Source organism: Lactuca virosa, chromosome 9 (assembly GCF_052849685.1).
Source record: "Lactuca virosa cultivar CGN04683 chromosome 9, Lactuca_virosa_CGN04683_v6, whole genome shotgun sequence".
Lineage (NCBI taxonomy): Eukaryota > Viridiplantae > Streptophyta > Magnoliopsida > Asterales > Asteraceae > Lactuca > Lactuca virosa.
The window spans coordinates 8,492,083-8,564,171 of NC_136434.1; the positions used below are offsets into that span (position 1 = coordinate 8,492,083).

A 72,089-nucleotide genomic window follows, 5' to 3' on the forward strand; every position below is an offset into this window, starting at 1 on the left:
CTATTAAGGGTAGGGTGGAGGTGGATGAGGCGGGTACTCTGGTGGGTAGTATGGTTGATGATCAGCAGGATAGTAGGGGGCACTAGGGATAGGTTGGTGGTGGTTGCGGCTGCGGTGGTAAAACAAGGGCGCGGTGGAGATCACTCATCAAATAGTATACGTTGCGGTTGTGTTGCTCTTGTGCGGCCCATCGCCGATCTAACTCGGCCCGTCGCAACTCCTGTTGGGTCCAACGCTCCCCCTATGTGTTTCGGTAGTCCTGAAATTCGGAGGTATGCTCGACGATACCAGTGTATATCTCGCCTACCTCTTCTTGAAGGCTCGTGTAGTGGTTGTTCAGTCGTTCAAACTCACCCATATAAATGTTATGATCAGGAAAAGGAATGGGGCGAGCCGAACTGGAGGCACCTAAGGATGGAACAGAGGGGTGGCAAGTGGTGGTAGGGGGTCTACGGGGCGCAGCAATACCCAAATTGGAAGTGAGAGTCCAATTAGTAGATGGGATGCGGCTGGCTATGGCGAGTATCTTTTTGTTTCGACTGTCAATACGCAAGTACTATTGACCATCAACGGTCCAATGGAAGTTCCCGTTCGGCCTGCGGTGAAAACGATGCATATTCTCCATAACATCAACGGATAGGCGGGTGCGGTCCAGGATTATATCAATGGGATTATTAAGAAGGCAGAGACCAAGGTGTTCGGCTATTATCGAAACTATTTCGCCGCAATGAAGTTGATCACCGTTGCTCATGGAGTTCTTGAGCATCTTGTGAACCACCCAACACCCAAAGTGAGGATCTTCTTCGGGTTTTTGAACTATGTACCATAAAAATTCTAGCTCTTTCTTGTTGGCTTTGCTAATCTCCTCTTGAGGAAATAAGAGAGAAGCGATGATTCGATGTGTGACTTTAAGAATCGGGTGGATGATACTAGAAGATTTGGCATTACCATAATGATATTCTCTTTCACAAGAGATCTTGCTCCATAATTCTTTGCAGTTTCGGTCAAACGTGACATTCATTTTACCCTTTCCCAATAAATATATTTCCTTGCTTTTGGTGCACCAATGATGTCATAGAGAGTGTCTACATGAATCCGATGGGACTGGTTTAGTAGGCGAAAGGAAAGGAAATGAGTTTGGTAATCCATTGTGATAGAAGATAAGAGCTCTAACATGGGTGTTTGATAACTTAGTACATGGAGATTCAAGAGACCTTCCCAACCTATGTTACTCAAGAGTCTGTGAACTCTTTTGTAGATGTGGAGGTCTTTTAGAGCTTGGATATACATAAACTTTTAGGCCCCTTTTTCTCTACGGATGAGACTTGAATACACGATTTCTTGCGGATTAGACTAAAAAATAAGGCCAAATTGGTATGGGTTTTCTATAGGATTTTGGTCGTGCTCATCATGAGCCTCTTGACCACCCATATTGGAGGTTCCAACTCGAGCTCTTTTTCCACGGGATGTCATTTTCCAATGAAAGAAACAAACATTTTTCACACAATGTATAATAGAGGGACAATTGCAAACACTAGAGCACACACAACACCCAACAATCTCACCCAATTTCACTCCAAAGGCATGAATTTAACAATATGCACAAGGAAAAGGGTTGGAAAAATTATACCAAATTTGTGCTTGCAAATGGAGTTTGAGTGATGTCCAATGCTTCCCCAAGTCTTCCCCAAGCTTATCCTACAAGAAATTGCAAGTATTAGTTCGAAAATTGAAACTCAAAAATTCTAGGGTTTGCCCAAAATCCCAAAACCAGCCATGGCAAGGGTGTATTTGAGTTGCTTGACAAGGAAGATGAAGAAACGAGAAGACTTTCATACCTTGGAGCTTGAAAAGTGGAGCAAAATTGAGGAAGATGGAGCCTTTTTGAGAGGTTTTTCGAAGGGGACAATAGGAAAAAGAGAAGTCGCAGTTTTTTTTAGAGTGGAATGGCAACAAAAATCGATTTTTTCTTTAAAAGCACAACTCTGTTTTTGCGTTTACACGGTCCGTGTAAATGTAAGGTATAATATCCACGGCCCGTGTAAACGGTGCAATGAAAAATCCCGAGTTGGTCGATTCCACGGGCCGTGTAAATACTAGGCAAGAATTTACACGGTCGTGTAATCTTCTGTAAGCTCAACAAAAATTTTCGATTTTTATTTTTCAAATTTCAAAACCGCAAGTCCCTGACTGTCTGAAAAATGATTTTTAAACCTCTTTTGGACATGAAAAGCAACTTGAAACCATAAAACTAAAAAATATTGTTAACAAAATGGAAAATTAAGGAAAAAGATGGAAATACCCTCGGGTTGCCTCCCGGTTAGCCGCATATTTTTTATGTCGTTGGCTCGACTTGGCCCCTGAATATTCTTCATTCTTGGTATGTGTGGCTCTCAACCACCTCCATCTCTTCGTTCTTTACTTGTAATCCCTCATAATACGGTTTTAATCTATGCTCATTGACTTTAAAAGTCTTCCCGGTTTATTGGCTTGTGATTTCCACTGCACCATGGTCAAAGACACTTGTAACCACAAAGGGACCAACCCATATCGATCTTAGTTTCCCCGATATCAAATTGAATCTTGAATGGTATAACAACACCTTTTGACCCTTTGTGAAGGTTTTCCGATAGACCATCTTGTCATGATACGCCTTGGTCTTCTCTTTGTAAATCATTTCGTTCTTATACGCATCATTTCTGATCTCTTCCAATTCTTGAATGTCCAACTTCCTCTTGTTGGCCGCTTCATCTTCATTCAAGTTGAATTTCTTCACAATACAAAATGCTTTGTGTTCAAGCTCGACCGGAAGGCGACATGGTTTCCCAAATACTAGCCGGTATGGGGACATACCAATGGGGGTCTTGAAAGCAGTGCGACATGCCCATAAGGCATCATCCAACTTTATACTCCAGTCCTTGCGGTTTGGATTGACTGTTTTCTTCAAGATTCTTTGATTTGCCTATTGGAGACCTCTGCTTGCCCATTGGTTTGAGGGTGATAGGATGTTGATACTTTATGAGTCACCCCCATACTTTTTCAAGACGACTTCAAGCATTCGGTTGCAAAAATGAGTTCCGCGATCACTGATGAGAGCTTTTGGGGTGCCAAACCGGGAGAAAATCTATGATTTAAGGAAATCCACAACAACTTTGGAATCATTAGAACGGATGGCCTTGGCCTCCACCCATTTGGACACATAGTCCACCGCCAACAAAATATATGAACAAACAAAAGAGGGCGAAAATGGTCCTATGAAGTCTATGCCCCACACGTAAAATATTTCACAAACTAAGATATGGGTAAGGGGCATTTAACTCATAGAACTTATGGACCCGAATTTTTGACACTTATCATAATGTGCACATAGCACATAAGAATCATGAAAAATGGTAGGCCAATAAAATCCGCTATCTAAAACTTTTCTAGCTTTCCTTTGGGGTCCGAAATGACCTCCACAAGCATAGGAATGACAAAAGTTAAGTATGGATTGTACCTTATTTTTCTCAACACACCTTCAGATCATTTGGTCCGCGCAATACTTCCAAAGGCATGGCTCATCCCATACATACCTCTTTGCCTCCTTCTTGATTTTTTCCATTTGTGAACGTGTGGATTCCGGGGGGAATTGATTCGTGACCAAGTAGTTGACTATGTCCGCATACCATGTATCTTCCTTGGTGATGAACAAATGCTCATTCGGGAATGTGTCATGGATTAGTGTGGTGTCTTCGGGTGGTACGATACGACTTAGATGACCTGCAACCAAATTCTCTTTCCCATTTTTATCCTTGATCTCTATATCAAACTCTTGCAAAAGCAACATCCAATGTATTAACCTCGGCTTCAAATATTTATTGATTAGTAAGTGCTTTATAGCTGCAAGGTCCGAATAGATAATCACTTTGGTCTCGAGAAGGTATTTTCGGAACTTCTCTAGTGCAAAGACAATAGCCAACAACTCTTTTTCTGTTGTGGTGTAATTGCTTTGTGCCCCGTCTAAAGTATTAGATGCATAGTAGATCACATGATGTGCTCGATCCACTTTGTGACCCAGTACATGCCCGACAGCCGTGTTGCTCGCATCGCACATGATCTCAAACGGGAGATCCCAATTAGGTGGTTGGATGATGGGGGTGGAGGCGAGTTGGTCTTTCAAATGATCAAAAGCCTCCTTGCATGGTTGAGTGAACTTAAACTCGATATCTTTTTGGAGGAGTTGGCACATCGGAACCGTGATCTTTGAGAATTCCTTGATAAAACGCCAATAGAAACCTGCATGGCCAAGAAAAGAACGTACTTCCTGAACATTTGTCGGGTACGGTAAACTTTTAATCACATCAATCTTGGCCTTGTCTACTTCTAAGCCCTTTTGAGACACCACATGTCCAAGTATCAAGCCCTTGTCAACCATAAAATGACATTTTTCATAATTAAGGACTAAATGTGTGTCAATGCACGTTGTAAGATTTTGGTGAGATTTTGCAAACATTCGTCAAAAGAATTTCCATAAACAGTGAAATCACACATGAAAACCTCTATGATATATTCAACATACTCTGAAAATATGCTCACCATGCATCTTTTAAAAGTTGGGGGCACATTGCACAAACCAAAGGGCATGCATCTATACGCAAAGGTGCCAAATAGACATGTAAATGTGGTTTTCTCTTGGTCTTCCGGGGCGACCGAAATTTGATGAAAGCCAGAAAAACCATCAAGGCAGCAATAGTAGGACTTTCCGACCAATCTTTCAAGCATTTGATCGATGAATGGTAAGGGGAAATGGCATTTACGGGTGGAAACATTCAACTTCCTATAATCTATACAAACTCTCCACCCTTTTTGCACACGGGTGGGTACCAAATCCCCCTTGCATAAATGTATCCAAAATTAAAATCAAGTTGCAGAAACGTATCCATAACAAAAATTATAAATTCACAACTAGTCTATAATAATAGGTTCGTTTAAACTTGCCCCGGTCCTATCTTTCAGATTTTTTTCTGCTTTCAATTTAAGCTTTAACACCCTTTCTGATTTTTTTCTTAATTTTATTGGTGCCTTTGGTGGTTTATTTTTTGTTTTTTTTCCCTAACTCGTCATCTTGGTTTTTTATCAGCAAAACAAAATTCAAATAACATTTTAATATATTACCATTAAAAATAAATAAAATATTTATTGATTTTTTTAAAATTTGGTTTTACCTTTATCGGATGCAATTCTGAAAGATACTGAAATGAAATACAAAATTTTCATCCGTAAAACCCATTTTTTTAATAACATCCACGGAAATTCGTCTTCGGGCTAATACATGGTATTTAACAATATGATAAACAAAAAAAAAACAAATATTGAATTTTTATTGTGGACTGTCATTCCAGAATATCATTCCAAAATTGATCTTTGTATTTCGGAGTGATATTACCGTTTCAGAATCCTTTGTAATGTTTCATTTAGACTTATTTCCTAACTAAAAGATGATGCTTTACACATTTTAAGATATTTATATGGGTCTTATATGTCTAAAAGAAAAATAGATATTCCGGACATGATCTACGTATTCTGGAAGACAAATAATTGTTTGTAAACTTAAATGCAAGTAACATAAATAGTAAAACTAACCTGATTTGATGAATCCATGGTAAAACCTCTATCCTAAATTCGGGTATCACGAGCTTCAAAATTTCAAAATTAAGAATTCTTATTCTAGGTGATTAAGGTGTGGGGCTCATATATATATATATATATATATATATATATATATATATATATATATATATATATATATATATATATATATATATATATATATATAACATTGAGCTACAGTAGTGCGTTTGGTCCGTTTTGGTTTGCTCCGAAATGGCTATTCCAGACACAATGGTTACTTTAAAAAAAAATTGATTATTTTTGTTAATATAAACTAAAATGTAGTTAGATTACTCAATTTCCCTGATTTTTATCACTAATATCACGCTTCACATTACGTATTTGATGCAAGCCCCGGTTTAGCCTCTGTCTCTCTCTCTTTGACTTTCATGGTATGACTATGAAATGATAAGAGCTACAGGCTCTCTAAGCCTTTTTATGCATGGGCTTAAGGCATTTAACAGTAAACACCTTTGCTTGGCCCAGCTTTTATTTAGTCTTACATTGGGCTTTAATAAAGATGAAAAATGTCAGAAAGTCCACTCCCCGTTAGGACTTACTGGTTTAGACTAGACCGTTACTAGAAAACTGAAATTCCACGCTTTGGTGGAGGGTGTCAAAAAGCCCGAACCCGATCCGAGCCGAACCCGAATTAGATAAATAGGGCCAGGTTTAATAGGGTAAAAGAATATTCGGGTTATTCAGGTTAACTTGACAAACCCGAAAATTATATAAGGTCGGGTTTTGGATTGAGTTTTTTTATTTTTTTCAGGTTCGGGTAAACCTGAATAACACGATTAATGGTGTCTATATGCAAACATAATGTACATCAGTTAATGCATATGATACAACCCTTTTATGATTTTAAGATTACCTTGACAATTCATGTACATATATACTTTAAGCATTCCAAATTATACAAGCGGTCATTGTAAAACCTTTTGAATTGGTGTACAGGGACATCGTCAAAATCAAAGAATGCAAAATATTATAAAAGAAAATTGACCAATATTTTCCATTGCTATTGTGTACAGTACGTATGTTCACAAACAAATCCATGTAATTAACTTTTTTACCAATTTACATTTTACTTCCTTATATATGTATATTTATATTAAATGGCACAAAGATTACTTCCTTAACCCGAACCCGGCTAACCCGTACCTTAATAGGGTCGGGTTTCGGGTAAAACTTCATTTTAAAAAAAAAATCGACAACCCGACCCGTTTAACCCGAAACCCGATCGGGTTGACCCGATTAACAGCCCTACTTTGGTGCATAAATCTCGACTTTAACACATCGAACAAAATACTTGATATATATATATATATATATATATATATATATATATATATATATATATATATATATTTGTTTCTCTGTATGAGCGAACATATATATGGATAATCGGACCATTTATGCATCCATAATAAGTATCCAATATCCAAAAATTCAATCGAGCATTTATTCTTATCAACAACATACAATTTTCAAGGGATAATACGAGTTTGAAGGAACATAGGTCAAAGGAATTAGTGGATGGCTCGTGACATATGCACATAAAATTTAACTTCCATCTCTAGTCTATCCATATATTGCAATACAGTTACAAAATATTATTATTATGATCGATCATTTGGTCTAATAATAATATTTATTATTCAGTGCTCTTTATGTGGAAGTGGCACATCAAATTTGGCGCTTTTGGTAGATGTAAAACCACCATCAACCACCAAGTTATGGCCATTGACATATTTAGCTTCATCAGAAGCAAGATAAACAGCAGCATTCGCCACATCACCAGGCTCACAGTAAGCCCCCTTGAACTCCCCTCCATTCCGCACCATACTCACAAGTTCTTCTTCGTCAAGCTCCGGAAAATACCCTTTCATCTCATCAATCGCAAATGCCGTCGGAATCGCAAAAGGCGATATACAGTTAATCCGTACGCCATGTTGTGACAGCTCAGATGCCAAGGATTTCACAATCCCAACAACCGTAAACTTTGAAATCGAATACGAATGCTGAGCGATTCCTCCTAAAATCCCCGTCACACTTGCAGTACACAATATGGACCCGCTTTCACGGGGAATCATTACCCGTGACGCGTGCTTGATTCCGGCAAGGACGCCCCGTACGTTGACCGACATCACCCGGTCAAACATCTCGAGGTCGAGGTCGACTATGGAGCGTGGGGTCCGGCATGGGATTCCGGCATTGTTGTACATGATGTCGAGTTTTCCGTGTTTGGATACGGTGAAATCGACTGCGTTGGCGATGTCGGATTCGTTGGTGACGTTGCAAGAGATGAATGAGGCGTTTGGGCCGAGCTGTGTGGCGGTGAAGTGGCCGAGATGGTGGTGGATGTCGGCGATTACCACCTTGGCGCCATGGCTGATGAATTTGGTGGCGGTTTCTTTGCCGATGCCACTTGCTGCTCCGGTAATCAAGGCTACTTTGCCTTCTAGTCTGTAATGGTCACACATGAGCAGTTATAACACTCATGTTAGATTTTTCACTTTAGAAAAGATTGGTAATGCTTTATAAAATTTGAGCAAAAATGTTTATGAGTCTTAAAGATTTTTGAAACGTTCTTAACAATAACAATAAAAATAATTTTGACCCAGCATAAAAGTTTGATGATTTAAGTTATGTTTGAAATTATCTTATTTAACATTATAATTTTAGATATCGTATTTTTAAATATCAAAATATTATATTTGTTCCGTTTAAATTTTAAATATTATATATATTTTTAATTTTTTAGAAAGACTTACAGATACTTCAACTCTCAACATTTGGCTGTACTACTCGTATCTATCAATACTTATACCTCTGAATCATATCTGTCTTGAATTCTTATTTTTGACATTTTAAAACTTTTTACAATAATTTTATATCTTTATCAGTTGCTTATTATACCCTTATTTATAAGTCTAAGTTAAAAATACCTAAATCGATTTCCTAAACCGATCTTGGAACACGTGGTGGGTGTTACTGCAAAAATGTGTTGGTTGAGCACGTAATCTATATCTTCTACTCTATTTTCTTCTTATTCATTTGTATAATATGCATTAGATATTGTTCTTAAAGGTTTTAGGTTGAAAGGGTTGGATTTACTTATATTGTGGTTGCAAAGGATGAAAGCAAAGAGACCTCAGGTTGACAAAGATGAAATTTTCACTAAATATTAAATTACAATAAAATTCAAATAGTAAACCAATCTTTTGTACGCAAAACACAACTTTAAGTCTTTAATAGATATAGTTGGTATTATCATATAAAATATCAAAAGTTAACTATATGCATTATTTTAGGCGAGTTGAAATTAAAAAAGTATAACAAACATTTGAAACATCAAAAAAGATTATTCCTTTTTCCGATTTGATAAGTGTATTGTTTTTATATGGAGAATCTTTGATTGAAACTATTGTAGACCTGCTCCCAAGTGGTCTACAAACATGTGTTGGACTTGAACCTGTCATGCACTCCATCCACTTGCAGTCTCATCCAATTATTTTGTTTTATTTTACATTTTTTACCTAAGTACGATATATATATATATATATATATATATATATATATATATATATATATATATATATATATATATTCAAGTTTCTATGATCAACTATAACAAGTCATGAGTAAGATCTACAATCTTAATTAAAATTAAAATGGGCCATCAGGTAAGGGTTGTCAAATGAATCAAATTTTTATAATTTCTTAAATTATTTTATTTTAAAGACCTGCATTATTATTTTAATAATATGATTCTATAATTACATATATTATATTAATTATTATATAGTTTTAAAAACAGACAAAAAGCTACGAGACAAACCGGCCCGGTTATGCATACAAACATCGGTTAGAGTTATTGTTGATCGTAGAATAAGAAACAAACCTTGGAAACTGAGCAGAGAAACTCCTAAATTGGAAACTTGGTGCACCCAGACCTCTTGAAATGGAGATGCTTCATGACAAACCCAAAACAAGAAAAATCTCAAGTATGAAAGTGTCTATGTGTCTGTCTCTTTGTGTGTGTGTGTGTGTGTGAGAGAGAGAGAGAGCGAGAGAGATTAGATAGATCAAGTAGAAGAAAATACTCACCAAGTGGATCTGATTGATCTAAGCATCTTTGGTCTTGATTACACCTACAACACACCTTTAGTAGAGAACCAAAGACACTGCAAAGCATAAAATGGTGATATATATATATATATATATATATATATATATATATATATATATATATATATATTCACATGGGATGCCATATATATATATATATATATATATATTCACATGGGATGCCATATGTCTTGGATTTACATATATAGTAAGGTAATCAAATTTACTAACCGAAACCTATATGTTGATATTTGATAGTCAAACATGTTTGATAAGTACTGATCAGTAGTACCATTGATTACTTACAACATAACAATGGTAATTTTCTTTTGAATATTATGGTTGTGTTGTATCGACAATTCATTATTAAATTAAATCAGAAGGATATAATTGTACTTTAGTATATATATATATATATATATATATATATATATATATATATATATATATATATATATATATATAAGGTAGTTCTCATTTAATTAACAGACCAAAACTATTTTCAGATTCTTTGAGTAAATAGCCATAGGTAGTATTTGAACACCCACATTCTTGAATGTAATTAATTGAGTTTTCAAAAAAGTAAAAAAATGATCGAACTATACAATAGAGTTTTCCATTAAACAAAATTATGTACTAATTGAGAATGTGTTTCAATGTTGAATTTCCACATTTAAAAATCATTATTCCATATGATCCACTCCTTTCAAATGTACAAGACGATTTCAATATGTAACTTCCAGTTTGAAAACATCCATTCTTCATTTCATTTAATTGACTTTAAAAAAAAACCGATGATGATGAATGTTTTTCATATAAGAATCAATTAAAAAAGAGAGTTGATTCATATACAATTTTTTTTTCATACATAACATTTATGTTTTAAAATATTGTATTGTATAACTTTATAAAACATAAATTATTGTATATAGAAAAAAAATTGTTGCGGACAAATCACTTCTCACTAAAAAAAATATGTATTTCCTATATTAACTTTCACATTTAATACCCATTATTCTATATAATCGATTGATGGCTTCCAAAGTTCTAAATGCTACATGGTGAGTTAAGAAAATTCAAAATTACCTAAATACAAAGTAAAATGTGTTGAATTAAATCGACTAATCTAACCTTGAATGTAATTTATTATATTACAAAAATATTTTTAATTATGTACCAATCGACAATTATGACCCTTAGCACTTGATCTTGCAAGTCTAACGAACTAAAATTGTTCTCATGTTCCCATATTATATGTCATTCACAAATGATCTTTAGCCTCCATGTTAGTGATAAATGATACAAAAAACACTCAAATTTTGAAGAAATTCAAGAATCATAACATTTTGTTAGAATTAGTACCCTCTATGAGGATTTGGTTATGACCTTCAAACATAAAAATGGAATTGATATAGGGAGTTTGGAGAGTTTCAACCATGCGTGGGGTAATGGGGAGTTTTGGTTTGGTGAGTCTTAGGTGCGAAAGAATAGAGTTTGAGCCTGTATAATCAATTCTCTTAGTCGAGACTTAATTCCTCATTATGTTTTGGTGAAACATGTGGGAGATGGTAATTCTATCAGGTTTTTGGATAGATATTAAGCTTGATGTGTGGATTTATAATCTAAGTTCCACATATTGTTTTTTCTTGAGTTAATATAGGGATTGCTATATTAAGGATAATTAGAATGAGTTGCATAGGACATGGAAACACATGAGACTAGGGATGAGCATATGGATCGGGGAACCGGCCGGAAACGGTACCCGATGGAACCGGTCGGGCCGGGACCGGGACAATATTTTTGTGGATTTTTGGAACCGGGAACCGGTAGAACCGGCAAAAACCGAAACCGTATGTTGCTATTTTTCGAGGACCGGTTCCAACATTTGAAGACACGACAAGAACCGGTAGAACCAGAACCGGTAGAACCGGCGGTCCGGTTCGGTTCCTATTTTCCACCAAGTTCGGTTCCCGGGCTGGTTCCAACCGGATCGGTTCCTTTGCTCATCCCTACAGGAGACAAATTAGGTGTGGAGCTGAACACACCCAATTCGAGGACCTATTGCATACTCTTCAAAAATTTAGTTCATATGATAGTTGACTCGTAGTATTGGAAGTTAGATGCTTTATCAATAAATGTTGTAAGAAAAAACACTTGATGATTTTTTTTCTTACCAGGTAAGAATGGTGTCACTAAGTGGAATCCTTATGTGCCTAGAAAAGATAAATAATTTTGTTTGGAGATTGCTTATGAACAGTTTCCTGTTAGAAAAAGTCTGGTAAACAAATTGATTTATGTCTACGACTTATTATGTCCGATTTGCGGGATTGTTACATCCTTTGCCAGGTGAATTTAAAACAGTGAATTAAAACATGTTTAAATATTAAAAAAAAAATAAAACTTCACAATTTCGTAAAGTTTTCCATAAATAAACGGTCCCAAAAGTGCTCAAGTTAATAGTTTATGTAACGCCCGCAGATCTGGGCTAGTCAATTTAGAGACGATGAGCATCAAAAATGAGTTTTTGATGGAAGATTATTTAGAAGAATTAATCTTAGCCAAGTTGTAATATATGTTACAAGGGTTCCGTACATATAAAGAACGCCGAAATCCGAGTTATAACGAAGAAGTTATGGCTCGTCGAAGTTTTACGGCAAAACCGGCACGGCACCGGGAGACGTAAATAGTGAATTTACGGTAGAAGACTTTTTAGCTATAGTGATCTAAACAAAATTTGTAGTATACGTTAAACCGAGAACATACAAAAAAAAGAACGGCCAAATCTGACTTCGTATGAGGAAGTTATGAATTTTCTAAGATTTGGCATAGCAGTGCACGCCCCGAAACTCGAATTTTAGTTCGAGCGGTTTTTGGCCTACTCGACCTAAATGAGAGTTGAATATCTCATTAATAGGAACTCAACGGTAGAAAGACAGACGAAAACGGAGTCCGTATGTAGAAGTTATGAATTTTACGCGGACATTTAACAGTATAATCTCCTCCTACTGTTAAATTTAAGATCGGTCGAGAATTAGCCGACGGATTCTAAATGAAAGTTTTAGATATTGTTTTTACCTACACGTGGATATAAAGAATGTCGAGAGTAGAGCTCGTATGTTAAAGATATGGACGAAACTTGGTCCCTACTCTTCGAGGGCGATAAATTCGATACAGTTTTGTAAATCTGAGATAGAATGAGAATTAGCTGACGGCGTCTAAATGAAAGTTGTAGTACTCGTAAATACCAACGCGTGGATATAAATAACGTCAAAAATGGAGTTCGTATGAACGAGTTACAAATTATAATAGCATATTTACGTATTAAAATAAAGTATAAATCATATATACGTACACATATATATACAAATGTATATATCATTAGAAAGGTATCGACGATGCGGTTATTATAAGACTAGTGTTGAGTACTTTCGACATTAGTTTAGTACAAATATCGTTAAATCTATTTAAAATAGTATTATGAAGGGGTGTTTAGTCGTTTATATAACTATAAGGTCATTAAATAATTATGGAGGGTAGTTTTTGTAAATTCAATTACTATAAATAAGAGGCTTGGGCTCTCATATTTCTTGCACAATTCTCTTGAGTCAAGAGTCTTTCTCTTTTTATCCCCCGAGTATTTCGGTCCCTCGTGATTCGACTTCTCTTTCTGTAGTTTTAGTATAGTAAGGTGAGCGCTGAAGCGCCGCACGAATCTTTCTTAGAAAGATTCAGCGACGAAGTTCTGCCCCTGCAGAGCCCGACTCCTAGCTAAAACCCCCTTATAAGTAATTTATGCTTACCTATTTTAATATAGCTTATATTTAAAATTAGTATTGTTATTATGAACTTATAATAAATATTTGAGCTATTATTATGACTTATATAAGTGTCGTTATAATATCTTTTTAACTACTCGCGGTACGGAGAATCTGGTTTAAAGGGCCGCATAGGGTTGTTGGATTTCAGAAGTGCTATATGCCAAAATGGTCCTGCCCTCCGGTGTTTTATGTCTGACCCCTGTCTGTACATAGTGGTTGGAAAGTATTGTTTAAACGCTTATATAATAATAATAATAATAATAAGACTAATAATTAGTCACAGTAAATATTAGACTAAAATCTAGTGGTAATAATACTAGGTTTCGTCGAAAGAAATAATTTTAAAGTAAACGAAGCGTTGTCCGAGTACCGAGTCACCACCTTATCAAGTGAGTGCATAGTTACTTTCATCTTACACATAGATATGAAGTATTTAATATAAAATACATGTTATGTGTGCATATTGTCTGTATACTTGCCGTCTATGCTGGGTGAAAGATTTTTATACATGTTTTAAATTATTTAAATTGTATATGTATTTTATATCTACAAAATGTGTTGGGTAAAACATGGGTAGATGAAATAGTTGGTGTGTGACAAAAACAAAACGAGGAGAGGTGATATAGACCATGAGATAAGGGTGAGAGGTGAACCATGAGAGAAGCCTTTTACCCAAGTGTTGGCCCCCTCATCTAGCAGAGTATGGATGACAACCACGGACTATTCTAGACAGTCCAGTGGAACACTAGCAGCATCGCAACCTGTAGGTGTTATTTGAATTGTGTATTCACCAGCTGTACTCTAAAAAAAATCCATTGACATGTATTGCGAGTGGATTCTCGGAAACGATACTGTCGATAAACGAGATAAAAAACCCATTGACATGTATTGCGAGTGGATTCTCGGAAACGATACTGTCGATAAACGAGATAAAAAACCCATTGACATGTATTGCGAGTGGATTCTCGGAAACGATACTGTCAATAAACGAGATAACCCTGGCAGATGCGCCTAAAGGACTCTACCGGCAGAAGCGCCTAATAGAGAACCTCATAACCCCGATAGATGCGCCTAAGGGACAATACCGACAGATGCGCCTCATAAGGAATGTCACAATTCTGACAGATGCGCCTAAGTGATAATATTAGTAGCTGTGCTTGACATATGTGTCATTAGCAACGATGGATTTCGTGCCTATTCCTTAGGATAATCCTTAGGAATGAATGAACGAGAAATAGTTGATTCTTAGGGTAGATCTTTAATAGTAAATAAGATAATGGGGATGGGTAATTGGGTTGATTGATTGTTTGATGATTAAACATAATAATTATATTATTGTGGGTTGAAAACCCTATGTACTCACCAGGTTTCCCAACCTGACCCACTTAGTTTATTTATATCACAGGTGTTGATATGAAGTCACACTGAGAGATTAAGGAGATATAAATCACTAGTGATAATGAATGTAAGTTCTGTTTATGCTTATGTTTCTGTATTGACGATGACATCCCAAATGTTTTAAAAGGAATAAAAATACTTTTATTCGGAAATGCTTTGATAACGTACTTATCATGTTTTACTGGGAACAAATTCCGCAACATTTTTATCAAAAGAAGTACTCTGATTTTTATAAAGCATAAACAAAATCGGTCTTTTCTGGCCGTGAAAATGGGGATGTCACAGTTTAATTCAAAGTACGAGGTGTGAATAGGTATCAAAACAAGGATTAAGTTTCGCATACAACGAGGCCTTCTAAATGTCTCACACCTCTAAATCTTTCATTTTTTTTAATATGAGCACACATCAAAATAAGTTATGCAATGAAATTTCCTAGTAAGCTACCCGAGGTCGATTTATTTGGAGTAAGAGATAGCAATCCGACTTACTTGAACCAAACCTCCGAAAAATATTATAAACACCATAAAGGCTTGGGTTCATTAACCTCGTCAAACAACATATGACAATTTTATACTTTAAGAAATGGGTGGTTAAGGAAACACAATTCATATAAAGAATGCAATGCATGCAACTATCACAAACAGTGGCGGAGTCAGGGTCAAAGTAAAGGGGTATCTCAATCTGATGGTCAGTTTTTCGGTTTCCAAAACTCGGTTTCAGGTTTAAACCCAAACTCATTCGAAATTTTAACTTGTTGAGAATTGAGAAGCTTATGTTGCTTATATAACAGATGTATACGAGCTATGTTTTATGTTATGAACGATGTGGGACAATTTAGAATTTTAAAAAACAAGTTGAAAAACTCTTATGTAAAGGCCAAGATTTGAAATAGGGACATCAAAGTTAAAAGATTAGCGTTTTACCAGTTAGACAACTTAGTACTTGTATTTAATTTTCACAACATCATAATACAATAGGTATAATCCATATAAAGCTATATAAAAGGAGCTGCAAAAAAAAGTAAATGTTTGAAAGAAGATTTAAACTTGCAATCTCCAGAAACACCCTCTAACACATTAACCATCTAAACCAACTACAACTTATGTTATTAGCTCCCTAAACATATATATATATATATATATATATATATATATATATATATATATATATATATATATATATATATATATATATACACACTACATAAAACAAAATTTTTCTAAAAAAATTACAGTACTGAATTTTTTTTGAAATACATCCCAGGATACCCTAGGATCTATTATGAATCCGCCCCTGATCACAAACTCATGTTAATCTTAATAGTCAATATCACACAAATGACAACAGACATCGCAGAGGTATATATATATATATATATATATATATATATATATATATATATATATATATATATATATATATATATATATGACAACAGACATCGCAGAGGTATATATATATATATATATATATATATATATATATATATATATATATATATATATATATATATATATATCGAACGAATTTGGCAAAATAATGTTCGATTTTGAACAAAAAATTAAATGTCAAATTTGAGAAAAAAAAACATGGTATACAATTTTATAAAGAAAGAAAAATTAGTTTCTTTAATGCCATTTTTTCAAAAAGAATTATTATTATTCTTATTGTTCACGATTTTGGAGAAAAATATATAAGTTACCATATAAAATATCAAATCATATATTTAGACTTCTCAATACAAACAATCAGTACCGAAGTTCTAAAACTTTGGATGATGCATGACATCATTCACATATTGACATTCCGTGACAAACCATATTTCACTATTGGCTTGTAATTACCTATATACTGTTGGATTAGGTGTATAAGCCCATAACTATTATTGGTATGTATTCGACCCGAGAGTAGCATGGTCCATTTGGGTTGCATATCATCAGGACAATTTGTTAGGATGGACTTTTGAGAGAAGGTTATTTATGGTTTATTAATATATTATAAGTAATAATATATTAATATGAAATCATATGTTTTAATTAGTAGTGATCAAGAATTAATTTGGAATTAATTTAGTGGTCGAAAGAGACTAATTAAATCTATGGGGACTAATTATGATAATTAGTTATATTTATATGTGTTGGGCTTATGATCCATGTTGGACGAAGTTTATGTATGGATACATAAAGAGTTGGGCCACATGAACCATGGATCATAAAACCCATGGGTATGGATTTGGGTTATATCCATGACCCTAGAAATCCCACATATAAATAGATACTTCATTGCCCAAAATCGCCACTTGTATCTTTTTAGAGTTCATGGTGTCTTTTGTGTGCATGAAATTCTCTCTCAAGTTCATCCTTTGTCCATGGTGTGTTGTGATTCCATTTGAGGCTTCCACACTATTGGGGTTAAGCTCTTTAAGGCCAAATCCACCAAGAATTCAAGCTCCATCAAAAGGTATGTCATGCTTACTAGTATATTATAATTTTATGTTAAATGCATGCTAGTTGTAAGATTATTACCTTGGAAACCATTTGCATGTATAATTAGTGAAAACATAGATCCAAGGTATTTAGGGTTGTATGTGCACCATAGGATGTTGTAGTATACCAAAACCCAACAGTGGTATCAGAGCCATGGGTTGTTTTCAATTATACTTGATGCAAGTTGCTGGAAAAAAAAACTGAAAAAAATCGATTTTTTTGCTGTCGGGACAGCAGACTCGACGAGTCCATGAACAAATTCATCCAACTCGTCGAGTTGGTTCATGCACTCGACGAGTTGGACCCCCTGACAGCTTATCTTCGAGTTTTTTTGGCCTGTTTTGGATTAGAATCATTACCGCAAAGTGTTTTTGTTCATAAAATTTGTTTTTTGATACTATGGTAATGTTTATTCTCATCCAAATAAAGGATAATAATCAAAGTTTCAAGTTTTATACATATTTATATGATGCTTGAAAAATGTTGATTATGAATGTTCATGTTTATGAGTTTGTTTAGATTAATAGGAAAAATTATGAGATAGTTGTTTTCAATCCAAATTAATCTTGAAGTTGTTCATAATATGTGTTTTTGTAACTTGTCCTCAAGTTACATGAAAAGTCACATTTATGAATTTTAAAACCCATAAAAATTCCATAAGTTATGAAAAAATGAAGAGTCACATTTTTAATGTTTTTAAAGTCTTCCATAACTTGTCTACAAGTTATGAAACTTGAAGGGTTTTTTCCATTAAACCACTTTAAAATTCATAAGTTATGGAAACCATAAGTTTTTTGAATTGTTCAAAACTTGTCCTCAAGTTTTGGAATTTGTAAAGTCAAACCCCATATACACTTTAATTCCAAACCCAAGAATTTTAAAAGTTAAAGTTCAAACTTTATGGACTTCATTAAATTAATTAAAGTGTCTAATTGAAAGAGTTAATAATTCCATAAAGACATGGTTTAAGTTTAATTAAATTAAGAGTATAGTTTAATTAATAGATTAAATCACCAAGTATTTTAAATGTTTAAAAATACACCCTTATACTATTATAATATTAATAGTAATACTTATATATATATATATATATATATATATATATATATATATATATATATATGTATAAGAACAAAGTCAGTCTTACCGTTAGTAGGCCTCATTCACGAAGCCGATCTATAAGGGGGGTATAAGGTTACTGCCTATAAAATGGCAGTTTAATGGGTGTCCACTCTCACCCACCGCTTCCTTGACCGGTGGAGGGTCGTTAGCCGAACGGGTAGGACAAGGACTATAATTCTCCCTTCATTAAAAGTATTAATGATAAATACTAAGTAACTAAACCTTTTATAAATACCCAATCTTAGTTACTTAGGAAAAAGTGAATAAGGTGGTAATCCATGAAATTACACTTTGCACTTTGTTTAAGTCGGTTAGTGGAGCGTGTGTGGTTAACCGGCACACTAACTCGTATTTAACAAGGTAGGCAAAGGGTAACCTAATGTTTATCATAGTATCGATGGAGCGTGTGTGGTTAACCGGCACATCGATTGAGGGGTAAACACTTAAGGGTACCAAGTAATTTGCATGGTTACTTCACACCTTGTTTTGTGATCCTCGGCATCCCAGTCACAAAACCTGAAGGGCACGCTCGAGATTAAAACATGTCATTGAACAGTTCAATGAATCTCAAAGATCTAGGAGTTTCAAAAACCAATTAAAACCTAATAATATATATTTCGTTTTCATGGTGGAAATTAGTGAATCGTCATTCGCCTACCTTCAAATATTTTATAGCTTGGATTACGGCATCCCTCTTCCAAGTTATAAAAGTATTGTGTTGGGTCCTAGCCTTAATATTTCATATTGGGTGTTATATTAAGGACTTTAAATCAGCTATCTTGAGTATCTCCCAAAAGATGTCTGGTTTAGACATTTATGATCTTCCCAAATCTCTTGAAACAAGCTTTCCTAAATGAAGATGATGTCCCATGGAAATCATACTTCTTTCACCTCCTCCAATTATTCTCCCTAACCCACAAGTTCCTGAAAAGTTTAAGGTCACTCAAGCCCTATTGGCAAGCAAAGGTCAATGTGTGATCACATCTTGGAGATGTAGTCACATATTGACAAGCCGGGAGAGTTGGGTGTCAAAGTCTTGAGAAAGTTGGTGGCTCAACTACTTTCTAAGTCACATAGTGAGTTATTTTGGAACACCTATGAAACAGACTATGACAAGACCCTTAATGATCTTATCTATTTGCTAAGATCAACTTCCTAAAAACTTTATGGACATTGACAATGATGACACTGGGAATCCAAAAAAGCATTCTCTTCCCAATGGAAATGGATCGGCCATAGTCAACTCGGTTGACCAAATGGTAAAGAGAAAAGCTAAGTCTGAGATAGTCCCATTACCAAAGGGTCCATATGTTTATATTGCCAAAGAAATGGGCATTGGTTGCGAAGCTGCCAAATTTACCTAAGGATGTTAAAGTCAATAAGTTTGACTCTACTTCAGGTAAAGTCCACTATCTAACTCTGCTAAGTTTCTATTCTGAGATTCTTGATACATTATGTGACTGGGTCACATGTTGATGTTTTAAGAATCAAAGAAAAAGTGAAGAAACTTAAAGAAAGAATATACTGAATCTGATCGCGTAGATGGATTTCTATCGCATAGTTTGAAGATCGGATTCTTGAGTTACTTCTTAGGAGTTATGATATTTTGCTTAGGAATAGATAACAACAAGTCTTCATATGGATTGTAAGGATAAGCTTTTCCGCAAAGTTTTAAAATAAAAGGTAAATCTTTTGATTTTATTTATTTTAAAATATCCTTACAATGGCATTTGTGAAAATCTGTGTTGCTTATAAGATTCCATTAAGAGCAAGAGTGGAAATATGAATTTGATTCTTTCATTTGTGGTAGTGTCTAGATTTACCAAATAAGGAAATATTCTCATCACCCAAGTTTCAGTTGGATAGAAACTTGGAATCATGCAAGTTGTATAACATGATGAATGAGAACTTTCGAGCATTGGAAAAATTAAGACTAACTACTTGTTCACATGGGTGTGTGAGTCAAGTGAAGGACTAAGGGATCGGGTACACATTCTTGTGCACTGGTCAGAGTCCACCACAAAAGATCGATAAGACTATTCGTCATAATTTACTATAGCTCAGTAAATATGGTTATACTTACAAGCTTAAGTGTAATTCTGAGACATTGGAAAATGTTCTAATGTATGGCAGAGCGAATAAGAAGAATCAATTTAGGCAGAAAGATAAAAGTTTCTCAAATCTGAAAAGATGGGAGAGTACTTTAGTATCATGTTTTAAGACCATCTTAATGATTTTGAGACCTTATCACACTTCATCCTCTAAGTGCATTCTGATAGTTAAGAAGAGGAGTTATGAATTATTGAAGTGGTTAAATCAAGAAGATGATTCATACTTCATTCCAAAAACAATTCTTAGAGTTATACTCTAAGATTGTAACTTGAGTGACATGTCTTAAAGAAGGTTTAAAACACTTATCAAATGTAAGAGTAAAAGTTTTCTACTCTTGTACATTTGAAATTGGTAAGTTGTGATGTTTTGGATAAAACAAAGACCAACTAATGCCAATTGTGTGAAGTGTTTGTCTTGATTAGAATCCACACTATCTCTTGAATACCTGACAAGAAAGTCTTATATGTCAAGAGGACAGTGGGAGTCTTAAAGGTCTTGAAAGTCTCAAGAACTAATCAAGAATAAAACCTGAAGTTCTTCACTAGCACACGACTTGAGGTTTATAACCTATCGTGTTGACATATTCTGTGCCCATTCCAGTTAAAGTTGGCTTTGCATATGAGTTCTTAGAGTTCTCAATTGGTTGCACAACAACTTGGAAGCAATGGCAGGCCCTTGAGCTGCCAGGTGGCAAGAAATTAAGATTGAGTTCAGTCCATATGAGTTTGGATTTGTCATTATCCTTGTCTTGTGACTATGGTTTTGACAATTCACATGGATAAGAACACATACATCATTAAATCTAAGGGTCATAAGGTTTCTCTCCGATTCATGAAAATGATGGTGAGGAAACACTTCCACCAAGTAGATTTGAAGTAGATAGCAATTGTGATATTTGCATTCTCAAAGTCGTTAGTGGAGCTGTGTGGTTAACCGGCACACTAACATGGACTTGTGAGAAGTGGCAAAGGTCTAAACAATTGAGACTATGATTACGGCATCCCTTTTCATAGTTCTGAAATTGTTTAGACACACCTGTGAGCTATCTAAGATAAGGTGTATGATATTGATAAAGTTTTATCAAAGCAATCTAGTATCAGAAATCTGAACTTTGGTAAGAAAGTCAATAAAGTATTGTTTTTTCTAGAAGTTCAACTGATTTCTGAGTACATGTCAAAGCTAGTGGGAGCATAAGTGTTATGCTAATAATCATCATGTTAGTGGGAGCATGATAATTATGATAAAGGTTGCAAGTTAGCAATGTTAATTATAGAAAACAAAAGGTTTCAATTGGGAAAAAGTTGTTTTGCTATAATTAAGGGAGAGGAAATTATACTTCATCTCAAATCTAAAAGCTTAGATTGAGGTTTTAATCGTATTTAGTCAAGTATATATATGAATGTTATGTTGGAATGGCTCAACATAAGAAAATTCTAATATAGGGTCCATTATTTGCGTTCTAAAATTCGATTATGATTACGACATCCCTTTTCATAATCTGAATTATGAGAACTTGGCAAATTGAAATGGAAATATGATAGCAAAAGACTAGTTTAGTCTTTATGTGATACATCATGAATCGTGTCCCATATGCTTCAGATATAGGATCGATTGCATGTGCTATATTCATCCTTTCTAAAATTTTCCAAATGCCTGGGGCATTAAGAAGGGAAAAGGTCTAGAATTGGATATGACTAAAAGGATTAAACAATTGTCGAGGACAATCTAAGGTTTACCAAAGATTGGTTGCTCAAGGACAGTTGAAAGTATAATGATAATTCTGGAAGGACCATATTGACATAATCTGTAAGGAGGAAACTCTTGTTCAGAAATGATAGTCAAAATGGAATATGGAAATGTTTCAAAGTTAGAAATTATTCAATGTGTGTAAGATTAGGAAACTTAATGCAAGAAGGATGTTTCCAAGGAGTTGATCTCCTTTGGAATGTTCTGTAATGTTTGTTGTCAAGTCTATCTGACTTTGTGCATAATCATTACAAGATGATCAATGCATATAAGTTTAGAATCTAACAAATTTCAGTAAATGGCATGAATTTGGAATTCTTGCATTTGCAGTAAGGATTTGGGACTATGAAAAGAGGATCATTGGAGTTATGTTCAATTGATCTATTTCACAAAGTAAAGATCATAGACAAACATAGTATGCATACTTGGTGTATGGCATGACTAGTGTTTAGAAAACATAGTGTACATGCTTGGAGCATGGGACAACTATTGTTTTAAATTCAAGAATAAAGTTGATAGCTGAAACAGTATACAATGAATAATGTGTAATCATATGGTGATAAATAAAAGGTGTTTTATTTATGTTCATAGGTTTTGATATCATATTCGATTCAATTATTCTTGTGTTTCATTTTGCATGTTTTGACTTCCAGAATAAACTAGGTCATTGTTCTGGATGACTAAGTTATTCAAACCATCCACAATCGGTCATATGTTGGAAGTAGATATGAATTAAGACTGTCATGGGTTGGCTTGTAGAGGTCTAAGATGTTGGACAAAGGGCTACAACACTCATGAGTGCTCATAAGTTCTGAGTATTGGATTCAACCCGCGCTCATTGGAATCACTTCATGGATTTTATCACGAGTGATCATGAGACGATAATATCTTATATTCTTCAAACCTAGAGATATGAGTTGTTACTATGAGTTGGTTATACATTGATTGCACGAAAACGCATTGGTAACTCGATGTTATAAAACGTGCCTTTGTGTATAATTCAACAAGTAGTAGAACAAGCCATATGAGTCGAAGTTTATCAATTCCTTTTACCTTCGGGATAAAAGCGATATCTGTGGGTCCCTCGATGATTTGGTGATGACAAACGTAAGTGCTCGGTCGGGCCTGGACTGATTTGATTTGTTCAATTAGTCAGTCGTCATAAATCGGAAATCGGGAAACAACAAATGGACAGAGAGAATGATTATAATCCATGTCTCAGTCCATATGATATCTAGAATGGAGGAATATATGATCCCTTATCTAATGGACATGTCATTTGATTTGTTTAGAGTTTGATAGCGGCTTTAAGAGCTACGATTGCTAGTCGGGATCTTAGAATCATACTTGAATAATAGTTTTAGACTTATCCAAGTGGGAGACTGTTGGATTAGGTGTCTAAGCCCATAACTATTATTGGTATGTATTCGACCCGAGAGTAGCATGGTCCATTTGGGTTGCATATCATCAGGACAATTTGTTAGGATGGACTTTTGAGAGAAGGTTATTTATGGTTTATTAATATATTATAAGTAATAATATATTAATATGAAATCATATGTTTTAATTAGTAGTGATCAAGAATTAATTTGGAATTAATTTAGTGGTCGAAAGAGACTAATTAAATCTATGGGGACTAATTATGATAATTAGTTATATTTATATGTGTTGGGCTTATTATCCATGTTGGACCAAGTTTATGTATGGATACATAAAGAGTTGAGCCACATGAACCATGGATCATAAAACCCATAGGTATGGATTTGGGTTATATCCATGACCCTAGAAATCCCACATATAAATAGATATTTCATTGCCCAAAATCGTCACTTGTATCTTTTTAGAGTTCATGGTGTCTTTTGTGTGCATGGAATTCTCTCTCAAGTTCATCCTTTGTCCATGGTGTGTTGTGATTCCATTTGAGGCTTCCACACTATTGGGGCTAAGCTCTTTAAGGCCAAATCCACCAAGAATTCAAGCTCCATCAAAAGGTATGTCATGCTAACTAGTATATTATAATTTTATGTTAAATGCATGCTAGTTGTAAGATTAATACCTTGGAAACCATTTGCATGTATAATTAGTGAAAACATAGATCCAAAGTATTTAGGGTTGTATGTGCACCATAGGATGTTGTAGTATACCAAAACCCAACATATACTACTACTCTCCTTTGGCATCCCTTATTTCCGCCATTACGCGTAACCATCTCCCTCCTTGTATTTAGGAACACAACCTCTATCATTAGTTCTTACCACCAAACTTTATATTTATATGTTTTGAGTACTGCGACGTAAAGTTTATTTTTGTGTATTCGGATATTTTGTATAAATAAATCTCATACAATACAGGGCCTCTGGTTTGATTTGTTATTTTCAAGTTTGGATGTTACTTTGCCACGTTATTAATGGTGAAACAATCATTGGGTTTTATATTATTATAATATACTATCTGTACCAACTTATCAAGTTGGGCATTTGGTCTAGTGGTATGATTCTCGCTTTGGGTGCGAGAGGTCCCGAGTTCGATTCTCGGAATGCCCCTTTTTTTCCTATTCAACTAATTTTCTTATTTCCCTCCAAATTCCCACTCTTTTTCCCCGTTTATCGCTTCGCATCCCCAAAATCCACAACTCAAATTCATATTACTGTCTCTCACCCCAATTTCACTATCATTTTCTGTCATTTCCTTTGTAATCTTACCTAATCAACGTTATACTTTCAGTTTTTCTACGATTAAGTTTTCAGTTTTTCTTTTAAACTTTTTAGTGATCACTAGCTTCTCAAAATAAGCTTCTACGTCGATCCTTCCATCTTCTGTAGAATAATGCCGGTTTTCTTGTTTCTAATCGGTTTTTGTTGTAGGCGTTTGGTGTGAATTGAAAAACTGATTAGGGTTTTGGTTTTGCACAAAGTGTTTAATTTATGGCCGCATTAGACGATCGTGAAGCGGGTACATATTGTTTTCCCTTCTATTGTTACATTTCCCAATAATAAGCATTGACACACTCGAATATATGATCTAAATATGTATGTGTGTGTTTTACTTGTATATCATCTGTTCATTTCTAGTTGTTCCAGAAAAAAAAGGAACTACGCTTTGTGATTTGAGGAGGTCAAAAGGTTGGCATTTATAGTTTTTGGTTATGCATTTTGAATTTTTGATAGCATAGCTAAGGACTTGAATTTGTATATCAAATACTTCCAAATAGAATGATTTTGGTGGTGAATAAGTGACATTTGTTAATTACATGGTTTGATGGTTTGAGGTGAGTTTATTTTCTATATCAGAGGGAGTACTCTGTATTTAGTTGAAATTTCATGGTGGATTGAATTTTAAATCAAATCAATGCTTTTCAGTTTCCTAGTAATGGAACAGAGAATGCTATGGATTCTAGTATACTCTGTATCAGGTTGGGATTTCCAAGCTCAAAGCAATGCAAAGTTCTTAGTTTCATTGTAATCAAGAGAAATGCTATGGATTCTTGTTTAGAATTACAGGGTTAAGAACGATCCATGATTAATCTCATATACTATGGAGCACTTTCAGAAATTGTATATGAAGGCTCGTAGCATGAACTAAGTCTTATGTGCATCCATTCTTGATTCAACAGGCAACAACCTTAATGTAAGTGTTGAGGATGGTCATCTTATTGCTGGGGATTTTGATTTCACCGAAGAATTGGAAAGCCCATTTCAGAATTTGGATGCAGATACTGAGGAGTTGGATATTTCACATTTTGTTGGCGACCTGAGAGCCCTAATGGTAGATGATAGTGAGGATGAAATTGTGCTGGATAGTGATGATGAACCTATCTCTGAGCAAAAACAGGGAAAAATAAGAGGTAAGCCAATTAACATATTGAAACAGGCATCTTGCTGCTTTGCAAAACAGTCATTAATGTCAAGAATTAGAAATCCCATTTGAAATTGTGTTTTTTTGCATATCTTTTATGTTTATTCCTCATAAAAATATCATGTTGTGGCTTTGAGAAATTATGCTTTTGACTCATTTGTAGTTATATTTCTTATCAGGACGTTTATGGCGACATGCACAATCAGTAGTTGATGTTCGTTCTTCAGCGGGAAGCAATTTGACAGACAAAGTAACTGATAATATTCCCAGTGAAAGAAAAGAAGAGAGAAACTTAGTGTCACATAATGAAAATGAAACTGGGAGCAGGGATACAGACACAAGATGTTCAAAAGGAGATAAGCTTGTTAATTTGAATGCCTCTTCCAATAATTTTGAGGGTGAGAATGCAGTAGTTGATGAATCTCAAGAACCTGGAGAATCATCAGAAGCTGATGCATTGGACTTTGTGGATCATTTTCTGTCAGTTAGTGCTGTAAACTCGTCTCCAGAAGTCAAGATTCTGAAATATGATGGGCCAAGATCACCTTTTAGTTCATGTGCAAAAGGGTCCCAAAAATTGGCAATGAAGACCAGTTTTATGACCAAAATTGGTGTTTCAACCTTCGATTGGGATAACGATCAACCTGATCATGGAGGGGGGTTCTTTTTGGAAAAGAAAACAGAACCCGACATGCAAAGAGATAAACATGTGAGTGAAAGATGCAAATCCAAACAGGTGCCTGGAAATGATAGCAATGAGAGGGATGAACCACCAGATATGTTTGATGTTGGTTTTAACACTCAAATGGCAGCTGAAGCTATGGAAGCCTTGCTATATGCCACACCTCCACATATTGATGTTAATGAACATAAAAGGGTCAAGAATCCACCCATTGAGAATCCATCCAAAAAGTTCTCATTTCCTTTGAGTGCTAACTGTGATTCACAAACCAATGGAATAAGTTTTAAGCAAAAGAGGGTTGCTAACAAAAGACATAAAATGTCTACTTCCTTCCACAATAAAAACCAAAGAGAGTTGAATCTTGAGTTACCGAATCTAGGAAAGGCTGAAAACTGCACAAATGGGGATAATCTTACTGAACCAAAGAAGAAGGTTTATGAGAAATCTTTGAAAGTTTATAAACGAAGGAAGCAAAAACAAGATGCAGACAAGGAAAACTTAAAACCAGATAATGAAGTTAAAACCTTTTCACCTGTGGCTTCTCGAACCAGACGTGGGTCCTCTGTAAAACGTTCACAAAGGACTGCAGATGCAACATATAATGGTAAGCAGATTGATGTACTTCATAAAACAAAATTGGGTGATTGGAAGTTTGATACATGGAAGTGGCCCAAAAAGAGAAGGACATGTAGAAATATGAGACAAAATGCAAAATTAACAAACACCTTAAATGTTCAATCTTCTGTAGTCAAGGGTGGCAATGGTGAGATGGAAGGGAACTTCAGGGAAGCTTCTTTCATGTCAAGTGTAAAGAGGAAAGCACGCTCTGCTTCCATATACAGGTCAACATCTGGAAAGAAACTTAGCAACACTAAATGTGTTTCAATGAGGATAAAGATGATTCCAAAAACTTTAAATGAATTTGAACACTCATTCGAATCTATACCAGCTTTAGGTGGTGAGGAGAAGATAAAAGATTTATTATCAAATGGAAAGAACAAGACACCATCCATTATGAGTAGCGCCTCTAGGACTTCTGATCAGGGTATGCAATATGCATTATCATAACAAACTTTTCACAAATTGCACTGGAATTTATTACTTTTTGTTATCCTTTTTACATCATCAAATTTTAAAAAGTGTCTATTCAGTAGGTCCACCCCGGAAGCAACTGCACAAGAAAAGCTCTACAAGTTCCTCTCTCAGGAATGAGCTTCCTAGATTGGGATTTTCCGAATCTGCCCCTGATTTTATGTCAAAGGATTTGAGAAGACGTAGGAGTAAGGTAGAAATCCGTGTCTTGTTCAGCCAAAGCCTTGATGATGATGTGGTTAAGCAGCAGAGAAAGGTTCTCCAGTTTGTTTCAAAAAGCTTTTCTAGATCTAATTTGCTTTAAATAGCTTTTCTTGATCATGAATTTTGTATTTCTTTCGTGAAGATTCTGAAAAAGTTGGGAACTTGTATGGCAACGGATTGCTCAGATGCTACACATTTTGTGGCTGATAGATTTGCAAGAACAAAGAAGATGTTGGAAGCAATGGGTTTGGGAAAACAAATTGTGACACCCTTGTGGCTAGAGAGCTGTGATCAGGTAGGGTGTATTATTGATGAGAAAAATTACATCCTTAGAGATGCTAAAAAGGAAAAACAGATCGGCTTTAGCATGCCTGTTTCATTGTCTCGTGCAACAACACATCCACTTCTAAAGGTAACTGATAATGATTCAATATTACATAATAAAAAGTTTATATGAATATGCTCATTAATTATATGCCCTTAAAATACCAGGATCGAAGAGTCTTCATTACCCCAAATGTAGAACCTGACAGAGAAATGATTAAAAACTTGATCAAGGCTGTTCATGGTCAGGTGTGATCATGCTCTTATTTTATTTTGATGATTCTAAAATTAAAAAAATATATAAAATATAAAAGAATTGCTATTGTCATGCATATATGGTATACCCTTATTAGAAATCATGAAACTAATGTTATAATGAGATGCTCCATAGGTCATGGAAGACATTGAGCAAGCTAGCATGGAGTGCAAGACCTCAGATGATATGTTAATACTGTCTTGTGAACAAGATTATGTATTATGTGTTCCATTCTTAGACAAAGGTATAGATCCATATATTATGTATCAAGTATGTTGCTATTTCTTGTATTTAGCTGTGTTTTTTATGGCTCCATTAAATGTTAGTTTGAAAGTTAGATGAAAAACATTAAGTATATGTACTTGCAGGTGCAGCAGTTTATAGTTCAGAACTCTTACTAAACGGGATCATTATTCAGAAACTAGAATATGCCAAGTAAGTAGAAAAAAACTATTATTAGAATAATGATCTAATTTTTATTTTAAATAAAGCAATTTACAAAGTTACAAATGCTTGATTATTATGCCAAGACGACTTTTAATCTGTTGGACCCTTTTGGCATATGATTCTGTCTCTAATTTTATCATTTTGATCCATCAGCATTAAAATATAACACAAAGTGACCCATATTTACACAAATTGGTTGAAATAGGCATAGTAGTATTATTTATTTAGCCAATTTTACATTTTCAGGCATCAACTGTTCAAGGGGCATATTATAATGAAGCGCTATGCAAGGAAACGGAAGAAAAATGGAAGTGGGGATCTTGATGTAGTGTAGCTCATGGTGGTTAGAAGAAACATCAACATCAACATCAACATTCTGATGTTTTGTACATTTGTTCTCATATTATAGCGGCATGTCAAAATGGCTGTTTTGAAATATGGTTTTCATCACTTTTTGCTACAAATCCCAATTCCTAAATGTCATTTTGATTCTTGTTGTAGTCGAATGAGGATTTTTGGCATACCTTTTTCCTACATACAGTAAATATGAAATTTAGATGAGATGCCATGAGTTCTAGTAAGCTCGTTCTTTTCCCTTTACTTAGTAGTGAGGGTATGTTTGGGTTAGCTTTTTTTTTTTTTTTTTCTTCATAAAAGTGATTTTTAAGAAAAGTGCTTATTAGCTTATGGCTTTTAGGAAAACCTGATTTTAAAAAGTGTTTGGATAAGAAAAGCTTCTTTTTAAAAGTAAAATGACTTAAAAAACTAAAATTTTCTAGCCTTTTGAAAGTTTTACTTTTTCCTATCCAAAAAGCTATTTTAAAAAGCGTTTTTTAAATACACAAACACTTTTTTAACTTATTAGCTTTTTAAAAAACTAATAAGTTATTTTAAAAAGTTATCCCAAACACCCGCTTAGTTGCCTTAATTTTTTTTGGTATTAACATACTATGTTTTTTTTTAAGAGCATGCACAACAGGAGAATTTATTTTTCGTTAGAGCTTTTTCATGAATAAACTTAGAGTAAAAAAAAACGTAATTTAGTCTCTATGACAGTATAGCTTTTTCAAGTTGCTTATTTATGTGATCTTGTATAAGTTCTCTAATTCTAATAGGTAGAAAACCTATGTGACCCACTAAAGGATTGAAAAATCTTATGGGAAGAACTTGTTAATTAACAAGCACTTTGAAAAAAATTGTGTTTGAAAGCATACATTTTTTGGTCTAGATTTGTGTTTGAAAGCATAAATTTGTGTTTGTAAATTTGATTTTGGTCTAGAAAGCATACATTTTTTAATATTTTTAAGAAAAAAATTACCTTGCCAAACAAAACTAGAATTCCAAGTTTGCAAAACAAATCTAGGTTATACTACCTACTTTGCCTTGTTTGGGAGTGGTTCAAGTTAAGTTGACTTGGCTTGTAGAGAGTCTGCAAAAAAAAAAAATAATAAAAAAAAATAAAAACAAAAATGTAGGCTAACAATATTTTGATTATTTTCCATCAACATGTTTTCATGTTTGTTTCTTTTCGGTGGGCACAACCAGATGATATGAAGAGACGGTAAGTTTTTTGTAGAAGAACAAGCTTCTGGTCAGAATAGTAACACGATTGCATTCCAACTTGTTAATTTACCATTAAATGTCAATGGATTTATATCAAGCCTGCGACAAAAAAATTTACTGGAGCAAATCAAGTTTTTTTATGGAGCTCCCATGGCAGTGATTCCACCCAACAAGCAGATCATGAATGGAATCGTGGGTCTTTCTAATCCGGTGATGAACAATAATCTTGTTTCAAATTGTATGATGGGGGAATGGTCGGAGGACTTATAGTTTTTGTAGGATCTTTGGAAGTTTCATCGGATAGAATTGTAAAGTAGAGATGATGTAGGTTGATGTGGTGCGACAGGAAATAGAGAGATATTGTGACATCCCCATTTTCACGGCCAGAAAAGACCGATTTTGTTTATGCTTTATAAAAATCAGAGTACTTCTTTTGATAAAAATGTTGCGGAATTTGTTCCCAGTAAAACATGATAAGTACGTTATCAAAGCATTTCTGAAGAAATGTATTTTTATTCATTTTAAAACATTGGGGTGTCATCGTCAATACAGAAACATAAGCATAAACAGAACTTACATTCATTTACACTAGTGATCTACATCTCTTTTAAATCCCTCAGTGTAAAGTAGCTTCATATCGACACATGTGATACAAATAAGCTTGAGTGGGTCGGGTTGGGAAACCTGGTGAGTACATAGGGTTTTCAACCCACAATAATATATTATTATGTTAAACATCAAACAATCAACCCAATTACCCATCCCCCATTATCTTCTTTACTCTTAAGGATCTACCCTAAGATTCAGTTATTCCTCGTTCATTCATTCCTAAGGAGTATCCTAAGGAATCGACACTAAGTCTGCATAGTCACCAGGGTTTATCTCGTTTATTGACAACATCGTTTTTAAGAGTCCACTCGTAATACCTGTCAATGGGTTTTTAGAGTACACCGGGTGAACACATCGTTCACAACACCTACAGGTTGCGAGCCTGCTAGTGTTCCACTAGACTGTCTAGAATAGTCCGTGGTTGTCATCCATACTCTGCTAGATGACGGGGCCATCGCTTGGGTCATTGTTTGGCTCATCGCTTTGGCTCATCGCTTAGGTCATCGCTTCGCACCATATTTTATCACTCATATATCATCGCTCATCATTCATCTCATCTTTCATCGCTCATTATTTATCTCATCTTTCATCGCTCATCATTTATCTCACCTCTAATCTACCCATGTTTTACCCAACACATTTTGTAGATATAAAATACATATACAATTTATATCATTTAAAACATGTATAAAACGTTTCATCCAGCATAGACAGCAAGTATTCAGACAGTATACACACATAGCACGTAATTTATATAAAATACTTCATATCTATGTGTAAGATGAAAGTAACTATGCACTCACGTGATTAGGTGGTGATTCTGAATTCGGACAGCGCTTCGTTACTTCTTAAAACAATTTCCCTCGACAAAACCTAGTATCATTACCATTAGGGTTTGGCTCAATATTCACCGAGACTAATTAATAGTCTAGCTATTATTATTATTATATAAGCGTTAAGCAACACTCTTATACAACTCATAATAATAGCCCAAATAATTATTTTAAGGTCCTAATAACATTACTATATTAAAACATAAGTTATACTAAAGATAGGTTAGGCGTAACTCACTTACAGCGGGTTTCCTTGGAAACCGGGCTCCGCTGGAGCAGAGTTTCTGAGCCGAAGGCTCTTCTCTTCGGAGCCGTCAGGCGCTCCGGGAGCCTCGGGGCTTCCTTCGGGTGCTAGGGGGTTAACCTAGGCTTGGGGGGGTTTTGGGGGCTAGAGAGAGAATCTAGAGAGAGAAAGAATAGTGTGGAAAGGTGTGAGAAATGGAGGAACCCGACACCTCTATTTATAGGGGGGCTGGCAGCTGGACTCGCCGAGTTGGAGGATAAACTCGCCGAGTTCATGCATGTGTCACCCTTCTGGTGGTGCCACGTGTCCTCTTTCTGGTGGTGCCACGTCACCTCTTTTGCAGCAGCACCCTGCCGACTTCTAAACCCCGTAACTTTCGCATACGAGCTCCGTTTTCGACGTTCTTTTTTTCCACGCGTAGGTAAAAACAAGATCTACAACTTTCATTTAGACTCCGTCGGCTAACTCTCGACTGATCTTAAATTTAACAGTAGGAGGAGATTAGACTGTTAAATGACCGCGAAGAATTTGTAACTCCTTCATACGGACTCCGTTTTCGTCTGTCTTTTTATCGTTGAGTTCCTATTAATGAGATCTTCAACTCTCATTTAGGTCCCGTAAGCCAAAAACCGCTCGAACTAAAATTCGAGTTTCGGGCTATACACTGCCAAGCCGAAACTTCGAAAAATCATAACTTCCTCATATGAAGTCAGATTTGGGCGTTCTTTTTATGGACGCTCTCGGTTTAACGTTTTCTACGGCTTTTGTTTAGATTGCTAAGGCTAGAAGTCGCTTTATCGTAAATTCACTATTTACGTCTCCCGGTGCCGTGCCGGTTTTGCCGTAAAACTTCGACGGGTCATAACTTCTTCGTTATAACTCGGATTTCGGCGTTCTTTATATGTACGGAAACCTTGAGACATATTGTACAACTTGGTTAAGATTATTTATTCTAAATAATCTTTTTGTCGAAAAGTCGTTTTCGACCCTATTATCTCTAAATTGACTAGCCCAGATCTACGAACGTTACAGATATGAAGGTAAGGATGGATTGCCGACGAAGGCTAAAGAATAGCAACTATTGACGGTTTAGACATGTAAGATTCAGATGGGGTTACCGACAATAAGAAGGAAAGAAGGGTGGTGGGTGGGTAAGAATGAAAGAAAGAAACGTGAGGGAAGAGATGATGAACGGGGTTAAGGATGTCAAAAAGTCCTGTGGGACCCCGTTCCCGCGGGGGCCCCGTCCCGTTTGGGGGAATATTTTTTTTAAAAAACCGGGGGCGGGGACGGGGGCGGGGGCAAAATTAACCCCCGTTTTAATTTCGGGGGCGGGGGAGGGGATAGGCAATCTCGTCCCGAAATCCCCATGGGGACCCTGTTAATAAATTACACATATATTAATTATATAAATATAAAAAACAATAACATGATTTTGAGCTTCCAAAATTCATAAAAAAAAAAACATGTTTTTAAGTTGTTAGTATAATGTTTTTAAGATGTCATAACTTTTTTATTTTTAACATGTCAAATTCTGCTATAAATAGTTATTTGTTATCTAAAAAATAGTTTCTTTTAGCCTAAATAACAACTTCTTTTAGCCCAAAAAAAGGCAGCCAAAAATTAATCGGGGGCGGGGGTAATAAAGATGATTTGGGGGCGGGGCGGGGACGGGGGAACGGGGAAATTTCGGGGGCGGGGGCGGGGGATGCACTCTCCGTCCCGTTTGCCCCCGTTGACATCCCTAAACGGGGTTAAGGTAATTGTTTATTTTCTTTTATTTTCTTTTATATTTATAAATAGATTTTGTTAAAAGAAAAGATAAAAGAAATAAAAAAGGATAAAAAGGTCATTTCAGGTGGATCAATGACTAATAAGGTAAGATTTAGAAGCCATATGGACTAACCACGTAAGTTTTAAAAACCACAAGATCATATTTGTCAAAAAAAAAAAATAATAATAATAATAATAATAATAATAATAAGGACTAAAGTTGTGACACAGATACCATAATTTTGTCAAACAAATTATGAACGGTAAAGGCGTATATAATGAAGTTATCAATAAACCAAAGGATCATTATTGTACTGATTACAAAAGTTGCATTTGACGTAATTGGGTCAAGGCGGGGAGCGATAATCCAAATAGGAAAAGTAAAATTAACCAGATGCCTGAAGGAATCAACAATGGTTCCTCTCTCCAGAACCCCTCAAATGATTCAGGTTCTCTCTTATAACCCTTTAATTTCAATGCTAGATCGTAACATATACTTCATTAAAGATTAAATCTTGTTAAACATTCTCAGTTTTGCTGAAATTTGTGATTATTTTGGTTGTTTTATGCCTTTGACCCCTTCTTCACGAGCATAAGGTATGGCTCGTGGTTTTCCGTTTTGTTCGTTTAGCTAAGTTTCTGCATTACAGACGAATTTGTGCTTGTGCTTGATTTCATCTGAGTAAAAATCATGTATGAAAAGGACAATGGTATTTGAAAATTGATGTAAACATGGTATTTGGATGAGAAAGTAGGGATCTGATTTGTGATTTTGAATATTCAGGCGAAATTAGAATGAAATTCAATCAAAATTGGTGTGCTTCCCCCTCTAAAGTTGCATCTCACTTTGGAACAAGTGGTGTTGCTGTTGCTGCAGCCACCGGCATCACACATCCATTAGGTTTCTTCCTTCAGTTTTCAATAATTTCATGTTTCACTTGTTTTATATCAATCCCTATATACTGAAATTTGATTTGATTTGTTTCTTTTTTCCAATTTGTATGTAGATGTACTCAAAGTTAGACTGCAAATGCAACTTGTGGGACAAAGAGGTCCGCTAATTGGAATGGTATGAAGTGGTCATGTCGGGTATTATTCATCACAAATATCTGCTTTAACAACAAGAATTGAATCAGTCATGATGCTTGGGTGTTTACAGGGACAAACTTTTGTTGAAGTTGTTAAGAAAGAAGGAACTCGTTCCTTGTATCTTGGTTTGACACCAGCATTGACAAGGTCAGTTCTTTATGGAGGTCTACGTTTAGGTTTGTATGAACCTTGTAAAAATTTCTGTGAACTGGCCTTTGAGTCCACTAACATCTTCATGAAGATTGCATCTGGAGCTGTTTCTGGTGCTTTTGCCACTTTGCTTACCAACCCTGTTGAAGTTCTAAAGGTAAGGTAAAAAAAAAAAAAAAAAACACTTTCTGAACCTTTTAGGCAAAACAAACGGGTCATCCGGTTGGGTGATGGGTCAAAAAACACTTTTTTAATCCATATTATTGACTTTTTATCCATAACATATTGAATAGGTGCGTTTGCAAATGAACCCTAATGCACGTAGTCGTAGAGGAGCAATTAGTGAACTGCAGAAAATTGTCAGAAAAGAGGGCGTAACAGCTCTTTGGAAGGGGGTGGGACCCGCTATGGCCCGGGCAGGAGCTTTAACAGCATCACAGCTAGCAACATATGATGAATTCAAGCGGGTGAACTTCTAAAAGTGTGTTTTTTTTTCACCTTTATATTTAATTCCTGTTATAAATTTTGTTTATATGGCGCTATGATGTAGGTCTTAATAAAACGGACACCTCTTGAAGAAGGATTCTATCTTCATCTCATGTACACATACCTACCTACAATCTTTCAATTTACACGAAATACTTAAATACTATATTAATAACTTGTCACATTGTAAATACATTACATATATGATATATGTATTTTTTTTATATTTAATTTCAAACTGTGACTTACATGATGTGAAGGTCGAGTACAGTAGCGGGTTTGGTGAGCACACTGATAACTGCACCTATGGACATGGTTAAAACGCGTCTCATGTTACAACGAGAATCTATGAGTGATGGAGCTTACAAAAACGGGTTCCATTGTACATATAAGGTAACTTCTTTGCTTATGCTCCTTTTTTTAAATAACTTATAATCACAATTCACAAATGTTGTTGGAATGAATTCTAGGTTCTGATCACAGAGGGACCTCGAGGACTCTACAAAGGGTGAGACCCCCAACAATACTTGTTCCCTTAGCTCCTGTGTTTGTGTTTGTGTTTGTGTTTGTTACACCTGACATGACAGAAGTCACAGAACAGGTTGTATTGTGTCTGGTGTGTGTGTGTTATTGGAATGAGACTGAGACTGAGACTGATGTCATAGGACAAATTGCAAGAAGGTGGGACATGGACTCGCACTCAATCTCTCGTCTGTGCAAAAGACATGAATGCCCTCATTCTTATGTAATTGATGCATGAGGATTTGACTTCAAAAATATTGCAGGGGCTTTGCAATTTTTGCACGATTAGGTCCACAAACAACAATCACATTTATATTGTGTGAGAAGCTGCGAGAAATTGCTGGATTAAAAGCAATTTAGTCTCTAAGTCTATGGTAACATCTTGCTTTTTCCTGCATATTTGTTTACATTTTTCAAGCTGAATGCTCATGATCACTAGAAAGTAGAAACCTGGTTGAGAATAAATTTGTAGTATTTTAGACGATATTTTTAGGGTTATCTCTATGAAGTCTGGAGCTAAGCCGAGTTTATTCATTGGATCATACTCTCATTCATGAAATTCTATCAATGTATCAAGAAATAATTTGGTTTGTATTGTGTAGTTTTACTAGATTGAATGTTGTAAATTGTTTTAATTTGATTTTAGGTTCTCTCTATAAATTGCTTTCCAAATTCCAATTTTTCATCATTCAGTTTCAACTCTTTTTTGTTATTGGTTGAATTTAATTTGTTTTCTGCTATAATGGTTTACTGTTTAGTCTTTTTAAGGAATTATAATTATAACGTTAAGATAGATTTGATTTTTGTGATAAATTTGTTACTTTGTTATCAGTCATCATCGATTATTGAATATTGATTTATATAATTTTATATGGTAGATATTATTCGAAATTATTTACTATGTTTATATCCAAAATCCAAATTTCTGATTCTGCCATTGAGTAAACATTGAAACCAAAATTAAATAAATTATGAGATGACATAGAAGAAGAAAAAAAAACATCATAAAAACTCAAAAATCTTAAAAGAATATTCATGGCAATATGCCAATTACAAAATAATAACCAGCTCGTAAAACAAAAAAATACTATCAACTAAAAAACATGTTCTTAAACTTTTTATTCATATTATATACATTTAAATTAGTTTTTATGGTTTTCTCATCTTATATTCAGTTATTCACAATTGAAAAATGACAATATGGGTGTTACCGTGTTAAGACTACTAGGTATGGGTCATATACTGTGTGGAGGATTCTATGTGGCACCCCTTTAACATTGTTAAGACCAAGCAAACATCATCTCACCTTCATGTTATGTGGAGAGATCTTGAAGGCTCAATATAGCTCAAGCGTGGGGAGAAAGGCTTCACCAATCAGCTTTCAAAAATAAAAATCTGCTTGTTTTTTATTTATTTTTTCCTCTCAAATATGGTATGGTTGTGTAGTAGGTATTTCCTATTGAATATAAAATGGTATGGAGGTGATATGATGTGGCCAACAAAATGGTATGGATGGTATGCACCAACCTAAGTTTTTTTTTTTTTTAGGTAAGTTACAAACACGTGATGCACACGTGCTAGTTAAAGATCCGTGTATACTTTTTCAGTTTTTCTAGAACAAATACTTTTGCTTACCTAATATAAAAGTTATGGATAATCACCAACATCACCATAAACTTACTTTATTTGAGAGGGAAAAAGAGATATGTTCTTGGTTTAACACTTTAACTGTAAATCTATAGCCACTGCATTTGAACTTTAATTTTCTCTACCACTCAAAGTTCTCCAATAAATTCCATCCTAATTTTCTATTTCAGCCATCTGCCGCCGTCGCCCACCTCACCATTAGAATATATATATATATATATATATATATATATATATATATATATATATATATATATATATATATATATATATATATATATATATAGGGGGTGTGTATGAAAAAACGCATGCTCATTAAAGTTGATAACTTTTCTAAAGTTTGCCACTTACATCATTATAGAATCCAAGTGATTAACAGTACTACTTGAATTCATTTCCATTGATTCCTTTGAAACTATGGAATGTAATTGGAAGATGAAGAATAGTATGATTGATGTGACACCATTCTTGTTATTTGAGTCATCTGCTGATTCTGAGGATGCCATCACAGATGATGTTCTTCGGCATCATTATTATCATAATCATCATCGAGAAAAACATGAAGAAAAAGAAGAAGAATCCATTGATGATGACGTTGAATCCTGCAGTTATGATCACTCATTCCATGTTAATGTCAAAACCACCCATGATAACCATCATCAAGTTCATGAGTATGATCATGGTCATGTTTATGATGGTGATAGAGAAGAGATTGATGATGATGATGATGATGACGACGGAAATTGGGGTGAGAGCAAGATGATAGGCCAAGAAAAGAGATGTCATGAGTTGTGTGTTGATTCTTCAAGTATGGATGACAGACAATTCTGGGAAACTTGTCTGGATTCATGATTTTATTCATCAAAAAAAAAAAAAAAGGAAATAACGAATCCACACAAAGATGGTTCGGTTCTAACTCAAACTTTGGTGTTTGAGCAGATTGAGCTTTTATTTGTCACGTATTTGATTGGTAGGAATGAATGTTTGGGTTATATATGATCTACAATCATGTTTGGTAATTAAAAAAAATGTTTGGGCAAGAATTAAAATCCGTTAGACAAAGCGAATATATAAAGAAAATATGAAAGAATTAGAAATTGTCACGTATTTGATTGGTAGGAATGAATCTATATTTGAAGCAATGACCTTTTAATTATCATAATGAAATTTCAATGAACTTAGACAGTCTCCTTTTTTTACTTTTTGCTTTAAAGGTGTCGTGGATGTTTAAGAAAGTGATGGTGGACGCTAGAAAAATAATCTAATAAGGACGACTGTTTATTAATAAGTCAAACAAAACAACCCTGGCCCCTAGTCCCTAGACCAAGATGAGGAAGATATGTTAGAAGATTCGCATAAAGCAAGGCATGGCATGCTGGTTTACATATTACAAAGTTATTAAAACATGACATTGGCAAGCAGGTTTTGATATGCAGCAACTGCTTAAAGTTTTCAAGAATTGGAAAATTATCAGTTCATACATTCCCATTCCGATTCCGTCTACCATGTCGACCTACGATCTGTATGGCGGTTTCAGTTTTTTTAGAAACCAGACTATTAAGACTAGCACCCGATGATTCCTCTTGAAAGTCAAACCCGCTCGTTGGACTTGAACATTGTGTCACCAGATGATCCAGTTCTCTTTTGAACCGATCCTTTGCGTTTTTGTTCTCCTCAATTCGTTTCAGAAAATTTTCTTCAATCTCACTTAGCGATGATTCCGCTTCATCATCATCTTGTTCTTGTTCTTTGGACGATGATGATGATGATGATGATGATGATGATGGTTGTCTACGCGGTTCACATCCGGTTTTCATCTCTTGATGATGGTCGGAAGGACGCGAAACGGTTGAGACGCCGGCAGTTGTCTCTTCACGTTCTCTTAGGGTTTTGGCGATCAATGTCTTGAGCAGGTTCATCACTTGTACAGCGTGCATTAGAGCTGTCAATGGATCCGACATCTAAAATCCAAACCATTTATAATCAGTGAAATGACCAAGACAGAAGATGAAAAGGAATTTTCATTAGATTTAGTATTACTACCTGAGTCATGTTGGGGGCAAAGACCATGGCGATATTTCTGGCGTTCATTTTATTGGATTCTTGTTGTTGGGCGACATCAGACATGAGATGAACAGCCCAATTAAGCAATGCAGATTGTGTAGGGTTGAGCTGTTTCACAAGCTCAACGCGCTCTTCCTCTGTGTTACACTGTAGAACCTCATCGGGTGAGAGGCCATCAAGGACGCCACTTGGAAGCTCCCGGAACCAGGCTTTGATTAAACCCGCAAGACAATGGACCTCGATGTTTTCGGGCACCGTGCCTCTGTTTAGCTGCTCCCGCACCCGCTCCTCTTGACTGTTCTCCGGGTTTATACGGAAAATTCCTTCCGCCTACAAAATACACAATCACTCACTCACTTAATGCAGAAACTGAGAAAAAAGATTTCCAGCTCCATCAATTCTTGTGTTTGTTAATTTGTTTGGTTTGTTAGTTTGTAGGAATGGAATGAATCTTTTTTATCAAACTTTTATATGACATTCTATTTTAATTTTCTTTTAGGCTTTGTCACATTTGATCCCTACATTTAGTAACATTCTATTTTAATTTATACCCTAGTTATATTTAGATATTAGATTTCTTTTAGGTTTTAATTTTAGTTAATTAACTAATTGATTTAATAAACAAAATAAAAATTAATATATTTTATGAAAAAAATTATATAATTTAAAAATACTTGTCAAAACTTTCAAAATACTTCTTCTTCACTTTTTCTAACATTTCTAGGGCCAACTAATTCATTTGGGCGAGGATTAAAAAATATTATGTATTATAAAATATTGCGGTTACCCAGTTAGGTAATCTTTTATCATTATTTATTTATTTTTTAAACTACATATGTGAAAATTTTATCATCTTTTATAGCTCGGGAAAAAAAATACACGACAAATGTTAGTAAAATGATAAATTAAATCAGTGGGCTTAATAAAAACTTTAAGATAGATAAAGGAATAATTAGTTAATTTTAGAAGGAAAAAATAACTTTTGAAAAGGTTCACCTATTTGATAAAAGATTTTTGTCAACTAAAAGGTAATGGAAAATTGATGTGACAAAAGTAAAAAGTCTATCACATAACAACACAATGTGTAGTTTTAAGTCTATCATATACATTATTTTATCGTAATTAATAAATTTTTATTTACAAAATTTAACAAAAGAAAAGCCGCTTAAAATCCAAGTAATATATGAATAAAAAATATATGTTCTAGTTACTTTTAGGAAGTACCATTGTTATAAATCAAAAATATCCTGAAAGGGATTTGTGTTATAATAATCTAGTTAAATAAAAACGGATTATATTGCAAATTTTCATTCCATTCCAAGATCAAATGAAGAAAAAAAACACCCCATGTTTGTTGCACTCCATTCCCTTCTCGATTTGTCAAACCAAGCACTACCCAAATTCGTGGTATTGATTGGGGATTGTGTGTGTGGGACAAAACATAACACTAAGATATTGTACTATGTTTGGCTTGCATTGGGTGTGGAGGGACAAAAACTGCAAATTTTTGTCCCAACCAAAAAGTTGAAATAAGTGGAGAGAGACTCGCTTTCGATCTCTTATTAATGGAAAAGACGTGAATGCCCTCTTCATAATCATCATCATCATCATCAAAAATAGCCATAGAAATTTTGTCCAGACCTATATAACAAATGGTGTCCTACAGAGGGACAATCCACAAGCACTTTTCATTGTGTGAGATTCTACCAAATACTTATCTCTTTTTCGTATGATATATTGATATATGTAGCAAGTAGCAAGGAGCATACCTTTAGACCTCCTTGAGCATATAAACGTTCCTGCATGAGCAACAGAATTGTAGGGACACTGTTGCCTCTTGAATCATAAGAACACTGCATCGATTCTGCTGAAACCCCAAAAACGCTTACACTACACAACAACAAAACATATGTCAAAAACACATTCAAAGTGACCAAATGCAAAAATGTCTCCAACCCACAATTTCAATTTACTGCAAAAACATTTTATCACTAGTTTCACATAACAAGTTAAAACCCTAGCTCTTCTTAGTTTGCATCAACAGAGTGTATAACAATGGATATATACAACTGAATAATCGCTTTTAAAACATTAATCCAACCTGCCCTTGCTCAAATTTTCAGTCAATGGACCCCAATTATTCAACTTTGGATTTCAAATTTTCATTATTTTGCTAGTAATATGAGGGTCCCAATTTGTCATTTGCTGCAATTTCCTTTGACAAATTTGCACCATTTTCTGTTTGTCAATGAACTCATAAACCCTAGATTTCCGACTATTTACAGAAATTTCAACACTAAAGTAGAAGTGGGTTCCATTCGGAATCGATTTATATCGTAAGGTACACATACGTTTTTGAAATCTAGAGCAAATTGTTCTTAAAAGTGATTAATTAATGAAGAATGGCAAAAAATTATAGCACCTGGCACTGGGGGCTCGACAGGGGATTTCAACTTCAAATTCAACAGGAAGACCTAAAAATCCATGGAATCGATCGAAGGTAACATGAGTCAAATGCTGAACATCAGTTGGCCAACCGATTTCCATATGATGAAGAGTTGCTGGTTTTGTTAATTTTGATTCTTCCCTCTGATCATCAACTCGGCAAGCTGCCATTGATTTTCTTAGAGCTGCTATGATGAGAGCCACTAAGGAGAGGTGGTTTTGGTGTTCTTTTGAAGAACCCCCTTTTGTTGTGTCATTTCCGGCACAACCGCCGCCACATACGGCGGCGCACCCAGCTCCTCTTGGTACAACCACCATTTCTGTCATCAAACAACCCCGTTTCTTTCTTTCAGATATGTCTGTAGCAATGTATCAATCGAGTTAAAACGGGGGAGATTTTGAAAGCGAGTGTTGTGAACTTGTGATTATCATAATCGAGACAGAAATGAAGTTGGTTTGAAATTCCAACTACCCTCTCTCCAAAATAGCCGGCCACCCTTTTTCAAATTTCTTGATTCATCCACTGTTTGACTATTTTCCTTAAACCTGGAATCTTTCCTTTTTATATGGTCTAAAGCAATATTCATAGCCAAATTCAAGTGACTTAAATATGAAAAATGATTAAAAAGTAATATACTATAATTTAATAAGTAAAAGACAAAAATATTTATATCTTAAATCTTACATGAGTTAATAAATTATAAGCATATGTTTTGCGGATGATCCTTTTAGATGTTAGCATGTATATCGCATGGACATATTTCAATTCATTATGCTTATGTCCATGTTATTAAATGACAATTTAATAGAATTGATATGTAGCTTATTTGTCTTTTAATTGTATTTTGAAATTTTATTTTAAGTAGCGTTACATTATTGTGATAGTGTGTATAATGGTATCCGATATGATAGGATTATCTGATTGAAATGTAATGGAGTAATATGAAAACACAATAAAGTTTATTGACATATTGAATAAAACTGAGAAATTCTGTTTATATTCTTGTAACTTTTATAATTATGTTTATATCTTTGTAAAACTTTAATTATGTTTATATCTTTGTATATCTTGATAAAACCTATAAATTTATATTAATTAATCTATTTAAAAATCAAAAACATTATTTTTAAATTGATTTTCTATTATTAAAAAATTAAATAACTTGTAACTTTATCTTTATGAATCTTATTTACTTCATGAATACTTTCAAAATATTCAAACTCATAATGAAATTGTTTTATTCATTATCTTATTTGTAAATGAAGAACTAAATGAATAACAAAATTGTTTAGAGAAGAATAATCATAGGTATTTTAAATCGATTGTCATATATTGTTTAGCAATCACAGATTTTGCTAATCCAGTATACAGAATATGAAGCGGAAAAGAATATTCGGGCTGGGATTATATATATATATATATATATATATATATATATATGACTAAACTGCACAAATGGTCTCTGTGGTTTGCTTAAAATTGTCACTTTGGTCCAAAAAAGTTTTGACTAGCACCATAGGTCCAAAGTTTTCATTTTGTTGCGACTTTGGTTCAATTTGATTTAGAAATATTTAAAATGACGGATTTACCCTTGGTACTTTCTTTTTCTATTTATTTATTTATTTAAATGTTTTTTATGATTAAAAGAAAAATAAAAAAGAATCTCTCTCTCTCTCTCTCGTGACCCATTGCCATCAAACACCCCAACGTCGCTGCTGCCTTCCACCTGTTGCCTCCGTTCCAGCATTCACCTGCCATCACCCTCCACTAAAAACCACCGACTGTGTGTCCACCGTGCAACCACCACAACTCCGTCACCACCCCCATTCTCCCTCTTCTTCTATCAAATGAAGCTTGTATTGATCTGATGTCTTCCCCCTCGTCGTAAACGGTCGGACACAAGAAAAAACCTGACAGCAAGTTGTCGTCGCAGCTCCTGTCTTCGTCACCCACTCCGCCATCACCAGTCACAGCCACCATCTCCAGCTTTTGTTCTTTTGATTTTCTCCAATTCCACTCCTACTGCAAGAATCTGCAGGTTTTATGACTATGTTCAACAAACAGATAGAAGCAATGCGCCCTCCATCTTTCACCATTAAAGCATTCTACATTCTAGGGTTCAAATTACCCCCTCTTTGCGGTGTGATTTTACCATATATTGAAGCTTGCCCCGAAAACTTTGATTTAGGTGTGATTAGGGCTCGAAAACCCTCAATTGGAGCAACAATGATAGCGTACCTGCAACATGCCCTTCTTCGCAATCATAACCACTGAACATCCTCTCCGGTGAAGATGGTGAAAGAAAAAAAAATGACGGATCATTTGATTCCTCGGTTTGGCCCTTTGCGATTCACACAAAAAATGGCAATGGAGACTTACGTAGTAGCAGCAACAGCATAACAGAGGTGGTCGATGGTGGTGACCAAGAGCAGCTCTACGGTGGCAGGAGGCTGCCCGACAACCTAGTGGCTGCTTCTTTTTTGCTTATGTCGGTAGTGGTCATCGGAGGCGAAGAGGGAAGAGGTAAGGCAGCAGGTTGGAGGGTTGTGTGGTGTTGGAAATAAGAGAGAGAGAGAGAGAGAGAGAGGGAGAGAGAGAGATTTCATTTTTATTTTTTTTATTTTATTATAAAAAAATATAAAAATAAAATAGAAAATGCAAATTTTCTTTTTTATTTTTTCTTTTAATCAAAAAAATATTTAAATAATAAAAAAACTGAAAAAGAAAAAACAAATAAGGGCAAAATAGTCATTATGAAAAAGTTTATAGAAAACTGGACCAAACTCGCAACAAAATGAAAAGTTTGGACCTCTGGTGCTAGTCCAAATATTTTTGGACCAAAGTGGCAATTTTCAGCTAACTATAGGGACCATTTATGCAGTTTTGTCTATATATATATATATATATATATATATATATATATATATATATATATATATATATATATATATATATATATATATATATATATATTCGTTGAAGAATACCCAACAACCAAATATTTTAGGTGAATTAGTTCATAATACTCGTTAATAAAGTAACAATATCTGATCATGATCCATAATCCACCAAATATAATTATTTTGATCATGGAACATTTAAAATTTCCAACATGGTGAATGAGGTAGTATTAGAGACAGAGATAGGACGGGTTTTGAGGTGTATTATTTCATATTTTTATGGTTACGTCTATAATAGGAATGATATAGACATGTTCTTTATAGTTATATATGTTTTGTATATGATACCATGGTTATTCTATAGTCTATACAAATATATCGTATGTTCTTATATCTAATTATACTTTGGCATAGTAGATAAACTAATAAGTGAACTTCAAAGTTCAAACGAGCAAGAGAAAAATACAAGTGTTGTCAAAATTCAATTTTTACCAATGCCTCGGACCATAGACTGTAGTCCTGGATTGACCACTACGCCTCTCGTTTTTGGACTGATCCTCCATTAAATGAAAGTCATGTCCAACCTCATACAGTGATTTGTTAGTATTGTTTGATGGATTGAATGAGCAACACATTTCCAATAGATCATTACCTCGCAAATAATTATACATTAGCAGTATGGTTGGCTAAAATCAATTTTATTATTCGTAACCACAGTTTGATTTATTGAAATGTTTTATGGGTTTTAAATTATGTTTGGCACGCCACTACTAGCTTTTTTTAGCTTTTTTAGATCGATGTAGTTGGGAAACAAAAAAGTAGGTAGCATATCAAATATTTTCATCAAACGTTGTTAGAAAAACAAGGTTTCTATTGATTGAAATACTAGAGTGATGATTGCACTTTCAAATTAAAGTATTTCGATGATAAATAAAAAATTTCAATCGTGTAAAACTCAAAAATATTCAATAACAAAGAATGAGAAAAGTTATAATCTTGTTGTATACTAGGTTCAAAATGACCAAAAAAGGGATCTTAACTCCTTGTATGAAAACTGTCATATAGACAATTACAAATTGCTACAAAAATTGTCACTAAATCGGGTTTAACATTAGACAGTTATAGATTGTATGCTTTAACACTTGGACCCTACTACCAGGGGCGCTACTCCTGGACCCCCATGGTTTAGGAGTTTCGCCCTTAAATGACATTGTAATTTAAATCTTAATAAACTCAAACAAGTGTGCACTCTGCACCACTCTTACTTGTTCAATATTTATCAAGATCACATTGGTCAAATCACCAACAATCCTCACCCGTTTAAGTATAATCTTGATTAACTTAAAGAAAAGTCATAACAAACAACAAACTAATGTATAAATGAAATGTTGTGACGATTGAATTTCATATTAATATATTACTCATTTCAAATATTTGAATATCAGGGTATCACTTCCAATTCCTAGTGAATACATACAACAATTTACATACTCATATGTTCTAACTTGACACTATATTTTACTAGCATGTGTCATATCCTTCAATAAGCATATCAAAGCTAAGTCTCAGACTTCTTAAAGCGGCTAAACTTTATGCTTATATAGGTAGTATTTTTATTCTTGCACCTACATATGTAATTTTTCAAAACAACTAGTAAGAAATACAATTTCAACCTCTTTTACTTGTAGTAATGAACACATAAATTGGGATGATGTTAATAATGTGTTCCAATCTTTAGATATCAAGCTTTTCACATTGAATTCAACACTTGATGTTATATTAGATGGGAATTAGGTATCTGTGACATCCCCATTTTCACGGTCAGAAAAGGCCTTTATATTTATGCTTATTTTAAAACAAAGTAGCCTTTATATTGCATAATTTTTCCCATAAAAAGTATTTTTGAATAAATGTTTTTCATTGATTATTAAAAGCTTTTGGATGTCATAACTGATAAAAGAAATATAAGCATAAACATAATCATTACTGGACTTACAATATCTAATGGCCTACATTTTCTTTGATCTCTCCTTAGATCTAAACATCAAATATCTTCGTATCGATACCTGTGATACAAAGAAATTGAGTGGGTCAGGTTGGGAAACTTGGTGAGTACATAGGGTTTTCAATCCACAATAATATAGTTAATATGTTTAATTATCAAAAAGTTAACCCAATTACCCATCCCCATTTTCTGCTATTTTTATTCTTAAGGACCTACCATAAGGATCATCATAATCATCGTTGTTGACAGTACTGTTTCAGGGATTTCTATGCAATACATGTCAATAGGTTTTCTTCTATATTCATTTCTAAGGATCTATCATAAGGATCATTGTGATAGATATTGTGGTTTCCATCTATATAATTAGATGACTACATCGTTAGTACAATAGTACCAGTTCTTACAATGTTAGTACAATAGTATCAGTTCCTACATCGCTAGTACAATAGTACTAGTTTCTACATCGTTAGTACAATAGTACTAGTTCCTACATCGTTAGTACAGTAGTATCAGTTCCAACATCGCTAGTACAATAGTATTAATTCCTACATCATTATTACAATAGTACTAGTAAAGTCGTGACATTCTATCATCATCCCTCGTCATATTATGGCCTCTTGTCTTTCATCATGTTATGTACTCTTATCTCTCATCATACAATGGCATCTTATCTCTCATCATGCTATGTAATCTTATATATAATCATATTATGGCATCTTATCTCTCATCATACTATGACCTCTTATCATTTTTAACTCTTATTACCCTTTGATATGTGCATATTTAACTATATATTTCATACACTATCTTAATACTTTTAGCTACAATTATGTTTATTTTGGGACAAAAGGTACTTGTTAGGTTTGAAATATGTTTTGTAGTAGCAAAGACATGCTCGGGATAAAAAGGAAGCAAACGAGGAGCTAGAAGCAGGAAAATGTGGGCTAAGGAAAAGAACATAAAGAAGGCTTGAACATGGGCGAAGGTTATATAGGGCCAGGAGGGGTTCTGGCCCCCCCTGATTTTTATATTAGAAGTCCTCATAGCCCATGTTTTTTTATCCATATTAAGCCATATACATTAAAAAATTGGGCTGCCCCCCCCCCCCCCAATGCTTTCCAATAGTCCGAATGAAACAAAAGAATGGATCGTCAATCGTGATTCAGTGATTGTCTTTGCCTGCTGCTGACCTGCTGTGATGCACGTTGAAGAGTGAAGTCTCCATCTGCTGTCGCTGCGCCCCTACTGCCCAGCGCCCCTGTTACTTAATCAGTTTTTTTTTGTCTTCACAATGAAAAAAAATCATAATCTCTCATCTCAATTATGTTTAAGTGTCATGCGTCCCTTTCCTTGCTGGAATCAATGATTGATTTCATATATCTTTAACTGTTTAATTATTTTTTTCTAAATCAAAATCAACAATGTTTGATTGTTTTCAATTATGTTATATCATGTAATTGTTAGTTAATTGATTAGATTTTTTATTGTTAGGATTTAGGATTGATTTCATATATGTTTAACTGTTTGATTATTTTTTTCTAAATCAAAATCAACAATGTTTGATTGTTTTCAATTATGTTATATCATGTAATTGTTAGTTAATTGATTAGATTTTTGATTGTTAGGATTTAGGAGCATTGTTAGTTAAATGATTTCTCATAAATAAAATTTGTAGGATTTAGGAACATTGTTGGTTAATTGAATTCATAATTTTGCAATATGAGATTATGATTTCAATTTTGATTTTTGTAGATACAATCATACAAAGCTTACAATTTTATGGGAAAGATGAAAACCATTGATTCTTTTTTCAAAAGAAATAATGATGATGAAGAAACTCATAATGAAAATCAACAAAGTAAACGTCACAAAGCTTCAACAAGTGAGTCGCAACCGCAAGAACATGAAAATCAACAAGAGAATGATATTTTTGAAGCTACACAATCAAATCCTAATGAAGTGGATCTTAAAAATCTAGAAAGAGATCCCGCTAAACGAAAACAAATGTGGGAATATCTAGTTAATTTAAGGGAACAAGTAAGACGAACTTATATGACTTTATGACCTTTCCAAATACGTCTTCAAGAATATCATGCTAAAGGTTCAAAGAAACATCCTCGTAGATTCCAATATTCTTGGTTCAACATTTTCCCTAATTGGTTAGAGTATTCTCCAACAACACATGCTTCTTATTGTTTTATTTGTTATATATTTAATGATAAGCCAAGTGTGTGCAATGGTTACGATGCATTTACTGTTAAAGGATTTGACAATTGGAAAAAAGTTAATGATGGGAAAAAGTGTGCATTCTTGAAGCACTTAGGTTGTTCACAACATAGAAATGCTGTTACATTTGCTGAAAACTTGATGAATCAAGCAACACACATTGAAAATATCATAGTGAAGCAAAATGAAGCACAAATACTGAAGAATCGTTTACGATTAAAAGCTTCAATTGACACAGTTCGTTGGTTGACATTCAAAGCTTGTTCTTTACGAGGCCATGATGAAACGCCTAATTCCAAAAATCGAGGTAATTTTCTTCAACTACTAAAACTTATAGCATCTTATAATGATGAAGTTGCAAATGTTATATTAGAGAATGCGCCTTATAATTCAAAGTATACTTATGGAGATATTCAAAAGGAAATTCTTAGTATTATTGCAAATAAAGTTCGGAAGCATATTCGTAGTGAAGTCGGGGATTCATACTTTTGTGTCATGGTTGATGAGTCACGAGATGAGTCTAAAAAAGAGCAAATGGCCATAGTTTTGAGATTTGTTGATGCAGAAGGGATCATACGGGAAAGGTTCTTGGATTTGGTTCATGTTAGGGACACCTTATCATTAACCTTGAAAACAAATATGTGGACCCAACTTTTGCACTATCAGTTCGATGTTAGTAAAATCTGTGGCCAAGGTTATGATGGTGCTAGTAATATGAGAGGGGAATGGAATGGATTGCAGGCACTTGTTCTTAAGGATTGTCCTTATGCGTATTATCTTCACTGCTTCGCTCACAGATTACAACTAGCATTGGTGGCTGCTTCAAGGGAAATTATTCCTATACACCAATTTTTTACAAACTTAATTTTTATAATTAATGTAGTTTGTGCTTCTAGTAAACGACATGATGAGTTACAAAAGGCAAAGGCAACTGAGATTGAACATTTATTGGAACTTGGTGAAATCGAATCAGGTAAAGGATTGAATCAAGTTGGGACATTAAGAAGAGCTGGTGATACACGTTGGGGTTCTCATTTTCGTTCGATTTGCAGTTTGCTTAACATGTTTGATTGTACTCGTGTTGTTCTCCAGGGAATAATTGATGATGTATCTACTACTTATTCTCAACGCGGAGATGCTGATGCAGCTTACTGTTTCCTGAAATCATTTGAGTTTGTTTTTATTCTTCACTTGATGAAAGAAGTAATGGGAAAAACTAATATACTTTCTCAAGCTCTACAAAAGAAATCCCAAGATATTCTTACTGCCATGGAGTTAGTTTCAGCAACAAAGGAGAGTCTAAATGATTTCAGGAACAACGGATGGGATTCTTTATTTGCACAGGTAAAGTTATTTTGTGAGAAACATCAAGTAGATATGCCGGATATGAAAGCTCCATATACTTCTACTCGATACCGGCCTCGAAAAAACGATAATCATGTTACTTTTGAACATTTTTATGGAGTAGATTTGTTTACATCCACATTGGACAAACAGTTACATGAGTTGAATAATAGATTCAATGATCAAGCGATGGAGTTGTTAAGTCTTAGTTCTACTTTAGTTTCAAAAGAACACCCTAAAGTGATTAACATTAAACATATTTGTCTTCTCGTTGAAAAGTATTATCCTAAAGATTTTACGGAGCAAGAGAGAATTCACTTATGATATAAATTGGAGATTTTTAATATCGGTATGACAAAGAATCCCAAGCTAAGTGATGTATCAACTATTGCTGACCTATGCAAGGGTCTTGTAGAAACTCAGAAACGTGAGACATATTATTTGCTTGATAGAGTGGTTCAGTTAATCTTGACACTTCCAGTTTCTACCGCAACAACAGAGAGGGGCTTTTCAGCAATGAAAATATTCAAGAACTGCCTTCGCAATAAGATGTCAGATGACTTTCTCGCAAACAAGTTGGTGGTTTACATAGAAAGAGAAATTGCTGAAAACATTGATACGAAATCAGTAATTGATGAATTTAAAGACCTTAAAGGTCGTCGGGCTGAGTTGTAATTCTTCTTTTAGGTATTTTTGGTGTTTAGTTGCTGAAAAATAATTTGGTTTTTTTATGTGTAAGAACCGTAATTATAGGTATTTTTGGTGTTTAATTGCTGGAAAAAATGGTTATTTTATGTGTAAAAACGTTAAATTTAGTTTTCTACTACTTTCGGGCCCCCCAAATGAATCGTTCAAGCTACGCCCCTGGGCTTGAAGACAGAAGACCACAACGTGGTGATGGTCCACCACGATGTGGCGACTGGAAGATTCTCGACCAATAAGCTAACTTGGAGAATACGGGATATGCATGAAGACCACGACATGGTGCCTTTTAACCGGTGATCAGATTTTAGGCAACTATATATATATATATATATATATATATATATATATATATATATATATATATATATATATATATATATATCCAAACATTAGGTCGAATTGAGAGACTTTTGGCCGATTTTCTGAGAAGAATTACGACTAAAACCCTCTGGAAACCTCGGAGAAGACCAGAAATCGTTTGGAGCTTAAAAGTTGAAGAGATATAGAAGAATTATACATAGATCTATTCGGTTTGCTAAACGTACTCGTGTCTAGTCTTATTTGTATGGATTTTGTGTGTTTTTCTTCTACCATAAGAGGCTAAAAACCTTATACTTCTGTTTGGCGAAGATAAACCTAATCCTTATGTGTTGATTTTGATTTATGGATGATATATGTTGATTATTACTTGTGTTTGATAATCAAAACCCTAGTATGTTTTAGTTCTAGTTTTTATTGCTTAATAATTAAGTTTTGTGTGATAGTTGATCATTCTAATTGCATGAACTTATAACCTAATTGCTTATGATCATTAAATAATTAGAGCTAGGATTAATCACATATTATATAAAGTAATTAAAGTTAGTTACTTTAACTGTGTTAGAGAGCATAATTAGTTTTAATTTGTGTTTGGTTGCTTAACTTGATCATATGAAAGTAACTACTATCATTCATAGTCCAATTTGTGTTCATTATCGATTTGGTGTCTAACTTGTGCTTTATCATTGCATGGTAATTCATAAATTGGTATGTATGGATATTTTATCATAATAGCTAGTTAACAAATTGGTAACTAATATATTCCATCCACTAGAAATCAACCATAGGAGAAGGTGAAATCGGAATTGAACAGAAGTATTCTTTAATCTTGAAGTAAATTCGTTTTTATTTTCTTGTTTAGTTGTTAATTTGGTAGTGATTTGAATCAAGTTCTTATGATCTTGTAAATTCAGTAAAAAAACCCCAATTTAAGTTTGTTTTCTAGTTTAATTATAAGTAGTTATATTAATTAATTAAATTCTATTCCTTGTGTTTGACACCCGACTTACCCAAGCTATTTTATAATCCAACTAGGTACACTGTCTATAGGTGCATAAATTAGTTAAGTTAGTTAGGTTGTAAATTTAAAGCTAGTAGGTATTTTTGTGCACATCACCCTTCGTTGCCTAATGTATTATATTCATGAAAATACATATACAATATAAATCATATAAAACTTACTCTTTATAATATTTCATCTATCACAAAACATCTTTGCACATAAGCACATACAGCATTCAGATATCTAGATACTTCATATCTATGTGTAAGATGAAAGTAATTATGCACTCACTTGTTAAAAGCGGATGACTGGAAAGTTGGGTATCGTTTCACTTCAACACTTAGCTTTTCCTTTGATTCAACCTAGGTTCATATCACTAAATCTTAGTCTTATATTCTTGGCAACTAATAATAGTCTAGATTTCTCACTAATCTCAATGTCTACATCAAGATCTATCAAGTAAGGAACAACCAAGTAGGATCATTTCAAAAGTAGGGTCCGTTTGGTATACAGAGTATACTGTTTGGAAATCCCACTTAAAAAACCTCATTAAATCCAACCTAAATATCACTCCCCTAAGTAGATCAATCAGTATGATGATTTGGAATTACTGACAAATCTTAATTATAGGTTCATAATAATCACTATGAATATAGTTATAAGTTACACTTAAAGCATAATAAGTGAAACTTAACTTATAAATTATTTAAATAAGAAGTCAGAAATTGCACTGGCAGAACTCCAACTCGAGAGCTTCTACTTATCGGGCTCTCTGAGACCTTTGAGCTAACCGAAATACCCTGAATACTAGAATATCCGGGATTTATAGTGTAACATCCCAAAAATAAGACCCGAAAATTTTCATTTTAAAATTAATAAAACAGTAAACCATATCATTTTCATAAAACCATGGTAATCAAAGTTTTATCAATACATCATCATTATGAGAGTAAATCATAGAATGCGGAATCGAGTGGTGTGTGCTCTGCAATCATCCCGAGCTCTTCCATCTGAAAGCAAAAGTACCTCTGAAAGCAAAAGTACCTGAAACATAAACTGTCACATACCATACATACATAACACATAACGGGCCCTGCCCAATGAGTGTAATGGGCATCGCCCACACTCATATAACGGGCCCCGCCCAAACTCGCATAACGAGCCCCGTCCAATAAGTATAACGGACCCTACTAAAACTCGCATAACGGGCCCCACCCAATGAATATAATTGGACCCGCCCAAACTCGCATAACGGGCCCCGCCCACATACAAATCATATACGCATAACCAGACACTAGCATACAGAATAACCATCGGGCCCCGCCTAGTAAGCATACAAGCACATACACATACAAGTGTCACACAGACATCGAGTATTCAGACAGTTCTCACGATGTGAGACTATGCATGTCATATCGTGAGGATTGAAGGATCGCGACTATTTTGTATTTTAGTGGCTCATGGCATGACCAATAGATTGTCATGTCGTGAGGGGCAGTTGACCGTTGACTTTTTAACCAGTTTGACTTTAGGTCAAGCTTGAAGGATTTGGGTCGTTGATTAAGATTCTTCCATGTTTTGGTGCTAGAAGGCTTGTGGGAGCAAGCGGTGCAAAAAGGGAAGCGCGCCGTAGTGTTTATGGGTTCTACATTTCAGGTGAGTTTTCCTCACTGTACATGTGGGTCGAAGGCGCCAATGTCGTCCCACTAGTTCTGCTTATCATTTAGTATAGGGATGGCCTAGGGGTTGTATGTAGCCACGTAGGATAGAATGAGGACTATTGATCTAGGCTTTCTTGCATGTTCCTTGTTTGGTTGTGGCTCTAGAGTATGATCATCTGTTTGGGTGTCTATCTCACCTCTAGTTACATATGGCTATGCATTACTTGGAAATTTGGTTATGTGTCCTTATGTATAGGATGTTGTTGTGATGTAGTGATTTGTTATATATATATATATATATATATATATATATATATATATATATATATATATCCTTATGTGTTAGGATGTAACAGTAGTGGTATGCTGGTTAGAGTACTAGTAGGTTGGTTATCGTCTAGTGGAATGCCTTAGGGGCTGTATGTAGCAATGTAGGACAACCTAAGAACTATTGATCTAGTCTTTCTTGCATGTTACTTGTTTGGTTGTGGCTCTAGAGTAGGATCATCTGTTTGGGTGGCTATCTCACCTCTGGTTCCTTATGGTTATGCATTCCATGGAGAGTTGTCGGTAGCAGAGCAGTGTGTTGTAAAGGGTCTAGTAGGCGGTAGTGAGTTGTATGATTGGTAGTTGTCTATGTTTATGTGCCTACTTGATCTCTTTGTTCTTTATACAGCAACATATTTTGGTGGTTAAGGTTGAGGCGGTCCTGTTGTGTGTTGTAGGCCAAGAGACCAGGTGTGGGCCGGCTGTAAGCCGTAGACACAGAGGCTTGGGAACAACTATTGGGTTGAGGCGGTAGGCCAACATACCCGGGGTAATCCAGTCCAATGACTGTGGACCCATTATGCATGCTTGTATATGTTCTGTTGTGTGCGATATTTTGGGGAAGCTCACTAAGCTTTGAGCTTACCCAGTTGTTTATGTTTTCAGGTTCTATCGGTGATCATGGGAAGGTGAAGACGTGACTATACACACTCATTAGCATCATTGAGGATTCTGCATTTATTATATTACTCTGATTTTCGACAAATGTAATTTGGAATAAATGGTTTTCTTAAAATGGATTTATAATTGTGAAGTTTTACCTTAATAAAAACCAAGAATTCATACGGGACAAACGACATCCTGGTACATACATAACATGGTCTCGATGCAAGTCATACCATCACATGATCAATGAAAATGTACTACTACTCATACGGGACAAACGACATCTCGGTACATACATAGTATGGTTTCGACGCAAGTCATACCATCGCGTGATCAATGAATATCCTGATACATACATATCATGGTCTCACAAGTCATATCATCGCATGATCAATGAAAATGTACTACTACTCGTACAGGACAAACGACATCCCGGTACATACATAACATGGTCTCGAAGCAGGTCATGCCATCACATGATCAATGAAAACGTACTACTAGTCATACGAGACAAATGACATCCCGGTACATACAGAGCATGGTCTAGACTCAAGTCATACCATCACATGATCAATAAAAATGTACTACTACTCATACAGGACAAACGACATCCTGATACATACATAGCATGGTCTCGACGCAAGTCATACCATCGCATGATCAATGAAAATATACTACTACTAATACGAGACAAACAACATCCTGATACATACATAACATGGTCTCGGCGCAAGTCATACCATCACATGATCAATGAAAATGTATTACTACTAATACGTGACAAACGACATCACGATACATACATAGCATGGTCTCGACGCAAGTCATACCATAACATGATCAATGAAAATGCATTATTTTTCCTTGATATGAGTGTAGCATGGTTCCTATCCATGTCACACCATTGCAAAACCAGTAAAACTCAAATTACGTATACACCTACAAGCACTCACGATAGCAAAAATAACCAAAATCATGGATGCTACACAAGGTAATCATTATAGCCAACAAAAAGCAAAATGATTTGGCAGCAAGCTGAGCACGGAGAACTTCATTTTCTAGAAGACACACTTCATAGTAGGCCTCTAGAAGCGACCTCTGATTCTCCAATACCACAACCTTATCCAATATAACACAGTACCGATAAGACAACTCGACATACTTACCTCTGATGGGTTTTGAGCAAAACATCAATCCTATGGTGCACATGCAAAACCCTAAAACTTTGGATCTAGGTTTATCTAATTGTATATGCAAATTATCCAAAGCCTATAAACCCTAATTCTAGCATATGGAAATCGAAAATACTATCTAAACAAGTTTAGATGATTATCTTTCAAGAGTAGCATGAATCTTCAATCTTCAAGAGCTTAGTATCACAAATGTAATACCTCTTATGGCTCACAAACACCAAAGCAAGAAGAATGATCTTGGAGAGAGGAGATGGAGGCACAAAATCGGCTCTAAGGACTCTAGGGATCAAGGGTAGCCGATTTTGGATGCCCTAGGGTTCCTTTTACAGGTGTGCTGCTAGGGTTTCAGTCCAAACCCTAATTGGATAGCTTAGGCCTTAAGCAGTTCAATGGAACCTTCTGGAATAAGGCCTTGGACGAATTCAAGGTGGGCTTCCACCCTAATTTCGTCCACCCCTTGATCCATATGATCCACAGACCAAAATCTAATTATCTTATAATTGCAATTCCAGTCCCCTAAGTTCAATTAATATATTTTGATCAAAAAATTAATTCTTAATTAATTCTTGACCAATATTAATTAACCAATATGATTTCTCTTTTAATATATTATTCTTATAATACATTAATAAACCATATTATTGTAACGACCCAAAAATCAAGGGTAAAAATTTCATTTTTAATATAGTCAAAACATAGATATCATTTATTCCAAACATGCAAAACATTATTAATTAAAACATTTATCAGAGTTCATCCCAAAATCATTCAATGCGGAAAACATGGGTGTGTGCACTACGATCAATCCGAGCCCTTCTTTTCCAAATCGATGATACCTGAAACCAATAAACAAAACTGTAAGCACGAAGCTTAGTGAGTTCCCCTGAGCATACCCTACACAATCCACATAACCACATAATCCACATTAGCTATAACAGCTACATAAACCATATCAATCAGATAACCATATCAATCACATAACCATGTATATAAACATAAACGGATGTCGTGGGCTCCCCCCAAGGTCTTACTCCAGGATGCCATGGGCTCCCCACATGGTCTTACACCTAAGTGTCATGGGCTCTCCCATGGTTTTTAATAGGAAATCCATGGGCTCTCCACATTGTCTTACATCCGAGTGCCATGGGCTCTCCCATGGTCTTTTAGTAGGAAAGCCAGTGGCTCTCCACATGGTCTTACATCCAGGTGCCATGGGCTCTCCCATGGTCTTTCATGCAATTATCACAAAGACAACTAGCATACCACATAATCACTAGCATACCACATATACATGCATACCAGACATATTAGTAGTGAATCTACAATAAACAGTACAACATAGTAGGTGGTGGTGGCCTTTTTTCTCGATTTTCCGGCCAATACAACAAAAAGGTACTCCAAGTATCAATCCAAACGCACCCGAAAGCCCACAGCCACCCGAGATGGTGTTTAACAATGGCGGAGCGGCGACAGCAGGTGGTGGAACGACGACAACAGGTGGCGGTGATGAGTCCCTTCCGTTTCTTGGCTAAACAAGGATTTACACAACGTTATCTTTCCGAATACGGTTATACCCACCACAAATCACACACACAGCCACCACCGCATGGTGGCTAGTGGCGGCAGAAAGATATAACAACTCCCAACCACCGACCAGGTGGCTGAGGAGACTAGAATAAACAGAAATGGCGGCCATAAGGCCACCAGTGGTCACAATTGATGCTCCTGACTTCTATCCACTGTGAAAAGCGAAAGAGATGAGAGAAATGGTGGCAGAAAGCCTTACCCGAAGATTTCCGGTCGCTCACGACCATACAACAGCGAACATGATCCGTTTGTCGGCCTCCGGCGGTCATGCGAGCTGCACACCACGTCTCCGGTAGCAGCACAGTGGCGGCGGCGTCCAATGGCGAGGCAGCGGCCATGCTAGACGATCTCGGCGGCCCACGGGTTCAACCTCAACGTGAGGCACTGTCTGCTGAAACACCGACGATTGGCTTGGGTCCGCGACATCGGTGGGATAAGATGCTGCGGCGGCTGCCGGAGGTGTTGCGCCGGTGAGGGAGGCATAAGGGTGGGTGGCGGCTGGAGGATATGGAATGGTAAGGTGGCGGTTGGGAATAGTGAAATAGGGTTAGGGTTTGGTCATGTAACGAGAGGGATAAGAATGCATCAGTTAATCCCGTGTCCCATACAACTCCTTACAAATTTTACACTTCCAGTCCTTCCCCCTCATAATATGGAATGTTAATCCCGTGTACCATTCAACCCCTTATCCTCCAAAATCTATTCACTTAAAGTCCTAATAATTACCATGCAGCCCTTGTCTTCATAAATTCTTTCATATTAAACCCATAATTTACTAAATAGCCCTCAACCTTCATAATTCCTTACAACTACTCTATAATTTACGTTTTAACCCCAAATATTCAAAAGTTATGACTTTTTACAACTCTCCCGGAGTTAAATTAGATTTCATCCTCGAAATCATTCCTTACCACTCCTGACACGCCAAACAACTTGAGCAACACGGTCGTAACCACAAGCATTCCCTAGCCTTTCCAAGGCGACCAAAACCATCCCTCACATGGTTCTATACCCCGAAGATGTACGAATTCCTTGTAACAGGATCACTTCTACTCCGTCTGAAATCTGTAGTCTCGAGATGGTCTGTCTCCCTGACAGACCGCCCATATCGAATCGTTGTTGAGTTCACGACACTTATCTCCCAACTGGTTATTCAACTTCTGACATTATTTAGTCCAAACATAACCAACTTAGTATATGCCCCGAATGAAAAGCAGCTCCACACACGGATCCCAATTCACTGAAATCACTCCAACTCATCTTGCTGTCACTTGCTGCTTTTCGAAAGCAGCCGAGACCTCTCTGATCTCACCTTATCTGTCAACTACTCGAATCATCAGACACATAACCGATTGCTAGACCAAAATCACACGTAGCAGTCCCATGCGACCTCCGAAGGATACATTGTCTAACCATAACTACCCTATCTATACAGCCACTCATGGCTCCTTCAATCCATTTGATCCATCAGATCATGATAGGCTGGCAACCTGTCACCACTGAATCTGACGCAAAAGGTGAATGCTACCAGAATAATTGTAGTCTTACATCATACCCGATCTCCTTCGACCTACCGTTTCCTGATTCCAATAATGTTGTGACCTACTCACAACCTTGCGAACTGGCCCACTCTGGCCTAAGTCATCTGAATGAGTTCGTGAATGCCACAACTACCCTGCAGTCTTTCTGCACTTCCCGCACTATCTAACCGCTTGTGAATGCTACGGCTCCCCTGTAGTCTTACAACACTTTCCACACTATCTGACTATTGGTGAATGCTACAGCTCCCCCGTAGTCTTACAACACCGTCATCCTAACTGAACATTAGTGAATGCTACGGCTCCCCCGTAGTCTTACAACACTTTCACTCCAACTGACCATTAGTGAATGCTACGGATCCCCCGTAGTCTTACAACACTTTCATCCTAACTGAACATTAGTGAATGATACGGATCCCCCATATTCTTACAACACTTTCATCCTAATGCAAACGCAACCCAATGCCTTACCCTTAATCTTATCGATTTGAAACACATACAAAGTCGAGCACTCACTCGACCGAACACCCGAAATGGACTCAATCCATGATTGGAGCCCCAACCTGTTTCCCCAAATTCTGCTATCAAGCCCCCACGAAGACGCGATTCACATGCTGGGGAGTTTTACCGAACTCCAAACTCACACAACCCTCAAGTCAAATAGCCACTTGGGTCGCCATTTTCCTCGATGAGGATGAGAAACCCATCTCGGTCTCATACATGTCCCTATCCTGAATACCTGCGCGATTCTCCCCCACTTAGACTGGACTAAGTCTTCACAATACATGTGATTTAAAGGATTCCTAATCCTTCTTACTCTTAAATAACCAACTGCTGACAACCTGTTTCTTACCCGTGCGAGTGCTCTATTGCTGGCCCAAACCCCAAAAGACCACACAACCCCCAAAAAAAAATCAGACGAAGACTTCTTGAATCCTAGCGAAACTAGTAATCTCAGACACCTTGAGATGATGTCACACTTATATCTTGAAGTCCAATTAACCGATGTCCAGACCAAAGTCTGAACAGTAGACCACTTCCCCTGGCACTTCCAAAAGCCAACCCAAGCATAATGATTGAGTCACCAATCCTGACCGTAGACCTTCCGCATCACGTCTCTGAACCGATCCCGACCATAGACCCCGATAAAATTGAACACTCCCAACCAGCAAAGAGGGGAACCGACCTTCACTAACCACCCCATAACTCACGGTATGCACATGGCATATGATCATGTTTGAAGGTACAATCCAATCACAAGCAGGGAAACAAACCCAGAGATACACTTACTAAACCTTGAAACGAAAAACTCCCTCGTACAATTTCCCACAAGAACTGCACTGAATCCGGCCCCGCTGGCCTCTCACAAGCTGACTCGAACTCTTGGGTCCCTTCCCGGGACCCTCCAATGTATGTACCTGATCTGATCCCCTCTTCACAATGTGTTCCAAATCAATCCCTCGTTCTTGGCTCTAGAAACCATAACATCTAGGGTCTCGCACCCTGACCCACTCACCAGCTCAATCGTCAATGACTGAACTGCAATAGTTGGAGCAACCTCTACTCTAAACCGAGCTACTAACTATCCCCGAGACATAGTCTCCAATCCCGAAAGTGCAATAGAACGCACAATCAATCTGTGCCGTCCGATACAAGAGATCCACGGCGAACTCAAAACCCTGACAGTCCTTCCACTAACTGGCTCACCACCGGAGCCGGGACCAAACCCTGGTCCTTCCCCATGTGTGCTCATCCTTATCTGGCAAAGCAGTTATCCCCAATATCAGAGCATAACCAAGAATTCTCCTTCCCATAAGATTCTTAGATTCTCCAAGACTCTCACCGATTCGAGTATGGATCCTGTGCTTTCAATAGTACGGGCCCATACTACCTTCCACACCTATCCATACTTTCCTCAGCAATCCTCTCGAATCCTCTAAGTCACCTACCCCACTGATGCACCAAATATCCGCTGAACAGCAACACGATACTCACTGAAGCAACTCCTAGGCTCCCCTAGGTTCCCAACCTCAACGAATCGCCCCACTAACTTACTGGAGCATATCCTAGGCTTTTCTGGATTTCCAACCTCGCCCTACCATCGGCTGCTGAAGAACTCCCCATGATGCCAGCCATCCACCTCCTGGATTTCGTCATATCCACTTAGTAGCTGACTCCCATCACTCAAGAGTTCCACAAAGTACAAAGCAAGCAGTATTCGTGCAGTAGCACTCCGATCCAAAGAACTGCCATAGAACATTCAGCCCACTTATCCCAACTCGTGCTATCCACATCCATCGATTCTCACTGTCAGCTGTCTTATGCATGCAAATTATACACAGAACAAGATCTAATAGACTGTCGAATAATAGACTCTACCCTAGGACCACAAGCAGACAAGGAACAGGAAATAAGGCCAAGTCAATTATTATAAGGCTATAAGATCCTGACCGTATACAATTTTAAAAGCATACACGTAACAGTTACTAATACCAATAATCATTCTCATTCTAGCATGACATCCAGAATCTCCAAGGCTACAAGCATCACACATCAAGCCAATCTGTCACTGACTGCGCAGCACTAACACGCAAGTCAACCAGCTCATACAACATGTAAAGGCATCTCTCCTAGCCCTAACTAGCATGGGATTCACAGATTCATAATCAAATCATAACAGATAATAGATGTGGGTATTCTGGGGAAACTTACTTGAGCTCGGCCGATTGCATGCACCACACCCTTTCTTGTCTAAAAAAATTTATCGACTTAAAAACATTTTTCTTTTGAAAACTTCTCAGATCCTCTGTTTGAGTTCAGACTCACCCTAAAGTATGTCCGAATCCCTCAAACCAAGGCTCTGATACCAACTTGTAACGACCCAAAAATCAAGGGTAAAAATTTCATTTTTAATATAGTCAAAACATAGATATCATTTATTCCAAACATCCAAAACATTATTAATTAAAACATTTATCAGAGTCCATCCCAAAATCATTCAATGCGGAAAACATGGGTGTGTGCACTACGATCAATCCGAGCCCTTCTTTTCCAAATCGATGATACCTGAAACCAATAAACAAAATTGTAAGCACGAAGCTTAGTGAGTTCCCCAGAGCATACCCCACACCACATAACCACATAATCCACGTTAGCTATAACAGCTACCTAAACCATATCAATCACATAACCATATCAATCACATAACCATATCAATCACATAACCATGCATATAAACATAAACGGATGTCGTGGGCTCCCCCCAAGGTCTTACTCCAGGATGCCATGGGCTCCCCACATGGTCTTACACCTAAGTGTCATGGGCTCTCCCATGGTCTTTAATAGGAAATCCATGGGCTCTCTACATGGTCTTACATCCGAGTGTCATGGGCTCTCCCATGGTCTTTTAGTAGGAAAGCCATGGGCGGCTCTCCCATGGTCTTCCATGCAATTATCACAAAGACAACTAGCATACCACGTAATCACTAGCATACCACATATACATGCATAACAGACATATCAGTAGTGAATCTACAATAAACACTACAACATAGTAGGAAAGCCATGAGCTCTCCACATGGTCTTACATCCAGGTGTCATGGGCTCTCCCATGGTCTTCCATACAAGCATAACACATATAACACTAACATACTTCCTAGCACATAACCAGCTAACATGCCACATAATACAATTTCAGCTAGTGTACCACATATCATAAAATGGGCCGGCCCTGGTGCCTTAGACCCATTGGTATGGTGAGGAGATTCACCTGACACTGTTGAAGTCCCGCGGATAAAACTCTAGTTGCTGGATGACAGATTCCTAAACTGTCAACATCAAATAATACCCAATTAATAATTGGGTTCCAAGCCCAAGGTCCAACTCACACTCCAAAGGCCCAATAGACAAGTAATGGGCCAAAGCCCAACATATGGCCCAATTTTCCAAATTGGGACCAAACCTCTACATGGACTTACTTTAAGGCCCAACCAATTATTCTAGTCCAAACAATTGGCATTCTGATGGCCCAATAGCTAATAATCCTCAAGGCCCAATTATGGCCCACTTATGGCCCAATTTTCCAAATTGGGCCCAAGCCTCTCTAATGGGTCTTATCCTAAAGCCCAATAATTTCCTTAGTCCATACATATGTTCCCAATTGGCCCACAAAGGCCCACAGCAGCTTAGTCCAATAAGTGGCCCAATAAGAACCCAAAACCCAATTAGGGTTTTTCACATGAAATGACGATTAGGGTTAAGTGTTCCTTATTAACCCATTAAGGACTTAATCCATTAAGTCCAAACATACAATGAAATCGGGCTTGAGTCATATCTTCACTCCAATGGTCCAAAATGCGGGTCCCGATAAGTCCAAACCAATAATACCAAAATTAGGGTTTTGTAAACCCTAATTAGGGTTTCTAACCCATTACAATCCAATTAGGCCCAAAAGCTAAGTCCTTAGGCCCATTAGGGTTTCGCTAGTTGGGCACCACCCACTACCACCTCGGGTAGTAGTGGTCAACGACGGCACACGGCCGCTCACGGTGGTGGTTACGGGTTTTCTTTTCATTATTTCGTATCGGTTACAATATTACAAAGCAAAACCCGAATAACACACACTAATACAAACACACACACAACCACCATAGTGGTGGCCGGTGGTGGCACATGGTGCCAGCCACCACCTCACGGTGGTGGTGGTGGCCTTTTTCTTGATTTTCCGGCCAATACAACACCAAAGGTACTCCAAGTATCAATCCAAACGCACCCGAAAGCCTACAGCCACCCGAGATGGTGGTTAACAATGGCGTGGCGGCGACAGCAGGTGGCGGTGATGAGTCCCTTCCGTTTCCTGGCTAAACAAGGATTTACACAACGTTATCTTTCCAAATACGGTCATACCCACCACAAATCACGCACACATTCACCACCGCATGGTGGCGGCAGAAAGAGACAACAACTCCCAACCACCGACCAGGTGGCTGAGGAGGCTAGAACAAACAGAAACGGAAGCCATAAGGCCACCGGTGGTCACAATCGATGCTCCTGACTTCTATCCACCATGAAAAGCGAAATAGAGGAGAGAAATGGTGGCAAAAAGCTTTACACGGAGATTTTCGGTCGCTCACGACCATATAACAGCGAACTTGATCCGTTCGTTGGCCTCCGGTGGTCATGCGAGCTGCACATCGCATCTCCGGTAGCAGCACAGTGGCGGCGGCGTCCAGTGGCGAGGCAGCGGCCATGCTAGACGATCTCGGCGGCCCACGGGTTCAACCTCAACGTGAGGCGCTGTCGGCTGAAACGCCGACGATTAGCTTGGGTCGGCGACATCTGTAACGCCCGTGTTTCTAAGCTAGGCATTAATATTGACATAATAGTCTAGGTTAACCTTTGTAACTCATTTTGAAGAAATGAAAAGGAATTATGTGAATATTATGTGAATTATGTGTTTTATGCTTAATTATTAGGATTTAATTAATTAAGAATAAAAATGAACGTCGAAAATAAATATTAGATAAATCCGATATCTATTAAGAAAGTTGTAGTGGTCGTGACAAGGGTTCCGGATATATAAAATACCGAAATCCGAGTTATAACGAAGAAGTTATGACTTGTCGAAGTTTCGCGACAAAACCGGCACAGTGCCGAATGACGTAAAAAGTGAGTTTTTGATAAACTACTTTTTAGCCTTAGTGATCTAAACGAAAGTTGTAGTGTTCGTTAAACCGAGAGCATGCATAAAAAGAACGCCCAAATTTGACTTCGTATGAGGAAGTTATGATTTTTCTAAGTTTCAGCTTAGCAGTAGATAGCTAAAAACTCGAATTTTAGATCGAGTGATTTTTAGCCGACACGACCTAAACGAGAATCGAAGGTCTCGTCAATTGTAGTACAACAGTAAAAAGACAGACGAAAACGGACGTCGGATGAAGAAGTTATGAATTTTTAACAGATTTCCTGTCCCGGTTTGTTAAAAATAATAATATTAAAATTAAATTCAAAATTAGCCAATGAAGTCTAAATGAAAGTTGTAGAGCGTAATTTTACCTACGCGTGCATATAAAGAACGTCGAAAACGGAGCCCGTATGCGAAAATTATGGATTTTAGAAGTTTTGGCACAAAATTTGAGAAAAAAATGCCAAATCCGAGAAATTTCGCATGGTGGGACTTCGGCCACGTCACCCTCGCTCATAACACGCCACGTGTCCAAAATTGTTGAGTCACTGAAGCCAGCTGGCGAGGCGTGGCCCATTCCCTCGCATCCGAAGTGCGGTCCAGTAGGAGTCTGACGCGTGCCCTTTCTTGACGTGTCCGAGCTTCGCATGGTGCGCCACGACTCCCCTCTCGGACCATAGACCTCGGTCCAATCAGAGGCCAGCAGTTGGACCCTCGCACGTGCGAGCCATGTGCCTGACCTTCACATCTGCTGCCGCGTGGAGTCCCTCAGCCGTCCGATCAGAAGCCTCGCCTCTATAAATAGAAGGGTGCGAGACCTCCCGGGGATAATTTGGAAATTTGACATTTTACACCTCTAAACCCATATTTCTTTCATTCCAACTTCCCCCAAAGCCCCGGTATTATACCAAACACCCGAAACACGTCCCGAAGTGTCCGAGAAGCCCGAGAAACTTATATTTTCGGTTTTGAAGCCCAACCCTCGCAGAGCCCAGTTTCTCAATAAAACTCCCGGTTTTATTAGAAACGATCGTTTTAGGAAACAAAGTGCTGCCCGATTATCATTAAATCAGGTGAGTGTGTAGTCACCTTTATCTTACACCTAGATATATAGTATTTTCTATAAAATATGTGCTATGTGTAATTATATTAATTGTTTAATTGAGGTGACTGTTGAATAGATGTTTTATACAAGTTTTAAACTGTATATGTATTTTATCTACAAATATGTTGGGTAAAACATGGGTAGACGAAATAGTCGATGTGTGTTAAAATGATGAGAGGCCTTGATGTTATTGTGATCCAGTCATCTAGCGGAGTATGGATGACGACCACAGACTTTTCTAGACAGTCCAGTGGAACGCTGGCAGGATCGCAACCTGTAGGTGTTAATGAGCTTGGGTGTTCATTTGCTGTACTCCATCCCCCACATGGTTGCCTTATTTGACATAAATTGCTGGGAAACCCCCAAAGCAGTGTTGTCGCCCCGATGAAAATCCTTATACTAGGTCCCTTGTGATAGATGTTTTAGGGACGTAAGGTGAGGATAACGGGAATGGGTAATCGGGTTATTGTTGTCTGATGAAATTAATAAATTTATTTATTGTGGGTTGAAAACCCTATATGCTCACCAGGCTCCCAAGCCTGACCCACTCAGATTTTTATCTTACAGGTAGTGGACCCCGAGCATAGTCGGATGATGATGAGAGATTTTTGGATTATAGGCCAGTAGTTGTAAATAACTGTTGTAAGGCTTATAATGTATTGTTTATGCTTTTGATCTGTATCGGAACATGACATCCCGAGGTTTTGATATAAAAGGAAAATATATACTTTCTTAAAGAAAGGTTTTGATAAAATTTTATCATGTTTTGTTTTGGGGACCAATTCAGCAACATCTTTTAAAAGGATTTCCCTGACTTTATTTTAAAAGCATAAATTAAATCGGTCTTTTTTGGCCGAGAAATTAGGGGACGTCACAGTTGGTATCAGAGCATTAGTTTAAGCGAAGTAGGAATTTGTAGGATTTCTAGACTTAAACTTAGAATGCTAAGTGATGATTGTGAGATGAGTGTCTACCATATTTTAGACACGGGCACTAGTTTATTTTAGGAAAGATGCCTAAAATGCTTTTATGTGCTAAATGTTATATGTTTGCCATATATGCCATTATTTGTTCGGATCTATGGTCTGTTGCCGACCGGATCTGGAAACCTTATGTGTTTAGGATTCTAAGTGTACGACTACGATATCAGAACCAGCATGTAAACGTTTTGGAGTGATAAGGAGAATTTAAAATACCTATCGAGGATAAAGATCTAAATTCGCCTTATTCGATATATAGATTATAATGGCAAGAACTCGCAGTGGAGTTGGAAATGCAAACGGAAACAGGAATCAACAACCTCAACCCCAAGTACTTGAGCAAGTACCTGTTGCAGGAGCTGCACCTGAGCCAATGACGATGGTTGGGGTACAAGCAATGATGCAGATGATGTTGGATCGCCAAATGGAGGAGACAAGGCGATTACTACAACAGGATAGGGAAGAAACTACGATACCTGTTGAACAGCCCGAATTAAATGAAGGGCGATCAGAAGGAGGGAACTACAGTGGGACTCTTGGTCAAGCCAACCCACCGATAGTTAGACAAAACAACCAGGATGGAGGAGTTGATGGACGTGGATGCAAATACAAAGATTTCATGGCATCCAAACGACCGTGTCTATCTGGAAGCCCGACACCGGTGGAAGTCATGAATTGGATCTCCGAAATGGAGACAATGTTTGAAAGTTGTGAGTGCAGCAACAAACAGAAGACCGCACTTGCAATTCCTCTGTTAAAATCTGGTGTATTGAGCTGGTGGAAGTTACTAGCTGATTTGATGCCCAAGGGAGAAGCTAGCAAGATGTCTTGGGAAGACTTTGTGGTGCAATTGAAATTGCAATACTGCTCTGAGCAGGATCTTCTGGAAATCAATAATGAGTTCCAGAATTTGAAGAAGGGAAAGATGAGCGTTACTGAATACGCTACTAGTTTTACGGAAAAGATGAAGCTTGTTCCTTATCTAGTTCCGACTGAACTCTCCACGGTCAACAAGTTTGCCCTCGGATTACCAGCGGACTTTGGTCTGATGGTCAAGCAAGCAACCACTTTGAAAGCCGCCATCTGGGCTGCTAAGAATGTTGAGACTCATATCAGAGAGAAGGGTCTGGAGAGGGCAGAAGTTGGGTAAAAGAGAAAGTTTGAAGGAACTTCAGGTTCCAACAAGAAAAACAAAATTTCAAAGTCTAAGAAGTTTGGAGGAAGAGGAGGAGGCGAAGTGAAATGGTGTGAAAAGTGCAAGAAAAAGCACTCTGGGAAATGTAGTGAGGAGGTGACTTGCTACAAATGTGGAAAGATTGAGCATTATGCCAACGAGTGTCCGTCCAACAAGAGGGTCTGCTTTGGATGTAACGAAGAAGGGCACGTTTTGAAATAATGTCCGAAGAAGAAGGATGCAGCAAAGCCCAGTCTTCCACCAAAGCCGAAGGCGAGAGCCTTTCAGATGACACTTGAAGCTGCGTAAGAAGAAGCCGATGTCGCTTCAGGTACCTTTCTCGTAAACGAATTGCCTGCCCAAATTTTGTTTGATTCTGGAGCCAATTACTCCTTTATTTCGCATGAATTTGGTAGAAAACTAGCTTTGCCTGTTGATAGACTAGTTAATGCTTTATTAGTCGAGATTGCTAGTGGCAAGTTTGTACCTGTTAGCCATCGTATGAAAAACATCTTCATTGACTTGAATGGGAATAAGTTCCACGAGGAATTATTACCTATCGAGTTAAATGGTTTCGACATAGTTTTAGGAATGGATTGGCTTAGCGCTAATGATGCCAAAATATTGTGTAGGAAGAAGATAGTAAAAGTGAATCCGCCAGGGAAAGAGTCGTTTATGGTGTATGGAGACAAACGCAGAGTAAACTCTGGAATCATTTCCCTAATGAAAGCCATAAAGTGTTTGGTTAAGGGATGTACATCATATCTAGCGTTCGTGATCAATGCTAAGAAGGAAAAGAAGGAGGTGCAGAATATTCCGGTGGTGTGTGACTATCCGGAAGTCTTTCCCGAAGATCTTCCCGGATTGCCCCCTGATCGACAAGTAGAATTCCGTATCGACTTGTTACCAGGAACGACGCCAATAGCAAAAGCACCGTATCGATTAGCACCAACAGAGATGAAAGAACTCATGACACAACTTCAGGAGTTATTGGACAAAGGTTTTATTCGACCTAGCTCATCACCCTGGGGAGCCCCGGTGTTATTTGTAAAGAAAAAGGACGGGAGCATGAGAATGTGCATCGATTACAGAGAGCTGAATAAAGCGACAATAAAGAACAAGTACCCGTTGCCGAGGATTGATGACCTGTTCGATCAGTTGCAAGGTTCGAGCTATTTTTCGAAGATCGATCTTAGGTCAGGATATCATCAACTAAAGGTAAGAGAGCAGGATATTGAGAAGACTGCGTTCAGAACAAGATATGGACACTATGAGTTTTTGGTTATGTCGTTCGGACTAATCAATGCTCCAACAGCTTTCATGGATTTGATGAACAGGGTTTGTAAACCATACCTTGATAAATCTGTGATAGTGTTCATAGATTATATTTTGATTTATTCAAAAAGCAAGCAGGAGCATGACAAGCATCTGCGTGAAGTGCTAGAAGTTCTGAAAAAGGAGAAACTGTATGCAAAGTTCTCCAAATGTGAATTTTGGTTTCAAGAAGTCCAATTTTTAGGTCATGTGGTTAACCAAGAAGGAATAATGGTTGACCCAGCAAAGATTGAAGCTGTGATGAAGTGGGAACAACCAAAAAGTCCTACGGAGATCCGAAGCTTTTTAGGATTAGCCGGATATTATCGAAGATTTACCCAAGGCTTTTCTTCGATTGTGACTCCATTAACAACTTTGACCCACAAAGGAGCTACTTATACTTGGAATGAGAAGCATAAGGAAGCTTTTGAGAAGTTAAAGAAGAAATTGTGTGAAGCACCGATTCTTTCGTTACCTGAAGGAGTTGATGACTTCGCAGTTTATAGTGATGCCTCTGGAGTTGGGTTAGGTTGTGTTCTGACCCAAAGGGATAAAGTGATAGTGTATGCATCGAGACAATTGAAAGAGCATGAAAAGAACTACCCCACTCATGATCTGGAGTTGGCAGCGATAGTATTCGCCTTAAAGATATGGAGGCACTATCTTTATGGTACTAAATGCAAACTTTTCACTGATCATAAGAGTCTTCAATATCTCTTTAATCAGAAGGAATTGAACATGAGGCAACGACTCTGGCTAGAATTACTCAAGGACTACGACTGTGAGATACTTTACCACCCTGGTAAAGAAAATGTTGTTGCTGATGCTCTCAGTCGGAAGGTAAATCTTGAAAAGAAAAGGCCAAGAGCGTTGAGAATTGAAGTTGTCTCGACAATTATGGAAAGTATAAAGAAAGCTCAAGAGGAAGCTTTAGAGAAAAATGACCGAAAGGAAGAACGTTTGGGCAAAACATTAGTGTTTGATACAAACGGTCAATGGCTGAAGGCATTCAAAGATAGGATTTGGGTACCTAAGACGGGAGGCGTAAGAGATCTTCTGATGGAAGAAGCTCACAAGACCATGTAGTCGATTCATCCCTGCAGTACAAAAATGTATAGGGATCTAAAACCCTATTACTGGTGGCTGACGATGAAGCTCGATGTTGCTAAGTATGTGGTCGAGTGTGTAACATGTGCTAGGGTTAAGGCACAACATCAGAAACCGTATGGGAGTTTAGAACCTTTGTATGTACCCATGGGCAAATGGGAAGACATCACCATGGATTTTGTGACTAAACTGCGCAGAACAAGGAATGGTCACGACATGATTTGGGTGGTCGTTGATCGCTTCACTAAGAGTGCGCATTTCATAGCAGCCAACGAGAAATGGTCTATGGATAAACTTGCGAATTCTTACGTGAAGGAAATTGTGAGGCTTCACGGTGTTCCGTTAATGATTGTATCAGATCGTGACATCCGTTTACCTCAAGGTTTTGGAGGAGTCTACAAGAGGAATTGGGTACCAGGTTATGTTTGAGTACAGCTTACCATCCGCAAACCGATGTTCAAAGCGAACGACCAATTCAAACGTTGGAGGATATGCTGAGAGCATGTACCCTGGAATTCCAAGGTAACTGGGATGAACATTTACCTCTAGTAGAATTTTCCTA

General features: G+C 36.5%; 6 protein-coding genes and 1 non-coding gene across 10 annotated transcripts; 4 read left to right on the forward strand and 3 right to left on the reverse strand.

Moving 5' to 3' along the window:
• Positions 1-2,482: 2,482 nt before the first annotated feature.
• LOC145138913 (uncharacterized) lies at positions 2,483-2,851 on the reverse strand. The gene has a single exon (XM_079072914.1). It carries the CDS (start codon positions 2,849-2,851, stop codon positions 2,483-2,485), a length of 369 nt encoding a protein of 122 aa, XP_078929040.1.
• A 4,249-nt stretch (positions 2,852-7,100) lies between these two features.
• On the reverse strand, positions 7,101-9,858 carry LOC145140854 (NAD(P)-binding Rossmann-fold superfamily protein). Its single transcript, XM_079074235.1, has 3 exons — positions 9,763-9,858; positions 9,557-9,625; positions 7,101-8,118 (listed from the first exon to the last, which is right to left on the reverse strand). Exons 1-3 carry the CDS (start codon positions 9,786-9,788, stop codon positions 7,311-7,313), a joined length of 903 nt encoding a protein of 300 aa, XP_078930361.1. The 5' UTR covers positions 9,789-9,858; the 3' UTR covers positions 7,101-7,310.
• A 15,078-nt stretch (positions 9,859-24,936) lies between these two features.
• On the forward strand, positions 24,937-25,008 carry TRNAP-UGG (transfer RNA proline (anticodon UGG)). The gene has a single exon. It is a non-coding gene; the product is annotated as a tRNA-Pro (tRNA).
• A 1,259-nt stretch (positions 25,009-26,267) lies between these two features.
• Positions 26,268-29,688, forward strand: LOC145138914 (BRCT domain-containing DNA repair protein). Its single transcript, XM_079072915.1, has 8 exons — positions 26,268-26,286; positions 26,500-28,047; positions 28,157-28,350; positions 28,441-28,710; positions 28,791-28,871; positions 29,014-29,122; positions 29,247-29,313; positions 29,572-29,688. The coding sequence occupies exons 1-8, from the start codon at positions 26,268-26,270 to the stop codon at positions 29,657-29,659; spliced, it is 2,376 nt and encodes a 791-aa protein (XP_078929041.1). The 3' UTR covers positions 29,660-29,688.
• Positions 29,689-34,645: 4,957 nt separating this feature from the next.
• On the forward strand, positions 34,646-38,228 carry LOC145141318 (Mitochondrial substrate carrier family protein). 4 transcript variants are annotated; one of them, XM_079074606.1, is made up of 10 exons: positions 34,647-34,796; positions 35,132-35,248; positions 35,355-35,416; positions 35,507-35,743; positions 35,880-36,053; positions 36,137-36,186; positions 36,333-36,465; positions 36,543-36,580; positions 36,858-36,968; positions 37,815-38,228. In XM_079074606.1, exons 1-9 carry the CDS (start codon positions 34,742-34,744, stop codon positions 36,952-36,954), a joined length of 963 nt encoding a protein of 320 aa, XP_078930732.1. In that variant the 5' UTR covers positions 34,647-34,741; the 3' UTR covers positions 36,955-36,968; positions 37,815-38,228. The 4 variants fall into 4 exon arrangements, with proteins under 4 accessions (XP_078930733.1, XP_078930732.1, XP_078930731.1 ...); XM_079074607.1 differs by lacking the exons at positions 36,858-36,968; positions 37,815-38,228 and adding an exon at positions 36,738-36,844 and having other exon boundaries at positions 34,646-34,796; XM_079074605.1 differs by lacking the exon at positions 37,815-38,228 and having other exon boundaries at positions 36,858-37,232.
• A 1,270-nt stretch (positions 38,229-39,498) lies between these two features.
• On the reverse strand, positions 39,499-43,294 carry LOC145137869 (rho GTPase-activating protein 2-like). The gene is made up of 4 exons (XM_079072009.1): positions 42,728-43,294; positions 42,075-42,195; positions 40,285-40,635; positions 39,499-40,202 (listed from the first exon to the last, which is right to left on the reverse strand). Exons 1-4 carry the CDS (start codon positions 43,075-43,077, stop codon positions 39,717-39,719), a joined length of 1,308 nt encoding a protein of 435 aa, XP_078928135.1. The 5' UTR covers positions 43,078-43,294; the 3' UTR covers positions 39,499-39,716.
• A 1,506-nt stretch (positions 43,295-44,800) lies between these two features.
• LOC145138917 (uncharacterized) lies at positions 44,801-51,901 on the forward strand. Its single transcript, XM_079072916.1, has 6 exons — positions 44,801-44,939; positions 45,044-45,274; positions 49,282-49,295; positions 49,409-49,693; positions 49,880-51,466; positions 51,587-51,901. Exons 1-6 carry the CDS (start codon positions 44,801-44,803, stop codon positions 51,899-51,901), a joined length of 2,571 nt encoding a protein of 856 aa, XP_078929042.1.
• Positions 51,902-72,089: the final 20,188 nt, after the last annotated feature.

Bases quoted from the DNA above. Each gene is read 5' to 3' on its own strand.
- LOC145138914 (XM_079072915.1), top strand. The intron at 28,711-28,790 runs GTAACTGATAAT...TTAAAATACCAG, and splicing joins CAACACATCCACTTCTAAAG to GATCGAAGAGTCTTCATTAC. The intron at 28,872-29,013 runs GTGTGATCATGC...GATGCTCCATAG, and splicing joins TCAAGGCTGTTCATGGTCAG to GTCATGGAAGACATTGAGCA.
- LOC145140854 (XM_079074235.1), bottom strand. From the start codon at position 9,788: ATGCTTAGATCAATCAGATCCACTTG. The intron at 9,626-9,762 runs GTGAGTATTTTC...TTTGTCATGAAG, and splicing joins AGATCAATCAGATCCACTTG to CATCTCCATTTCAAGAGGTC. The intron at 8,119-9,556 runs GTTTGTTTCTTA...TGACCATTACAG, and splicing joins TTCTCTGCTCAGTTTCCAAG to ACTAGAAGGCAAAGTAGCCT.
- LOC145138917 (XM_079072916.1), top strand. From the start codon at position 44,801: ATGTTCAACAAACAGATAGAAGCAATGCGCCCTCCATCTTTCACCATT. The intron at 44,940-45,043 runs GTGTGATTAGGG...TCTCCGGTGAAG, and splicing joins CCCCGAAAACTTTGATTTAG to ATGGTGAAAGAAAAAAAAAT. The intron at 51,467-51,586 runs GTGATTAACATT...GGTATGACAAAG, and splicing joins TTTCAAAAGAACACCCTAAA to AATCCCAAGCTAAGTGATGT.
- LOC145138913 (XM_079072914.1), bottom strand. From the start codon at position 2,851: ATGTCCCCATACCGGCTAGTATTTGGGAAACCATGTCGCCTTCCGGTC.
- LOC145141318 (XM_079074606.1), top strand. From the start codon at position 34,742: ATGCCTGAAGGAATCAACAATGGTTCCTCTCTCCAGAACCCCTCAAAT. The intron at 35,744-35,879 runs GTAAGGTAAAAA...CATATTGAATAG, and splicing joins ACCCTGTTGAAGTTCTAAAG to GTGCGTTTGCAAATGAACCC. The intron at 36,581-36,857 runs GTGAGACCCCCA...AAAATATTGCAG, and splicing joins CCTCGAGGACTCTACAAAGG to GGGCTTTGCAATTTTTGCAC.
- LOC145137869 (XM_079072009.1), bottom strand. From the start codon at position 43,077: ATGACAGAAATGGTGGTTGTACCAAGAGGAGCTGGGTGCGCCGCCGTA. The intron at 42,196-42,727 runs GTGCTATAATTT...GTTGTTGTGTAG, and splicing joins TGTCGAGCCCCCAGTGCCAG to TGTAAGCGTTTTTGGGGTTT. The intron at 40,203-40,284 runs GTAGTAATACTA...TTTGGATTTTAG, and splicing joins TTGCCCCCAACATGACTCAG to ATGTCGGATCCATTGACAGC.